At 34.4% G+C, this 59,288-nt stretch overlaps 7 protein-coding genes and 1 long non-coding RNA gene across 10 annotated transcripts; 2 read left to right on the top strand and 6 right to left on the bottom strand.

Annotated features, from left to right (window-relative positions):
• Nucleotides 1–2,051: 2,051 nt before the first annotated feature.
• LOC132640080 (NAC domain containing protein 50-like) lies at nucleotides 2,052–7,778 on the bottom strand. Its single transcript, XM_060356507.1, has 4 exons — nucleotides 6,926–7,778; nucleotides 4,750–5,027; nucleotides 4,476–4,658; nucleotides 2,052–2,799 (listed from the first exon to the last, which is right to left on the bottom strand). Exons 1-4 carry the CDS (start codon nucleotides 7,107–7,109, stop codon nucleotides 2,293–2,295), a joined length of 1,152 nt encoding a protein of 383 aa, XP_060212490.1. The 5' UTR covers nucleotides 7,110–7,778; the 3' UTR covers nucleotides 2,052–2,292.
• Nucleotides 7,779–11,715: 3,937 nt separating this feature from the next.
• Nucleotides 11,716–15,508, bottom strand: LOC132640079 (uncharacterized). The gene is made up of 2 exons (XR_009582158.1): nucleotides 14,424–15,508; nucleotides 11,716–12,553 (listed from the first exon to the last, which is right to left on the bottom strand). It is a non-coding gene; the product is annotated as an uncharacterized LOC132640079 (long non-coding RNA).
• A 2,785-nt stretch (nucleotides 15,509–18,293) lies between these two features.
• LOC132642173 (monocopper oxidase-like protein SKU5) lies at nucleotides 18,294–22,490 on the top strand. The gene is made up of 8 exons (XM_060359436.1): nucleotides 18,294–18,631; nucleotides 19,312–19,421; nucleotides 19,649–19,919; nucleotides 20,339–20,474; nucleotides 20,558–20,927; nucleotides 21,139–21,507; nucleotides 21,824–22,080; nucleotides 22,310–22,490. The coding sequence occupies exons 1-8, from the start codon at nucleotides 18,491–18,493 to the stop codon at nucleotides 22,372–22,374; spliced, it is 1,719 nt and encodes a 572-aa protein (XP_060215419.1). The 5' UTR covers nucleotides 18,294–18,490; the 3' UTR covers nucleotides 22,375–22,490.
• A 295-nt stretch (nucleotides 22,491–22,785) lies between these two features.
• On the bottom strand, nucleotides 22,786–24,622 carry LOC132642172 (zinc finger protein ZAT5-like). Its single transcript, XM_060359435.1, has one exon. The coding sequence runs from the start codon at nucleotides 24,449–24,451 to the stop codon at nucleotides 23,369–23,371; it is 1,083 nt and encodes a 360-aa protein (XP_060215418.1). The 5' UTR covers nucleotides 24,452–24,622; the 3' UTR covers nucleotides 22,786–23,368.
• Nucleotides 24,623–27,237: 2,615 nt separating this feature from the next.
• On the bottom strand, nucleotides 27,238–31,141 carry LOC132640078 (SHUGOSHIN 2-like). Of its 2 annotated transcripts, none has more exons than XM_060356505.1 (10): nucleotides 30,921–31,141; nucleotides 29,965–30,161; nucleotides 29,546–29,596; nucleotides 28,647–28,838; nucleotides 28,523–28,546; nucleotides 28,356–28,424; nucleotides 28,227–28,268; nucleotides 28,050–28,146; nucleotides 27,923–27,974; nucleotides 27,238–27,820 (listed from the first exon to the last, which is right to left on the bottom strand). In XM_060356505.1, the coding sequence occupies exons 2-10, from the start codon at nucleotides 30,109–30,111 to the stop codon at nucleotides 27,511–27,513; spliced, it is 984 nt and encodes a 327-aa protein (XP_060212488.1). In that variant the 5' UTR covers nucleotides 30,112–30,161; nucleotides 30,921–31,141; the 3' UTR covers nucleotides 27,238–27,510. The 2 variants fall into 2 exon arrangements, with proteins under 2 accessions (XP_060212488.1, XP_060212489.1); XM_060356506.1 differs by having other exon boundaries at nucleotides 28,647–28,755; nucleotides 29,559–29,596; nucleotides 30,921–31,139.
• Nucleotides 31,142–39,303: 8,162 nt separating this feature from the next.
• On the top strand, nucleotides 39,304–44,966 carry LOC132640077 (probable pectate lyase 5). The gene is made up of 5 exons (XM_060356504.1): nucleotides 39,304–39,665; nucleotides 41,139–41,847; nucleotides 42,817–43,008; nucleotides 43,823–44,028; nucleotides 44,640–44,966. The coding sequence occupies exons 1-5, from the start codon at nucleotides 39,526–39,528 to the stop codon at nucleotides 44,884–44,886; spliced, it is 1,494 nt and encodes a 497-aa protein (XP_060212487.1). The 5' UTR covers nucleotides 39,304–39,525; the 3' UTR covers nucleotides 44,887–44,966.
• A 1,384-nt stretch (nucleotides 44,967–46,350) lies between these two features.
• LOC132640076 (serine/threonine protein phosphatase 2A 57 kDa regulatory subunit B' beta isoform-like) lies at nucleotides 46,351–51,030 on the bottom strand. 2 transcript variants are annotated; one of them, XM_060356503.1, is made up of 4 exons: nucleotides 50,886–51,030; nucleotides 49,349–50,743; nucleotides 46,764–47,090; nucleotides 46,351–46,692 (listed from the first exon to the last, which is right to left on the bottom strand). In XM_060356503.1, the coding sequence occupies exons 2-3, from the start codon at nucleotides 50,474–50,476 to the stop codon at nucleotides 46,788–46,790; spliced, it is 1,431 nt and encodes a 476-aa protein (XP_060212486.1). In that variant the 5' UTR covers nucleotides 50,477–50,743; nucleotides 50,886–51,030; the 3' UTR covers nucleotides 46,351–46,692; nucleotides 46,764–46,787. The 2 variants fall into 2 exon arrangements, with proteins under 2 accessions (XP_060212486.1, XP_060212485.1); XM_060356502.1 differs by having other exon boundaries at nucleotides 46,351–47,090.
• Nucleotides 51,031–56,480: 5,450 nt separating this feature from the next.
• On the bottom strand, nucleotides 56,481–58,585 carry LOC132642171 (protein NUCLEAR FUSION DEFECTIVE 4-like). Its single transcript, XM_060359434.1, has one exon. It carries the CDS (start codon nucleotides 58,531–58,533, stop codon nucleotides 56,734–56,736), a length of 1,800 nt encoding a protein of 599 aa, XP_060215417.1. The 5' UTR covers nucleotides 58,534–58,585; the 3' UTR covers nucleotides 56,481–56,733.
• Nucleotides 58,586–59,288: the final 703 nt, after the last annotated feature.

Raw genomic sequence — 59,288 nt, 5'->3', positions numbered from 1 at the left:
GGTCACGCTAATGAGTCGTAAATAGTTCGCACTTTGACAAATTATATAGAATATCTGCTACTTCTCACCAACATAAATATTAAATAATTTTAAAATACAATTTGACAACTTTTTTCTTTTTTTATAATGAAGCACTCGAACCAACTTACGTACAGTTGATTACTTCATTTATCTACTTTGTTTCTTTTTATATTTTTATAACAGTAACGTCCAAACCAGCTTGCGTACACTTTGACTATTTTATTAAGTATCTACTGTCTCCCACCGGAATATGTATCAGATCATTCTGACCACTAAAACTAAGGCAGATGAGAAAAAGTCGCTTAACATATTTTTGGCTATGTAGATATTTGAACATGAGACCGCTGTGATTCGCCCACTCTGTACTAAATAAAATTTCATCCAATTATTTCAAAATTTGAAATTTAACCCACTAATTGATGAGATAACGTTTAAAGAGTCGCTAAACAGGGTCATCAAATAATTCTATCAGTAGTAAATTCAGTATATGTTGCTCAATCCTTGAGAAATATCACTGAATGTATTGCTCAATCCTGGAGAAATATCACTGAATGTATGTAGAATCTTCCAAAAATTATGTAGTTTGAAAAGATACGACACGATATGACATTATTATGTTTCATTATGACTCCAAGCAACGTAGGATGAGGATCCAACCATGTCACAAGCTTGAATATACTTTTTTAAGAAATATGTCACTAAAGATATACTTGTGATGAAATGGTACTTTAATTTTTGACAACAAAAGGCAACACATAATGTCACAAAGCTCGAATGCAACAGTACTGGTTTAGTTGGGTCTTTCTTCTCCTATTCAACTCCGTAAATATAGAGCAAAGAGACCCGTAAGTTGTTCAGTTGATTGAGCATGAGACTTTCATAATGGAGGTCTTAGGTTCGAAATCCCCTGCTTATGATGCAAAGAATTTGCCTTTGGGTCAAGCTTGTCGCACGAGACTTGCTTAGTGCGGGTTATCTCTTCTGTGTGGTTTGAGAGCTATTGCACAGCTGAGTTTATCCTATGCGCACCCAAAGGGTAGCAGCTATGATTCCCATGTCATCAAAGGATGGTTCAGTTAGTTGAGCATGAGGCTTTCATAATGGAGGTCTCAAGTTTAAAACCCCCGGCTAACGATAGCAAGGGATTTGCCTTTTGAGTCGAGCTCGTCGCACAGGACTTGTCTAGTGGGGGTTATCTCTTGTGTGTGGTTTGGGAGCTATTGCACAGGAGCTGAGTTTACCCCATGCGCAGCCGAAAGGTAGCGGCTACGAGTTCCCATGTCATAAATAAAAATAAAAAAAAATAAAAAATTATATATATATATATATATATATATATATATATATAGAACAAAGAGAAAATAACATGAAGATTTATTTAGTATTTAAAATGTAAAACAATGGTGCAAAGAACTCACCCCAGTATCCATCAAGAGGAATTTATGAGATCATTAAATATACATCAATCCTCTTTCATGTTTTGATCTCTAGACTATCAGACAGATCATTATGTCCAAGCCTTGATAAGCAAATATATTTACTCGTATAGTAACAAATACTACTGAAATACTACAGAAATAGTCAAATGCAGCGCAATATACACCATTGCTATCAAAAAAACATATCATTTGGATCAAAGTCAAGTACCTTTCTCTTTGATACAGAAACGCGTTTGACAAATTTGATTACGTATGTAGTCAATGATGCAATCAGGACTTTCACTAAGGGTATTCAAATATAAAAAATAAACACACAAAAAAGTCAATAACATATTCTTGACCTTATACAATGTAATTTCCGTGCGAAGGGGATTTAGATGAACCCCTTGCTGATGCAGTCAGGACTTTCACTAAGGGTATTCAAATATAAAAAATAAACACACAAAAAAGTCAATAGCATATTCTTGACCTTATACAATGTAATTTCCGTGCGAAGGGGATTTAGATGAACCCCCTTGCTTGCACCCTCTAGCTCCGCCCCTATATGCAACCAGAAAGGCAATAAAGTTGGGCTATTGAAAGAGAAAAATATCACAAAAACAAAACAAGCTAGTAAAATAGATTTGAGCCAGAGATTGAAACCCAAGATGATTAAGTTTTGACCAATGCAACAGAAAAAAAATATGCAGACACCTAAGAGAACATTTTGGTCCAGGTAATAGCAAGAACTACAGAAATGTTACATAGGTGTATGAGATAAGCGAAGAAATGTGATATAAGGGTCTCAGCTGACAATTAATAAACTAAAACGCATCGAAATGCTGCTGATCGTCTAACCATCTCGGACATGTCTTCTCATGTCTTCGTTCTCCTTGGTCAAAAGATCGATACGCGATTGAAGAACGTTGATCATGGCTTGAGCTCTCATCACTTCAATCTTTAGTGTCTCCCTCTCCATGGAGACATTTAGGATCCCGTTCTCTAAATTGCTAATAAACTTCAAGTAACCCGGAGGCACGGATTTTTCAAGATTGGAGGAATCAAAAGTTAGGGTATTAGAAGGTTGGCTTTCCTTGGTTTCAAAGGGCTCTAACAGGGGGAATCCTAAGAGAGCAACGGGGTAATCTTTCGTCGTCATCATATTCACTGGATTCTGGCTAGTAATAGTTGAATCTTCAGAACCATTTGCACGGCTAGAGCTTGGATCATCATGCTTGGATCTCTTACTTTGGCTTAAGGAGAGTTCCGGCTCTTCCGATCTCTCCCTCTTGCAAACAAATGGAAGAATTTGGGGTTCAATCGGGTTTTCAGTATGGAGAACAGTCTTGGGCGGAGCATCCTGTTTATCAAAAGCTCATAGTCAGCGGCGAGTAAAGTAAATCTCATACTGGAAAAAGTTAAGCACACCCCAGGGTTTATCAAATAATAAATGCAAGAAATTGTACGGGACAGATAAACCCTCAAATTTATGCAACGTCACATGCTAATGAATGTAAGTGAAGAATCCCCCAAAACTGAAGGAAGAAATGGGCATGATGAAGTTACGCAGCTAAATACAAAAACTTTTTTTAACTTGCGAAAGACTCTCAAGTCAAGGCGAAATCCCCATAGAAACAAAGTAAAACTCTGAGAGCTAATAGAGAATGATCAAAAACATTGTTCAAGCGTAAATACATTTCATATTCTAGGTGAGAATTCGACAAGATTGAAATCCAGAATATACTAATCAACAGAGTCTTGACGAGATTTCCCTCGTCAAATACCCTAAAGAACATCACTATCACCAGATAAAAATATTTTTCCTCTGATAAATTTCAGTCCACTTTGCCAAAACCTTCAAGTAGAAGTGGTTTTCAGAAATTATCTCTGTAGCTTTGCGACTGATGCTTAAAGCATCACCCCACCTCCAATTCCTAGAATTCACAAAACAAACTGATGTCCAGGACAGCTGGATATCCACCATTATAAAGCATACCGTAGTTTTGAGATTTGAACTTTGAATCTTGGAGTAGTTATGGTTATGGAGATGAAGCAGTTATTGACAAAGAGACCTAAATGGCATGTTGCAATGTTCAAATTAAACTAAAAAGTTAAGGATGCACACCATTAAGTACACTAGCACAAAAATTACTTTCGGATTTTCCAGAATATTTCCAATAGTAATACTAACTAACGTAGAGAAATACATGGAGAAAGAAGAGAAACCGAAAAGTAGCAAAATTTTACAATTTAGAGCATCACATCTACAACTAACGATATTGGCATTCATACTTTGCTGTTCTGGTTTGTTATTTTAATTCCTTCCATATACTAATATCAACGGTAAAACAAGATGATAAACCGTTATCTACAACTAACATAACAGCAAAAAGGTTGAAAGACAAGGAGACAAAAGAGCGACACAAAGTAGCAAAAAATTTGTAATTAACAACGAAGAGCAACGACAAAATAGCAAAAGGTTCGTAATAAAGAAAAGAAGAGCAATGACAATAGCAAAAAGTTTGGGATTAAGAAAGAAGAGTAACGACAAAATTAGCAAAATAGTTTACAATTAAGAAAAGAAGCGCAATGACAATATAGCAAAAGAGTTTGTAATTAAGAAAAGAAGTGCAAAGACAATATAGAAAAAAAAAAGTTTGCATTTAAGAAAAGAAGAGCGACGACAAAATAGCAAAAAAGTTTGCAATTAAGAGCATTATATCTACACTGACAACATTGAAATTCATACTTTCCCATTCTGGTTTGTCTATCTGATCCTTTCTTTTACCAACAGTAAAATCCATACATCGCATTAAGAGCAATGTTTCAGCAATCTAGAGGAGATCATATTAAAAGGACACAATGATAGCAAAAATTTAGTAGAGACCGATAATGCAGAAGTACCCTGCTTCGTGTACATAATGAAATTCTTAAACAAGTCTGTGAGAGGCTGAAAAATATAATACGAAGAGGGGGTGACGGTCACTTAATATATAGTTTCTGTGTACTATAACTATATCTAAAGAAAAGTCGAACCTGGTCAAGTTCATTGCTCTCAACTCGTGCTTCAATACCATTCACCACATCATCCTCTGCCTCTCCTCCAGGAAGCACGGCTGAATCATCATCCCATTCCTCCTCAACAAAAGGTGCATATCTGTCACCGGTCGGTGGTCCTAAACCGCTTTTTTGGAAGATTCTACAAAGCACAAAGGAATCCTACGTCCTCGCAAACCAACAAAAGGAACCTTTTAAGACTCGAAACTCAATATGGAAAGTAGATAAGTTCACAAAAAACGCTAGTCCGCACCTGCACAATTCCAGCCTTCTCCAACTCTTCGTCTGCAAGTCTGTACTCATGCATAACCCAATTTGTTCTCTTTCCATCAGGAGCTCGGCCACTATGGAAAACGAGTGTTTTCTTCATCCCAATGCGCTGAGACTTATGGCTAACAGGACGGTCCTTCCCAGTAGCTTTCCAGTAGCCTTGGCCAGTAGCTCGGTTAAGTCGAGATCCATTGCAATACTTCTTATCCACAGGGCTGAAAAAGTACCACTCCATATCTCTGCTCTTCAGCGATGCATGTTCTGCACCACGTCAATCAAAATGCCATTCATGAAAAAAGGCTACCAAGTTCAGGATAAGAAGGGAGGTGGGTTCATAACACGACAAACTAATTACTAGCTCAAAATCCAGAAGAAACACTAGTTCAACAGCTCAAAGACAAGAAATATTATTCTTATATAAGAGCAGCATTGCAATTCCAATAAACCTGAGGAAATGTCAGAAACACACTAACTTCCTTGAGACTGGCAGTCTGCAGGAGTACATCCCCAAATCGAGATACATTTTGCTGTGTGCATTCCAATTTAACTAATTTATTCATTTCAATACTAGCAATAAATATCTTCGTGAAAAGGATCCTTGCACGCTTACCCAGGGTCAAACATTTTATTCTTATTTGGTGAATCTTTGCATGCTGGTACCAAAAACCGATGCCTTACACCACTTGGCTATACTCTATAGGCCTGTTTGAGCGGTAGGAACGGGGAGACTCGACGAAAAAGACTCTCATGTTCCCACAATTTAAGTAGATGTGAGATATAAAAAGTTTCCTTTCTTATCCACAGAAAAGCTTTGAGCAAACAAAAAAGACTTAGCTGTTTACAGTCTCCTCCTCTGATTCCTCTTCAAAAACACTCGACAACAAGGATTTATAACCAGATACTAAAGATTCAACCTTTTTTTCTGGACAAGTAAATACTAAAAATTCAATCTTTATCAAAAAAATCAACCTTATACATTGAAAACAGATTTTATCTAGCATCTGAAACACTCCATTTCTTTTGGACGAGTACATACTACAAGTTCAATCTTAATAAGAAAATCAACCTTATACATTGAAAACAGATTTTATCTAGCATCTGAAACCTCATAACGCCAAATTTTTTTAACCCAATCAACTAATTAAACCAGAAAAAGGCGCTCAACCAAACAAAAAACACAAAATTCAAAAGGATAAACAAAATAACCATCATATACAACAAAAATTGGACACAAAATAACATATAAATCAGCAAAAAGAGATTGAATTGAACCTGCAAGCTCCCAAGTAAGTACTAAAATTCAATCTTTATAAAAAATTCAACCTTATACATTTAAAAACAAATATTCTGTACCATCTGAAACCGTCTAACTCCATTTTTTCACTAATTAAACCTGACAATCACCATATACAACAAAATTGAACACAAAAAATTAACATGAAATCAGCAAAAAAAAAAAAAAAAAATAGATTGAATTAAATCTGCAAGATCCCAAGGTTCAGATTGGTATACATCAATTTCAGTAACAGCTTGAAACCTGAATGGCTTTACTAAAGATTCAATCTTTTTCTGGACAAGTACTAAGACTCAATCTTTTTCAAGAAAAAAATACTAAAAATTCCATCTTTATCGAAAAATCAACACTATACATTAAAAACAACTTTTCCCTACCACCTAAAACCTTCTAACTCCATTGTTTTCACTAATTAAACCTACTAGAAGCACTCAACCAATCAAAAAAACACAAAATTCAAAAGGATAAACAGAACAATCACCACATACAACAAAATTGGACACAAAAAAATGACATAAAATCAGCAAAAAAGATTGAATTCAACCTGCAAGCTCCCAAGGTTCAGATTTTTAACCAGATACTAATGATTCAATCTTTTTTCTAGACAAGTACTAAAAATTCAATCTTTATCCAAAAATCAACCTAATAACTTAACCATTAAAACAAATTTGTATCATCTAAAAACTCCTAAACTCCATTTATTTTTTCTAATCCAATCAACTAATTTAACCTGAAAGATGCACTTAACCAATCAAAAAACCACAAAATTCAAAAGGATAAACAAAAAAATCACTACATACAACAAAATTGGACACAAAAATGACATAAAATCAGCAAAAAAAAAAAAAATAGATTGAATTTTAACCTGCAAGTTCCCAAGGTTCAGATTTATAAACATCAATTTCAGTAACAGCTTGAAACCTGAATGACTTTCCACAAGCTTTTCTCCTTAAATAATACCTAACTAATTCCTCATCTGTTGGATGAAATCTAAACCCTGGTGCCAATGATGTTGGTGCTGCCACCACCATTGATCCTTCTTGCTCCATTTCTCACCCCCAAAAATAAAAAAATAAAAAAAATAAAAAAAAAAACTAGGCACACCCAAATAGCCAAGAATGTAAAGATCACCTTTTTATGAATACCCAAATCAAAATCAATGAGAAAAAAATCCTTCTTGCTCCATTTCTTAAAAAAACTAGACACACACACAAAGCCAAGAATGTAAAGATAACTTTTTTTATTAATATCAAATCAAAATTAATGAGAAAAATTAAGAAAAAAACAGAAAGAATCCTTCTTACTCCATTTCTCACCCCCAAAATAAAAAATAAAAAATAATTTTAAAAACAAAAGTTGAAAAGAATAAACTAGACACACCCAGATAGCCAAGAATGTAAATTCCAGTTTTTTATGAATACCCAATTCAGAAAAAAAGGAGAAAAATTAAGGAAAAATACAGAAACTAGCCATAACCAGAAAGCCAAGAATGTAAATTTAGCTTTTTTATGAATACCCAAATCAGAATTATTGAGATATATTAAGAAAAAGAAGAGAAAAGGGGAACATAAAGAGAGAAAACATTAGAGTTGAGAAGATTAGAAGTGAAGTAAAGTGAGAATAGAGAGACTTGCTTAACACGGAAATCGAAAATCTACACAAAGATTAGCCATTTATAGGGGACAAAGTTACTTGTGGATCACATAAATGGTGTTTCCTTTCAAAGCAAAATGAACAACCTTTATATTTAAAGAAAAACTTTTATTTGGAAATTGATTTTTTGTTTAGTGATCCGGTATTTGAAGTTTATTGATTGGATTAATTTAGATTCGTGCTGGAAAAATGCTAACCCACTCGGACCAACTAGGGTGAATGAGGGTCAGGAACGATAAATCTTTTTATGATAAATATATTTTCGTTATTACGGTTAGATCCTAGAGAGGATCAGACTTATTTAGATTCGCGTCGGGAAAATACTATCATTACTCGGACCAACTAAGATGAAGAATAGTCAAGAATGATGATTTTTTTTTTATGATAAACAGTATCCATTTTGAAAGCTTATTATTACAGTTAGCTCCTACAGAGGATCAAACTAATTTAGATTCGCGGTGGAAAACACTCGGACCAATTAAGGTGAGGAAGGGTTAGGAACGGCGAATCTTTTTATGATAAACGTATCCATTTTAAAAGTTTGTTATTACGGTTAGCCCGTACAGAGGATCAGACTTATTTAGATTCGCGTCGGAAAAATACTATCCTTACTCGGATCAACTAAGGTGAAGAAAGGTCAGAAATGACGAATCTATTTATGATAAACATATTCATTTTTGAAAGTTCGTTATTACAGTTAGCTCATACATAAGATTGAACGTATTAGATTGGTGCTGGAAAGATACTATCCTCACTCAGACCAACTAAAGTGAGAAAGGGTCAGGAATGACAATCTTTTGTGTCTTTTAGAAGCACTTTTATCATTTACTAAAAATATTGTTTTTTTACCTTAATTTATCATATTTAAAAATAAATTTATATAATTTGGCATAGACATTGATTATGTGTAACCAATTAGTAAGGAAATCTTAGTCTACATACAAATTAGGTAATATTTTTAACATGTGTAAATATTTTTTCTTTTTGTAAAGAAAATCTCAGTCTACGTACATTTAAGGTAATTAAGTAATTTTCTACTATAATTATTGGCAAAATATCCTAGATATTATGATTTATATATTATTATATAAGTTCAAAAAATTTAGACATATTATTAACAGATAGTATATAAGTTTACCGATTCTGTTGAAATTTCAAAAAATAAGACATAGAAAATACAAAGTTTTATCGCAGTTTGAATTTGTTTATCAAATTTTGTTCAGTTTCATCCCAGCTCTTTTATGAATATGTTTTAAGATAATTTGAAGAATAATTAACTTCATGAATCCTGATATCATGGTCATACTCACAGGACAATATTTTTGTTAAATAAGCCAACCTCTCATTACTTCAAAAAAAAAAAAAAAATCCTTGAAAGCTAGATTTTTTGGATCTTATCGTGACTGACAATGACATTTGCAAGTTTATCTTTTCTTTTACAATTTTCTTCTTCTTATATATTTATGGGAATTTTGAGCTGTTTTAGTCTCTTGAATATCAACAAATTTTTTATCCTTGTGATATCTAATTAGCAACGTTTAACTTTCAATTAATTAAAAAATATATTTTCGATCCTTCTGCTTGTGAATCTCTACAGATTCGATAAATTATTTACCATTATATCACTTAATTATTATATGTGTTAAATTAAGCTTGTACTACCATTATATTTGACAGTAATTTCAAGTTTAAAAATAGTTTAAATGTAACTTGGTGCATGGTTGACGGAGGAGGTGAGTTACAAGTAACAAGTGGACCAAAATGCAAAATAAATAAATAAATAAATGGAGATGTACATTATTTTATTTTATATGTCGAGGGGATAGGAATAAAATAAATGCTACGTAATATGAGTAGTTAAAGAAGTGTGAATATGAATGAAGAATTAAATAAAGGGAGTCAATGCGTGTGCAAAGTAAAGAAGTACAAGCAAAGAAACATCTTCATTCCCGTTCATACAAGAAACCTTTTTCTTTTGGTTCTTGTTTTTTATTTGATCTTCAGTATTCGTTCAGGAAGTTAAGAAATTTGATCGTATCGGAATATATTAGGTGATTTCTTTCATCTATTCAAGCATTAATGGATAAAGTTAATTATCCACTTTTTATGCTGGTGGAAGGTTTTAATACTTTGTAAAATTAATCGAGATGTGTGTGTTGATTAACCCAGATATCATGATTATCAATAAAACAAAAAAGTGTTTGCTCTCCAAAGTAATTCCATTTTCTGAACTCGAAACATAAACCTCTAATTAAAAATCGAGGGTTACTTGTCACCTAACCCACCACAACCTTTAAAATCTTTTTTCAATCCTCTTCGCATGACTTGTTTTTGTATTTTCTTGTCCGCACTTTAAAGTATACATCAATCACATCATTCATAAGATAATTATAAATAATTTTTTTTATAAATTATTAATTAGCACCATGATAAAAATGATAACTAGTTGGCTATCACACGTTTAATTACCCTACCAATCTAAAATCTTAAGGGGTCGTTTGGTGCATGGTATAAGCTGAGATATTCTAGCACTAATTTTTTGTACCGTGTTTGGTAGAATGTATAAATTTATCTTGGGATAAATTTATACCTTGTACCAAACAAGGTATAAAATGCATCCCAACTTAAAAGGTGGGATATCCCTTCTTATCCCACTTATCTCGGGATTATTTTATACCATCTTTTATATAGTATTAAATAATCTCATGATAAATTTATACCTCATACCAAATATAGTATAAAAAATTAATGCTGAAATATCTGAATCTATACCATGCACCAAACGACCCTTACGGTTTAGTATTGTAACTTTATTTTCTTCTTGCTCAAGCAAACTAGCTTCGAAAGTTTGCAGCCCACAAAATGCAATCCAAAGTGAAAATCATGATCACGCCACCATATTTGACTGGTCCAAATTTTTTTTCCCTGCCTGCCAAGTAAGATAATATAATATAAATAATTGTTACACCGTTTTGGAATTGTTTTTATTTTTAATATTTATATTTATTGTATTTCGAGTATATAGTTTGTGTGTGTGTGTGTCAGTGTGTGCGTGTGGGTTCAAACTTCATGGCATATTCAAGAAGAAGAGAGAAAATGACAAAAATGGTCCATTCCATATATTCAGACATGTTTAAAATGGTTCATTACATATTATACTCTTGAACTATTTTAGTCCTTGAGGTTTGTTAATAGCGATTATTTATGATTTACGTCAAATATTTAGCAAACTATGATTGATAGATTTAACATGAACTTTGAAGAAAGAAGATTTTGACATGAACTCACATTTAGAGGTACAATTTCTAGATTTATGCAATTTTTGATTTATTTAAAGAGTTTGGTGTAACTTTTTTAAATACAATTTCTATTATTTTTTATTTGTTTTTAGTGTCTGATGCAGTTTTTGGTGCTACAATTTTCGATATTTGACGAGACTTCTATTTTCTTTTTGACGAGTTCAGAACCTAAATGGCCCAATAAAAGGCACATTGAACTAAAATACCCAAAAAAAAAGAGAGGCATAAATACACCTTTAGCGCAGTAAAATACTGCGTTAAAGAACTTAACCGTAACGGCATGGTTAAGTCCTTTAACGCAGTATTTTACTGCGCTAAAGGATATTGCCTTTCTCCTTTAGCGCAGTAAAATACTGTGCTATAGGACCTATTTGTTTTGGTTAAACTCTCTTTCTTTTACATTTTCACACTTTTTTACGTACTTGAGGCTCCGGAACTTCAATATTTTATATAGAACCCTACTTATTTTTGTGCGATTAATAAGGTAGGCTCAATACATCAAGGATACGCAAAACTTCGGATTGTCGTTTTAGTGGTTGAAAAGTGCTCGAAGTCCATTTTTGTTTGAAGACTTGTAGTCATTAACTTTACGTTGTTTATGTTTTAGGGTTTCGTGTCATTTTTAAATTAATGTGTAACTTCATTTCGAATATGTCACGATTTTTTTAATTATCAATTTAGGATGTGACACTATAAACAATAATAAAGACTAAGATAATATTTATAAATATAAATAGATACGCAAAAAATATATAATATTTACTTAAACTGTACAACACTATTGTATATACTAATGGGTCCCACATGTGGTATGCCTGAGACTATCCTTAGGCCTAAGTTTCATACCATCCCAACTGCTCTCGCCATCGTCTTCATCCCCCTTTTCCTCTTAATAAGAGGGCGCTCTAAGCCGTGATCATCCCTCGCCCTTGCGCCCTTCTGCATAACGTGCTTCTTCTTGGGATCTAGTCCCGCTAGCACGCTCAGAATCGCAGGCTGAGCTGGGTCTGGAAACGCGACCTCATCCTCGTCGGGATTTACCACCGCAGGCGGCGAAGGATGAACCTGAAAAATATATAAAAATTAATACCATTTCTTATTTATATTGAATACATTAACGTTTGTTGAATAATCAAATCTGTGTATCGATGGGTGCCTGTCCGTAGGCTCCTGAGATGGGTCTGGTGCAGAATATGAAGTAGTCTCATGGACGAGATGTTGTTCGAGGTCCAAATAAAGGTTAAAAAAATTAAATAATATTCACCTTATATTGAATAAAATTTATTTTAAGTAAAAATCTTATCTGTGGCTCGATAGTCTCATGAGAAGACACGACCCTATTTTCATCCCAAAACACGGTTTGCAGCCTCGATGATGTCTCTGCAGGGCTGGATATCCATCAAAGACGGTAAGTGTCCCAATGCTCCACGTACAACCCGCTGTCCGTAATCCCCCAAATCAACCCACCATGCTGTTAGTTGGGAAGGGACGCTCAAAACCATGCTGAATCTCGGGTAGGCATTGTGTTGACTCATGGTCACCTGCGTTCACAAATGGTTAGTTCTACCTAAATAGCACATGGTCCACATAACGCACATTCATCCTTCAAATCAATGCACATAACGTGATAACCGTCGCTCGGGGTCGTAGACCCACCTGGACATTTGGAAGAGGTTGACTAATGTCCAGTCTACTAAAGGCCAAAACCACTTCTCCTAAGTTCTAAAAATAAGTCACTAATCTTCAAGGCGAAAACACACTCTTAAAGGATTTAACAGCTCAAGAAGGGATAACAAATAAGGGTACTCAAACTAGTTCATTCAATATTTAAATACTCAAAAAGGGAACAAAACAGAGTTGTTTATTTCTGTAAAATTGCTAAGATCTTTAAAACATGGTTACTTCATGATTTAAGGTGCAGAGAATGTCGATTCAACAAATAGGCAGCGCCAAAGTCCAAACATAAACATACTGATATTTTGTTTAAACAAAATAAAAAAATAAAAAAAAACAAACAACAACAACGAGAGCTAACGACATTTTCGCAACTATGAGAATTAAAATAAAGAGAGAGAAAAAGGTTTATTGCTGGAAGGATTCAGTATTCTCTTTAATCAGGTCACCACTAAAAAAATAACACACATAACAAAAAAAACAGACAATTTTTTGAAGAGCAAACTAGACCAAATCCCATAGCTAGAGCAGGCTGAGAATATCCTTCAACCAAACATGTAAGGAACCAGACTAACACCCACAAAATGGCCAGAATTGAGACTCTAAAATTTAAAGGAAAGACCTGGTTCATTTTCAAATAAACTGAAAGAAGCTCTAACAGAAAAACTTTACATATATTCTAACCAGCTGATTATGCTAAACACAGAAACTCAATTATGGAGGACAGACTTGAGTTTCGCTAAAGACTTCAATAATAAGTTAAGAAGTAGTATATTCTACTGATTTACTTCATGTCAGTCTTTGGGTTCTTAGGTATTTTTTTTTTTTTATATCTTAATACCGAACAGAATTTTCGACAGAACTATAACTATAATAAAACATTAAAGCAATAGAAACAAAAAATAAAGGGGGGGGGGGGGGGGGGGGGGGATTAAAACAAACCACACTCATACAAGCCTCACAGGGAAGATATGAGAAACAGTGAAATGTAAACAAACCAGTTAGTCTAAATGAAATGCAAGAATTAAGGGAAACGCAAACAAACCACTGAAACTAAATCCATATTTTCCCATACCTTTATTGCAACTCAACAGGTAAAAAAAAAAATAGTAAGAAATCTCCATACTAGGGCCTGCTTTTTATCATGGATTAAAGACAATAAATATACTTATTCACGAAATCTAATCATGCCAAGTTCATATCGTGTTTTTATCCAGCAACGAACAAAAACTGAGATTTAAGGTAAATACCAAAATCAAGAGGAAATAACGAAAGGACTAAGAGGGGAAAATTATACTACACAATCAGTAGCTTAATAGACAGATTTAAACTAATCTAACTATTGGATTTAAAATACACAGAACTGAAAAGGCAACTAAGATGAGGAAGAGAATTACAGTCTAAATCCAATGAAAACAAACTAAGCTAACCTATGTGAGGGAAAAAAAAAAGAACTGGAAAATAGGATTGAAAGGGAACCTAAACATCTGCATCATATGAAATAAACATTTAAGAGGAATCTAAACACCTAAAACGAAAATGGAACTAAACTAATTTACTTGAAACACAGAACTAAAGAAAAATAAGAATACTAAGACAAGAAGGAAAGTTACACTGAAGGAACACAAACCAGCAATCTAAACGTACCAAATTAGAACCAAACTAAACTAAACTAATCTAACCACATAAATTTACATAGAACAGAACTGAAGCAAAAAGAGAAGGAGGATTACTGACCTTCTTCAAGTGCAGCGAAGTGGGTTTCGGGTCTCCGATCTACACTCGAACTTACCGAATCTGAGTTTGCGTACCTCAGATTCAATGCAATACCAGGGGAGCGAAATAAAACAGAAAAAAAAAACTGATTTAGTATGTTAAATCGATATCAAGAATATTCAACTGCTACGAACTTAATATTTTCTAGGGGGATTTTTGGGTTTTTCTGATCTATGTTCTTGTGTGTAAGTGAATTTTGTTTTTCCTTCTGTTCTCCCCCGATGGTTCCTGTGTTTCCCCTTTCAATGAAACTTGAAACGAGTATTTATAGGAAACAACTAGGGTTTGCTAAAGAGAAAGGGTGTGAGGAGAGAGATGAGCGGGGGGACAACGTGAAGTGGGGGACAGCGGGGAACAAGGAGAGAACGGCGGTGGTGGGGGGTGAGATGGCGATGAAAGAGGGAGAGGTGTGCGGCTAGGGTTCGGGGATAAAGGGGGAAAAGAGGCGGAGAGAAAGAGGATGAAGGAAAAATGAGAAGGGGAAACCCTAAAGGGTTTCCCTTAAACAGATTGGGCCGGACCTGGTCCCTTTTTGGACCGGATCCATTTTTTGGACTGGGTATAAAAGAATAGGCTAATAAATTAAAACACTGATTATTCTAAAAATTGAGATACGGGATATGGACTAGTCCAAAATTATCAGGAGTCAACCGGGCTTTAATTTGGAGTCCGGTAAGTCAAAATGCGGACCGAGTGCAAGAAATAGTTTGACTTCTAAATTTGAATAAGAGACCGATTTTGATTAACGATGTACTAAGGGTGCCAGAATATCACCTAATACGGAAATATGTAATTATAAAAAGACCCGAGTAAAAATTATATGATGTCGTAAATGACCGTGCAATAATATTTAATAACAAACGTTATCATTTAAATGTGCGAAATAAAATGCGATGTTTGTGCGGAAGTTGGTAGAAACGTCGAGAAAATGCAAGTTTCAATAACACTAAATAATAGCGGCAAATAAATAGCGGTAGTAATACTGCTAATAATAATGACAATAATGATATTGGTAAAAATGATAATGTTGATGATAATGGTGATAAAAAAAAAATAATAGATATAATAATAACAGAAAATAAAAAATATTGATAATTAAAAAATGATACTAATTAATAACAATAATAAGGATGATAGTAATTAATGATAAAAATAATAACAATAAATAACAATTATTGATAATAACAAAATGATAATAAATTAATAATAATAACAATAATAGGGGCAATAATAAAATAATAATGATAATAATAATAAGAAAGAATAATGGTGATACTAATAATAATAATAAATAATAATGCTTGATAAAATAATGATAATAAATAACGCTGATAATAATGATTAGTAATTAATAATAATAATGACAATGATTATAATGGAAATAACAAGAAATAATAATTAATGACAAATAGTAATAAAATGATAATTTAAGAATAATAATAAAGATAATAATAATAATAATAATAATAATAATAATAATAACTGCAGCGGAATAATAAAACGTGGGTGCTAATAAAAGACTAATAATTATAGTAAAATTTAAATGCATATTTTCAATTTCTCAAAATACCAGAAGTATTAATAGGTATTTCGGGGGAGAGGCGGAACAAAATTGGGTGTCAACACCAACAGCGAAGATCAAAAGCCCATTTTTTTTTCGAAATTCAAGACTATTAAACGTTAAACATGCTTAGGATATAATATATTTAACAAAATAATAAAAAAGTTCATAGTAGAATAACTTGATCGAAGTTTGTTGTAGGGTTATTTTAATCGAGTAGTATGTCATTTTTTTCAAAATTCGAGCTTAGAATCTTGCTTCTTGATTTGAATATACTGAGAATCTAAACTTTTCCGACGAAAATTAATAGAAAACGACATTTTTTGAAGTGGGGTCCACCTTAAAAAGGCCTTTAATGGCGTTTTTTTTTTAAAGGTGGAGGGGACCGGTGGTGGAACCCATTGGGGTTAATGTCGGGGTCTTTAGCGCAATATTTTGCTGCTTTAAAAAGAGAGGCAATATCCTTTAGCGCAGTAAAAAACTGCGTTAAGTACGGTTAAGTCCTTTTATGCAGTATTTTACTGCGTTAAAGGTACTTTTGAGCCTTTTTTTTTCTGGGGTATTTTGATTCAATGTGTCTTTTATTGGGCCATTTTGGTTCCGAACTCCTTTGTGACTACGTCTTTCTTTTCCACAATCCCATAAAATCCAACATTGGAATTTGTCAAATATTTGATTAAGATCAAAAGTGCTCATTTTTAGCAAATTTAAAGGACCGCTTAATAATGTATTTAAGGATATATCCCAAAAAATAAGAGACTATTTTTGTTATTTTCACCGGAAGAAGGCAAAAAGATAGCATTACTACTACTTCTTGGAACAAGGGCCACACCTCCAGGTAAATTAGATTAGTTAATTAGCAGATCGAGATTGTTTAGCCATGTATACTCATAATCTTATTAGTAATATTTTCAAATCTTTCATAGCTATATCATCATAAAATGACTATTAATTTTAGTTAGATACAAGATGATTTTTCATGTGTATATATTTTAGATATCTTAAGGAGCAGACTAGACGGGCCAATTAGGCAATTAAGAAAATATATTGTACAATGAACGTTTATATATGTCCATGCTCCAATGCATTATGACGAAAACTAAAGTGTATGTCCTCCCACTTCATGTAAATATTTTTCAACGGTCGTTTGTGCTTGGTTAGAACATCAATGAAAGAGTGAACGGGTTAAAACACACTTAAATTGTATCACTTTTACGAGTTTCATACATCAACTATCTAGTTTTTTCATTACATATCTAAACTATTACACCCTATAGTTGGCCAAATATTTGAATTACATGATAATAGGCGCATAAGAGCTGAAACCCCCATAAAAATGGGTCCACGTGGAGTCTCTAACAACTTATAGTTTAGGTATGTAATGGGAACACTAGGTAGTTGAAGTATGAAATTCGAGAAAGTGGGGTAGTTTAGGTGTGTTTTAACCTATTCGGGTGGAAATTTATCCACTCAAAATAAGAGTAAGGTTTACGCGCAAAGTAAGGTCTGCGCGCACTCTACCATCCCTAGACTCCACTTTATGAAATTCCATTGAATATGTTGTTGTTGGGTGGAAATATTTATCCACGTGGAGTGCCACTTGGGACCCTTATAAACAAAAATAGAGATTGTACACTATCCACCATCGACTGCTCAAAGTGATGCATTTTAATACATAGATAGTGATAATTTAGGTAGGTGAACAGAACAATGTATAATTGGTGTGAAATTCGCAAAATGTGATACTTTAGATGTGTTTTTGACCATCTCTAATTAAAATAACAAATACTCCTATAAACATAGAGAGGGATGATATGATTTTATTAAAACTCTGTACCCACGATTCTACAAAGCTTCCACCACAAAAAAGATGTGGTGTAGCAGATGGGGTTGCTTCTCCCTTAACGAGAGGCCTCAGGTTCGAGCCCATAGTATGAACAAATCCTTGGTAGAGAGCGCTTCCCCGAATGAGCCCTAAGCGGTGCGAATTTAAATATAATCGAGCTTCGATATGAATACTGAACACCGGATGGGAAATCAAAAAAAGATTCTACAAAGCTTCCACGGAATGACAATACGATTCTATAAAGCTTAAGTTAAAAAAACAATGATAGAAAATATCTAAAAGAAAAGATCATTTAAATATGAAAGACCTTGAAACTGTCAAGACAATTTTGTTCCATATGCCCTTCTTGCTTCTCAGATTTATGCAATCTGGCAAACTCACAACTTACTAATTATTTTTTAAAATTCCATGTTTTTGCCGGCATTCCATTATTCCATAATCAATCTAATATTGGCTTAATTCTCTTGTCTAATTGACCTATTAATCATCTCCATTTTCTTAGCAATCTCCACCATTTTCATTAACTTTGTTATATACATTTAGATTGCTCTTTCTATATCACCTTCATAGAAAGAATTAATACTGAATTGTAGTAGTGACATTTTATTTAGTGCCTTCAATATGATGGCATCTCTTAAGGGGATGTTTGTTTATGCTATATCGGTTGTTGTACTAGTAAGTGGAGTAAATTGCATTGACATCTATCTTGAATGGATTGTTTCCATTGACACAACTATCAATCCTTTGGTATCTCCTCAATCTGTAAGCGTTCTTGATCCCTCTTATCACAATTTATGTGGCAAACTTACTTTCTTTTACCCTGTCCAAAAAAATGTCGTCGTCACCTTTCTAACTTTAGAAACAATTTAACTTTAAATTCTCTTGTTTGACTTATAGCCGCAAGACGGTCACAAGTTTTAAATGTCTCCCTTTCTTTCCTAAGTTTCGTGCTTAGTACATAAATTGGGACAGAAGGAATAGCAATATATATTTTTTACAGTTCTGGAGCCCATTTCTGGCTTGTTTGAACAAAATAGAGAGTTTATGTTATGTGCACTGGACAGTATAGAGGGTTTTTACTTAAGTTGAACTACAACAGTAGGTAAGTCCCATATCAAGCCTGATATGGTAACCTGCTAAAACCGGTAATATTGCGTAAGTAGTGTAAAAGCTATTTATATTGTGAGTTCACTGAAAATAAACTCATTGGTAAGTTTAGATGAGTTTATGTTTTGTGCATTGACGATGTTTACCTATAACAACATGCGATTCTCGAGAAAAACAGAGAAATAATCTGCTATAACCGGTTAAATTCATTGCTAGTGTAAATATTCTTTGCACCTTTAGTGTATAGAAATTAAAGTACTCATTGAATAAACTGTTTTTTTGTATCCGATTTTTGACTTGTTGGAATGACAGGAGAATTTAACTATATGCTACAGGTTATCACTATCAACGGGATGTTTCCTGGACCATTGATCAATGCCACAACTAATGATGTTGTAAATGTGAATGTCTTCAACAACATGGATGAATCCTTGCTTATAACATGGTACATTCAATCTCTCTATAATGGTGTCATTTGTTCAGAATTCAGATACTTGAAGGTTGCTATAGCAAAATGTTCTTATAGAGAACACATAATATAACAGAACATGAAAAATTCGGTTCCTATGAAAACCTGGCCGTTATAGTGAAATGTTTTTAGAGGATCGATGATTATTATAGGGAGGTTTGACTGTATATTGTGGTTCTTTTTTGTTTTTTGTTTTTCTAAAGGAATGGAATCCAACAAAGGCTAAATTCATGGCAAGATGGAGTTTCTGGTACAAACTGTGCAATTGAACCTGGAACAAATTGGACATATGTGTTTCAGGCTAAGGATCAGATAGGCACTTTCACTTACTTCCCTTCAATCAACTTTCACAAGGTTGCTGGAGGATATGGACCTATTCGAGTCAATAATCGTGCTGTTATAGCTGTCCCGTTCCCGAAACCAGAAGCCGAGTTTGATGTTCTGATTGGCGACTGGTTCCGTACTGATTACAAGGTGATCAAAACTATACTGTCTCATCTAAAAACTTAAGCAGTTTTAAAGGGTATATTTTGTTTACTTTATCATATCTTCAACACGCCCCCTCGTGTGACTGTTTGCTTTGACGCCATGTTGATTTATATGACCATATCATGTAAAGGAGTAAACTGTCAGAAAGGCTACACTTTTGTTTACTAAATTATATCTTCAAATTCCATACGGGAAGTGATTTTTCCTTCATGTTAATCGACTAAAGTTTTTTTTTTTCCCTCTTGCGCGTTGATTAACTTGATTATATATTCAACACGCCCCCCATCACGTGCATTTTTATTTACTTAATTATACCTTCAATGTTCTACACCGAATCTGATTTTTCCTTCACATTAATCAACTAAAGTTCTTTCTTTTTTGCTTGTGCGCGTTGTAATAAGCAGTCTCTTAGGTCCTCTGTACAAGACAGGCAATCTAGTCAGTTCTTTGATGTTCCTCATGCAATCTTGATGAATGGTAAAAGACCATATGATGAACTCTCAATTTCGAAAGGACATGAATCTTTTACTGTATCAAAAGGTAAACCATAATTCTTTTGTTTTCTTGATCCTGATTCTTGAATCTGAAATCTCTGATCATTTACTTTCATATTTTACATGTAGGAATGACTTACAGATTCAGGATATCGAACGTTGGAACCGTCATGAGTATTAACTTCAGAATTCAGAACCACAAGATGGTTTTGATTGAGACAGAAGGTTCTTACACAAATCAGATATCACTTGACTCTCTCGACGTGCACATTGGCCAATCGTATTCTGTGCTCGTTACTGCTGATCAACATGAAGCTGATTATTTCATAGTAGCAACTCCTAAAATGTTCAAAAGCAATGAGTCTCACAATAGTGAATCTCTCGAAGGAATAGGGGTTCTGCACTATGCCAATTCTTTAACAACTGTTAGTGGTCCTATTCCTTCTGGTCCTGATCCATTTGATATCGAGTTTTCAGTCAATCAAGCCAAATCTATCACGTAAGCATTACTTTTGACATTTTAGCCAACAACTACCAAAAAAAAAAAAAAACACTGGAATTAGCTACGAACTTTGTCACTAATCCGTCGCTTAATAGGATTAGCGATGGATTTGAGACGTACAGAAGTTGTCCGTCTAATTCCTGTTCTTTTAGTAGTAACTAGTATGGATTTGAGACGTACTAATTGGTGTAATTAATGTGTACTATAGGTGGAACCTGACAACCGGAGCTGCAAGGCCTAATCCACAAGGAACATTTAACGTGTCAAACGTGACGTTGGCTCAAACTTTTATCCTTCAGGGATCGAAGGGTGAAATTAATGGCTGGACGCGATATGTAGTCAACAACGTGTCCTATGTCACACCGGAGACACCATTGAAACTCGCTGATATGTTTGTGAACGGATCTGGTGTCTACAAATTAGATCGATTTCCTGTTCACTCTGTGAATGATGCTGCTGCTTATGGAGTTTCTGTCGTCTCTGGAATCCATAAAAGGTGGCTAGAAATAGTCTTCAAGAACAATCTCGGTGTTATGGATTCTTGGCATTTGGATGGTTTCGGATTCTACGTTGTAGGGTAAGCCTCATTAAGAGTGACAAAGCCAGGAATTCCGCTAAGGATGTTCAAAAGTTTAATATTTATGTATAAAAAGTAATTTTTATAATTTCTTATTTACTCAATATAATTTTTCGATGAAGGATGTTCAACTGATCACCCTTCACTCTATGCTGCTATGCCATATACATTATATTCAAATTAAGGCATCTTTTATAGTGAAGGCACACAAGCTACATACAATATCCCGATTTTGCTAGCCAGAACGAAATGGACATATGAGTGATCGATTACAAGAGCTCTGTAACGAATTCCTCTTTTTTTTTTTTTTTTCCAGATTTGGGAATGGAGAATGGACACCAGCAGCACGTGAAACGTACAACATTTTCAATCCTGTTGTTCGTTCAACGGTCCAAGTTTATCCTGGAAAATGGACAGCAGTGTATGTTTTTCTTGACAATCCTGGAATGTGGAACTTGAGATCACAACACTTACAGAATTGGTACTTAGGACAAGAACTTTTTATACGAGTTTTCGACGATAATCCTAATCCTGCTAAGGAGAGACAACCACCCCAAAATCTTCTTTTGTGTGGTAAGTTCCAATTCATTTTTTTCTTAATTTTCTTCATCACACGTTTAGATGATCACATCCTTATACTTGGTCATGCTTGGGCCAAAATATTTACATCCGCTAGCCAATATACATAAATTATACACTACTTATACATCTGCCCCCCCCCCCCCCCCCCCCCTTTTTTTTTTTTTTTTTGAGTGCGCGACTATTTAAGTTAATTTCCATTAATCTTTTGTTGTTCTTATAGGGTTGTTTGAAAGCTCTATTTCACCTGTTGCAAGTCCAGCTCCAGCTCCACAAGCAGGATGGTGATAGTAGTTCTACTGATTACATGAAGATTCATATATGATGTTAATTCCAATTATTGTAACTTCTATCTCATAACCAAAGTAACATTTTATATTTGAAAGTAAAATCTTGAGGTTTAAACATTGTTTATTTGGTTGTCTTGATTCTTAATTGCAATATTTAATTGCAAATTTCCACTCTGCCATGTATAGGTTCATTTCCATGTGATGAATGAATAGAAGAGTTAAATAAAGATGAAAAATTGGGTAGAGATCCTTAGAAAAATTATAACAACAACAATAGCTATGTCTCGATCCTAAACAAGTCGGGATCGGCTATTTGACTCGTCACCGACTATGTTGTTGTTGCACCACAATTCAACATGTGAGGCGCCTGGTAAAAGGCACTAACCATATCATTAAAGCGTTACATGTTTAAGGTAGTTCTATTATTAGCTAAAAGACTATTCATTTGTAAAATAAAAGTACTTTGGTGTTAGGCTACGGGTAAGGATAGTTAAAAGTAAACAATTTTTACACTAGTGTATATAACTTAACTAAATCCATGTAATTTTTCTATTTTTGTGCTTTAAGATGCAACAAATAAAGCTAGCTATTAGTCACTATAACTAAATTAAATTTTAGTACTTTATAACTATACTATAAGTAGCAACGTTTGAAATTGAGGAATAAATTTAAAACTGCTAACAATAAGTTATGAAAGAATTAATTGTGGTGGCTCTCATTTACCTTTTGACAATGTCCATGTAGAATTGTGATTGTTAGCGTATAAATTAATTCAATTTGTGGGGTTGAAAGAGAAGAAAGAAGAATAATTCTCAACTATATTGCTCGGATTCTTTAAAAATGCCGCCGCACTCATCTCGGATCCTTCAAAAGTTATGCTCGGACTCTTCAAAATGATGTCAGGTGCACGTCGGATCTTCCAAAATTATTTTTTTGGGAGGATCTGACACAGGTGTGGCAGTAGTTCTGGAGAGTCCGAGCAACGTAGGTTCTCAATAATGACAATCAATCAGTTGTGGGGAGGTGGACAAAACAAGGGCTGTTTGTTCTTGTTCTTGTAGTTGCTTCTGTGCTTGTTCTTGATCTTCTTGTTGCTCTATAGCAATTGGATATTTTGGTGGATGTTGAAGATTTCTTGATTGATTTTGATATTCTGCTGGTGCTGGAAGATTAAGATCTAATGACAGCCCACTTCTTGGTTTCTTCAAATTATTAGCAAATTGATCTTCAAAGGAAGGTGATTGAATGTGAGTACTTAAAGGGCTTAAACACAAAGTTGTATTATTATTATTAGCACCCCCTCTATGTCTTCTCATGTGACCACCTAAAGCTTGTCCTGAGGTAAATTCTGCACCACAATATGAACATGTGTGGATTCTAGGAGAAGGTGATTTGTTGTAATTTGGAGTTTCCATGTTGATATTGTTGAATTGGGCTGAAAGAGGAGACAATGTTGGTGACAATTTGTTGTTGTACTTGTAACTTGTTGTTGAGGGATCGTCTTGGTCCGAAAAATAGAAGAATGGCTGTTTTTTCGGTTCGATTGTCAATGGCTTAGGTTTTTTGTGACTCGCTCTGTGCCCACCTAGTGCTTGGAACGACGGGAATGTCCTGTTACATGTCTTGCACTCATATACGTATGTCCCAGCCTTGGCACCATTCCCTAGGTCGGTCGTCTCCACGTACCTTTTGCTGTTGAATTTGGTCTGGTACAACCCCATGTCATCGTTGAAAAGATCGAGGAATTTGTTAGGTGGTGTCTCACGATGATGATGATAAGGATGACCGCCTTGGGACAAGAGGATCAGACACTTGGCTGTTTCTTCTTCTTCCTCGGTGGGGACACCGTCCTCGTTAGGGAAGTTTTCATCTGAAGTGGCAGGGGGCGTATTAGAATTGTTATTGTTGTCGTTGTTGTTGATGATACTGACTTCTCCGTGAACCGTGTCATCAATGTTCGAGTCACCGGTTGATGAATGTGCATTGATGGTGAAAGGGATTAGAGATTGAGGCCTAAGACGTTTAGTGCGTTTGCCCTTAGAGACTCCCACCACTTCATCTTGAGGAGTCTCCATCTCTCTTCATTCACCACGAACGTATCAAAAACATGAAATTAATGACAATAACAACAACAACTCCCCCCAAAAAATGGAAGATTAAAAGGGTGGGGGGAGAAATGAAAGAACAAATGACAGAAGAAAGAGAAAGCGTTAGGGACGGAGAGTGGAGGGTTATGAATATATATACACTCATGTATACCAAAATAGTGAAATGGAGGTTTTTAGAAGTCAATGAAGAGACAAATTAAACACCATTAATATATTTACTGAATTAGAATGGTACTAACTGAAAGTAACCTCTTAATTCCAATACTTTTGGAGAAAGAAACTAAAATGAGTGGGAGAGAATTATGAGAGGGTGTTAAAAAATAGATAATGAGAGAAAAGTGGAGAGGGGAGAGAACATGATGTAATACTTTTGACTCGTCTATTATATTTGACTGAACACGACGTTTAGAAAGTTAAATATTACTATAGTATTTGACATAATCAATATTATTACAAGATAAAGAAGTTAAGACAGAGATCTAAATGAATCTCTTAAGAAGCATCTCAACAGCTAGTAATGTGATTAATTAAAATGGAGATCATGAACCAATTATTTTATTTCCTTGATTGTTTATTTGGTTGAAGGACACCTGTATAGATTATATGGAGTTTAAATAGGAGAAATGTTTATATAATAGATATTGATGCATGTACTAGTAGTATATAGTTCCACTAATGACTCTTAAATAGTCTAGCTAGCAAGTAGAATCAGTATGGATTTCTAAAATGCTCAATCATTACAAACTGAGTAGAGAAGCATTATAGAAAAATAAGAAGTATCTATTACCCTTTTTTCCAAATTTATTTTTAGTGTTCTAACTAGTGAAGTATTAATTAAGTTAGACGTTTGAAGGAGAGAAAGAATATTTTAGACAAATACTCTTTTATAATTAAGATTATTAAGTATCTTTTTAGTTTGAGCAGAAATCTTAAAAGACAGATAATATGAAACGGACGAGATAACTGAGAAACATTTTTTATAACTTATGGGGATGGACTTGATGATGGTTCATGCACCAAGTGGCAATTTGTTAGTGGATCAATAATATTATTATTTTGTCCTAATAAAAGGAGAAATAAGTCAAAGAGCTAATTAAAGAAGGCAAGTTCTTGTCATGATGAAAACATCGAGTTGTGTTTGTGTATTGCACGTAAAAAAGTGGCTTAGGACAAGCAAAGGATTCAGTTCGTCTCCAACACTATATATATCTTCTGTAGTGAACATAATCTTTTTATCTGATTATTTTTTATAGTAAATTTATTGTTTTGGAATCATATCAATAGCTTGAAACAGATAGTTGAGTTAGCACCACTACTTCTTCATTACCAAACTACTATAACAACTTTGGTTCTCATATATTTGGTGCATATATCACTTTACTTGCTACTACATGTTAAAGTGTGAATTTAACATACATATGTACAAATATATATGCCTTGGTCCTAAACAGGTTGGAACGACATGACAAACTATGATCATGTACAAAGATTCTCTTTTTCATTTTCTCTGACAGTGGAAGGTTATTTCTTTGTTCTTCGCTTCTTTTGTTTCTGCTTCTAACCGGGCTTTTCGCTATGTTTTATAGATACCTGAAGAAATTCTATACAATAATAAATGTAGAAAGGAGGGGGTAAGGTACTTTCCCGAGCATACGAAAAAAAAAATCCACGATGACAACTTTCAAAAGACGAGTAAGGGATGGGGAGAGGGAAGCGGATCGGCTATATGAATCTTCACTTTTCCCTTTGAGCTCAAGTCATGTCATTATCATATCAAATAAAAATAAGAGTGAAAATAAGCTAAACATACATAACTAATACTAGTAAACCTATAATAATAACATTAAAAGTCCTCTAAAAGAGTAAACTTATTCCTCTAAATGGATCTTTTTCTTCCATTGTATTGTATCTTTAGCTAAATCTACATCGATTCCCAGAAATTGTAAGCCTTTCAAGAAAACGAAACACTTCCTTCCATGTGATTTTAGGTCTACCTCATCCCATACTCCTTCACTCACCATAGTTTTAGACCTACGAACCAATGCATTTGCAGGTCGACGCAAGACATCAACAGACAGGATTTGTTTGCATCACAGTTAATACACTGCAATAGGAGGGTATGAAGGACTCAGATTAGGGTAGAAGACTATTAGGTAGTCGCAGTTTTGATCTATAGTCTATTGTCCTTTGATTCTTGCTACTATATGTTGTTTCTTGTACTTCGATTATCTTATTTATCTGTGGTAGCTACTACTTCCATTTTTCAGACTGCTCTATCATGACTTATTCGCTTTCTTTAGTTTCGTTTTCATTGTGCTTATCTGATCTTTTCTCGTCGTGTTTTCTCTTGAGCCGAGGGTCTTTCGGAAACAGCCTCCCTATCTTCCGAGATAGGGATAAAGTCTGCGTACACTTTACCCTCCCCAAACCCCACATTATGGAATTTCACTGGGTATGTTGTTGTTTATTGTTTGTTACAGTTAATACACTGCATCTATTATTGCATATATTGGACATTAGTAATTACTTCACAGACTCAAGCTAATATGTTTGTTGTAAGTTAGTTTGCAAATAAGTAACAACTTAAATGACATTATAATTTAAGGACCACAGGTCAAATTGCTAGCAAAAGCCCCATATTCTATTGCAAATTCATGATCTCTGGTGCTAGAGGAGCAAATAAAGTCAGAGATCAATTTTTGCCTAGAAATGGGTTGGATAAGTTGAATGATATCAACAGAATTTAACACACATTTTGTGTCAGGGTATGATCAGATAAAGTAAATGGCTCAAGCTAATTCATCACTAATCAAACACAGTAGACGATGCGTTTAATCAGTATATACAGTAGGCAAGATATTGATTACAAGCATTTACTCAGGAAATACGCTTGTCATGACATGTTTAAACCGAGAAAAGGTTCAATCGAAGTTACAAAAGACAACCTAACAAAAGATGCCATTAAGTATTTTATCACTCAGCAATAGCTCCTACAGCAAATAGGTCAGTAAAAAGATTATGGTTGTTCAAACTGGTCTGCGCATTTTTATGTTCACAGGAATTTCCTTGTAAGACTGAACTTTTTTAGCTGCGTGCCTGAGTGGCCTACTCAAAGATGACCGTCCAAACTCTATAGGTTCAAACCTCAATGCAGCATTGCTTTCTAAGTCAGAACCATTTTGCTGAACTAGATTAACCATTGGTGGGCATTTGTCTTCTGCCTCAGAATAATCTTCATCATGCTTCGTTGCTTGGGATTGAGATGTAGATGTTGTTGTTGTTGTATGTTCAGGTGCTTCACGTTTAAACCGAGCAGATTGTCGTCTTACACAAGGCCTGCCAAGACAGCATAAAGTCATTATGAACAATTTTCTTAACGATATTTAGAATCTTTATCATAAGATTGATGTCACATTCTATAAGTTCAAAATAGATAACCTTTTATTTTCAGCCATATCCTGGGGTTGAACTTGTTTATTAGAGTCCAAACCTATATGCCACAAAAGCAAGAATCTTAGGCACTTCTTAACAGAAAGATCACCTAATATCCATATATTATACTCACTCTTTGACTGAGGCTTCCTTTTAAATTTTGCAGGTCTATCGTTATCACCATTTCCTAAAGAGGAATCAGCCGCCTCTTCACACTTGACGGGTTTCACCTTCAATCAATGACAGCAAGAGAGAAGATTACCTCTAGCTCCATAATAGTTATCTAATGCCCAAAAAATTGCCCATATACCTCATCATTCAACTGCTGGCACATTTTTTGTTTTGCTATCTCCTAATTTAAAAGAAGACTCGGTCAAAAGTTAAAGAAAAAAACAACTTAGGCAACAAACAGATTTGAGTTACCTAAACCTGCACTGACCTCTGCTTCAAGCTTTTTAGCTTTAATTAAACCATTTTTACATCCGAGCTCATGCTGTACTGCTTTGAGCTGATCAAATAAGTTGCACTTACATTAGCTCAAGAAGAAAATTATCATTCCGATCTTATAAGTAAACCTGGTGTGGGTTTCAACTTTCAAGTGCTTACCCTATCTTTAGCTGAATTTAATTCCTGAGAAAAATACAAATAGAAATAGTTTTAGTAACTGGGCGGAAAACTAACTAGACTATAAAAACTTCTACTAACTTCGTTACAGGAAGGGAAAACAAACCGCAAGCATTTGACTGTTTGATTGCGCAAGCTCATGATTCTTTTTCTGCATTTGTTGCAGATTAATTCTCATCTTCTGTATCTCAGCTCCAGCTAATTCAATGATTTTGCTATAGAGAACAGGAATCAAGGAACAGGGCAACAAGCTCACAAGTACAAATGTAATAGTACCAATACTAACTAAGAAATCCACCTGCAAACCATTCAACTCAATCAATTATGCCCTTAACCCGAACTAATAGAAATCGGCTATGTGAATTCTTATCCATTCTACTCAATATTGGCTCATTTTATTCCAAGAACAGGCCCCTTGCCCAATTAACACTACCCCAAACTCCCAATCTAGCATGTACCTAGGAGAGTACAACAACAACAACAACAAAATACCCAGTGTAATCCCACAAGTGGGGTCTGGGGAGGGTAAAGTGTACGCAGACCTTACCCCTATCTTGGGAGGTAGGGACGCTGTTTCTGAAAGACCCTCAGCTCAAGAGCCTAGGAGAGTACATCCCTATGACTTTAATGTTCAGAAAATTCAAGATATTATGAATAATTTTACTCTGATTCATTCTACTACAACCCTCCCTCTTTTATTGTGGACTTGATATCGCCTATGAGAAACTGATATAAATGTAGTAAAGGCCACCTACAAACAAGGACAGATCTACCCTTCAGTACAGGTATAAGATAACTCCACCCATAACACCAATTCTGAACCCACAATTTTTTGGGGAATTCCTCCCATTTTCGCTTCATGTACTTCTGTAACGATTTTGATGGAAGTGATACAATGCGATCAGTTTCCAGTATGTAATAATCAACTTTAAAACTCTCTAGTTCTATGGTAAAAAGGGATATCCTACTGTCTATAAACAATCATAAGCAAATGCAATTCCTTACAAATAAAGGATACTTTTTTTCTGCTACAATCTTCATCAATGCCATATTCTCCTGTACCAAAAATCCAACAAACAAAGCCAAATTGAGCTAAAATTCAACCAATACTAAACTTTTGAAATAGAATATACTCCCGCCATTTCAATTTATTTATCTTACTTTCCTTTTTAGTCCATTTAAAAAAGAATGCCGCTTTCCCTTTTTGGCAACACTTTAATTCAAACTTTCCACATAGTATGTTTAAGACCATAAGAGTAAAGGACATCTTGGTACATTCTACATATCTTTAGTTAACAACCACAACATTCAAAAGTCTTCTTTACTTTCTTAAATTCTGTGCCACGTCAAACAAATTGAAAAGGAGGGAGTACCACAAGTCCACAAAATACAAAAAAATAAATAAAAAATTTAGAAAAATCTACCTTCTGGAGCTTGTCTAAGAATTCCTTCGAACAAACTGAGCTACGTTCTGCCTTTTCATTTTGGCAAGTGAATCGCATTTCTTCCGGTATGTTGCTAATATCTGCTAGCTTTTTCCTTGTAGCATTATTCCCCAATGAAGCCTTCATTTTTTTTTTTTTCCTTTCCTTCTACTTTAGCTTTTTCACTGAATGGTAAACTACAAATTAAGGTTAAATGTGCTTAGTAGAAATATATTAAGGACTTAAACTAGAATTCGCCATTAATAAAGGGATCAAAAGTGCTACTAACCATATAACTAATTACCTTCTACTTTAGCTTTTTCACTGACTGGTAAACTACGAATTAAGGTTAAATGTGCTTAGTCGAAATATCTAATAAGGACTTAAACTAGAATTCGCCATTTCACTGAATGGTAAACTACGAATTAAGGTTAAATGTGCTTAGTCGAAATATCTAATAAGGACTTAAACTAGAATTCGCCAATAATAAAGGGATCAAAAATGCTACTAACCTTATAATTTAGGGAAATTCTCAAAAAATACACAGCCCAACATAAAAAAATTAAAAAAAAATTACGCCACGTAGCCCAATATACAATATTATACATAATGTATCAACCTTGTATAAAGTTTATAACAGTATATAAAAGGTGTTTATACACAAATATGCGCTAAATCGGGTAACAAACTCAAAGAATGGGCTATGTGGCGTAAATATTTTCAAAAACTAGACATAGAGTGTAACTTTCCCTTTTAATTACCTTCTACTTTTGTTTTTTCACTGAATGCTTGAGAAACTATTAACAATTCTTAGTTTCCTATTAACAATCAGTACTTCTAAAAGTAGTCTAAATATAATATATTTCCTACATTAAGGGACCAAAAAGACATATTTTAATTAATTGAAGGTCCAAAATGAGAATTCATCAATAGTGAGAGAGAGAAAGGGAACTTACAGCTGGATCTTGCCGGACCGCGGCGGAGGAGAATTTTTGGGATTCGGGTCGAGAATGGATCCGAATTTGTAAGTCCAGTTATTTGTCCCGCTAAAAGACTGTTGGATCTCTCAATTTGAATTCCATGGTTCCACTACATGTTTTTATACATTAGTTTAAAATAATTAAGTGTAAGTAATTACACGATTAATAGCACTTTTGGTTCCTTTATTACCGGTGAATTATAGTTTAAGAGCCCGTTTGGATTGGCTTATAAGTTGTTTATAAACTGTTTTCAGCTTTTTTGAGTGTTTGACTGGCCAGCTTAAAGTCATTTTGTGCTTAAAATAAGCTCCAAAAAATAATTGAGCCCATTTGACTTAGCTTATCTAAAGCAGCTTATAAGCTGAAAACAGCTTATAAGCCAAAAAATAATAAGTTAGACTACCCAACTTATTTTTTTAGCTTATAAGCTGTTTGCAGCTTATAGACATAAGCCCATCCAAACAGGCTCTAAGTCCTTATTATACTTCACTAGGCACATTTAATCTTTAATTACTTGAAATGTGCACTTTTGATCCCTTTGATCGGAAATATTCACAGATTTCAGAATCATTAATCTTCTTATATTTTAAATACTCATGTGTGATGTTACAATTGTATTTTTCATTCACATTATTCTTTGAGAATAATGTACTTCTAAAAATAGTCTAAATACAACATATATATATATATATATATATACACAAACACACACAAGGACTAAAAACATATATTTTAAATAATTGAAGGTTAAATGTGTTGAGTCATATATCACAAGGTCCAAAATGAATCCGAAATTTTAAGTCCCACTAAAAGACTTTTGGATCTCTCAATTTGAATTCCATGGTTCCACAAGCTTTAATACACTAGTTTAAATTATGATGACAATCACTTTTGGTCCCTTTATTATTGGTGAACTCTAGGTTAACTCCTTATTATATTTGACTGAGCACATTTAAACTTCAATTACTTGAAGTACATGCACCTTTGATTCCTTAGATCGTGAATAGTCACAAATTTTTGAAATTTTGGAGAAGTATGTTTACAGCCTTTTACTAACTTGTTTTTTAGTTTTATGGTCTTTTTACAAAAAAAAAAAATCATTTTTACACATAAGAGAACAACAAAAGTAATTTTTTTCTATTCAATTTTCAAGTAGCCATAAGAGATAATTTCCTCCACAGTTTCAACCATTTTAGTACACATGTATATATTGTGTTAAGCTTGTAATATTTGAGGGTAATGTACTTTTAAAAATAACTCAAATATAACATATTTCTTACATAAGGGACCAAAACTAAATACTTTAATTAATTGAAGGTTAAATGTGTTGAGTCATACATCACAAGGACTAAAAAAATTACTAATAACTGAGGAACCAAAAATGTTAATTATATGCTTTACACTTAATTAATAAGTTATTAACTATGTGAAGCTGTAGAGTTTTTGGGGCTGTTTGCCCAATTACTCAGTTTGTCTGTCTCTCTGTAAACTTTGTACATAACTCCCTTTGGTATGATAAAATCTTTATTTACCAAAAAAAAAAAATGGTTAGTAACTACTAAATTTTTTGCCTCTCTACTCGCTGACTTCCTTCTTGGGCTGATAATTCATGACTGTGTCCATGGTGTTGGCTCTTTTGGCAGTGTGTGGCCCAAATCAAGGGCTTTCATGATAGTCTTGGGCTTAGCTATCACATTTTTTTTTTTTTTGCGCAGATTATCCTTCTTTTGGGGGTGGTCTTTAAATTTTGTCTCTCATATTTGTGGTCTTTAAATTTTGGCCCTCATATTTGTGATCTTTAAGTTTTGCCCTTCGCTCGAAAAGGTGGGCGAATACCTGAGGTTTTGAGTTCAAACCCCCGCTTAGGCATAAAATAAAAAAATAATTTCGCAAGGCAAGGCTGGGGGCCGTGTATGCCGGATCAGACATACATCCCTTAAGGAAAAACTAAAGTTATGCTGGATCTGGCATAACTAAAAGTCTGCCCCATAAGGCAGAACTTTTCCTTAAGGCATAGTTTAGTTATGCCTTATGGGGCAGACTTTTAGTTAAGGCATAACCAAAATATGCCCCATAAAGCAGAACTTTTCCTTAAGGCATAGACTTTGCCTTATAAGGCAAGCTTTTAGTTATGCCTTAAGGAAAAGTTCCGCCCTATGGGGAATACTTTTAGTTAATTTAGTTATGTCTTATGGGGCACACTTTTAGTTATGGCATAACTAAAAGTATGTCACATAAGGCGGAACTTTTCCTTAAGGTATAACTAAAAGTTTGCCTTGAAAAGTAAAAAAAAAAAAATATATGCCTCAAGGCAAAGTCTACCCCCTCCGGCAGAGCGAAATTCAAACTCTGTCTAGCGAATTTTTTTTAAAATTTTTGACTGAGCGGGGTTCGAATCTGAAACTCATGGGTTTTAGGCGAAGAGAAAAAATTAAAGGCACCAGCAATTTAGGGGAAAAATTTAAAGACCACCCCAAAAGAAGGGCAATTCTGCAATTGCCCTAATTGTTTTTTCATGTTTCAATTTTATATTTTTAAGTGCTGAAGGCAGTATCTCTGGGTAAATACAGATTAACATGATGTGAAATGGAATTTTTACTTTTGTTTATTGGAAAGCAATGTCTCTCCGAAAATTTGCTGAAATATCAAAAAGACAAACAAATATGAAAAGCACAAACATAAAATCTTAGTACTGAGAACAAAACAAAGGTTATATCTCTAAAAAGTTGACAGAAATTTAGATGATGATAAAAAAATCGCTGGATAATATCACATCATGTAAAGAGCGTTTAAGCTGATTTAGCAGTATAAGATAGAGGCAATGGTTCGAGAAGACGAGTACGGAGAGAGTAGAGAGTAACTCTCATGTTTTAACCTATTAAGAGCTAAGAAACAAGGTAAGTTTGAATAGAACAATCGAGTTTACTGCCGAGACACACACACAAGAAGAAATATGTGAACTTTGATGATCATAAATACTGAAATTAGGTCACACACATTAAATCTCCTGATAAGCCTGTTAATATTGCTGATGAGCCATCTAGAACTTAATTCAGGGAAAAGATTATTAAATGTACAAACGAAGTTCCACGTTCAAAGTTGTAGTAAATTAAAGAAGTTTTAAATGTAAGGTAGGGATAATCTTATTAGTGTAAGGTCTTTCCAAGAAAATTGTGCTTACAAACTTAATATCACACCATTATCACAAGCATCTCTGAACTGACTTTCATCCAACAAATGTATCATTGAAAGTCTACTTTTTCTTAATAATAATAGATCTTTCAGAAAAAATCGTACATGCATACTTAATGTCACACTATTATTACGAGCATATTTGGACTGAATTCAATGTCGAAAGTCCACTTTTTTTGTCTTTTTCATTTTTTTGTTTTTGTTTTGTTAATTCCACGGTAGATATATATCGTTAGAGAATCAAATTAGATACTTTGATTCAAAAGAAGAATTAAAGCAAGTCCAAAGTTGGACACTTTTTAAAAGACACCTTTAGGCGTTTTCCTTTTTATGTGTGTTTTGATATTTCTGTGTCTCGAGGCAATGCATAACTTGTTTACTTGGACAAAATACACGTAGATTTGCCACTCATATATCGACTACCTCTTCTTAAAGCCTTATCATAAACACCCTCTTCCTAGTCATAAAAGACATAAACATTTAACATAGGTATCTTCATCAATTCAAAAAGAAAAAGAAAATAAAAGAGGGTAGATTTTCTTATAAGAAAAGCAAAGAGTATATATTTTGTTTGCAATTTGCAAAAGTATATGCGAAAAGAAGTTTATAATTAAATGTAAAAAACGTTGTACGATCTGATCCGAGTAGCATGGGGAGCACACAATCCCGTTCAAAGAAAAAATTAGAAACAACAATCCCATTCCAATTACCATTTCTATTTTAAATATTATATATATATATATATATATATATATATATACACACAAAAAAAAACACATGTCATGCGTCTAGTAATTTGATGTAACTAAACTGGTGCGAGCGAGATTTTTTAGTTGGATATAATTAGTAGATCTTTTGGACCATTAATGAGCAAAGTCTTATCAGAGTGATATTCAAGTTTGTTAATTATTATTGTTATTATTTTTTTTAGGAAATGACCTTACAAAGATCACATATATTTTACTGGTTTTTCATATTATGTTTTACCGATCTCTTGTGAAAAAAAGTTGTATAATCAAATAACATTTTTACTGGACCATAAAATCAATATCAAATAAAATTAAAGAAAGAGAAAAAGAAAAATGCATAAAGAGTGGGAAAACATTACACGTTACAAGTCCACCAAAATGAAAAAAGTAACGTTCCGAGTTCCTTAGACATGTTAGATAGTACGAAGCACAATATGTTTGATGAACTACTCAATATTTAACTAAATCCAATATTTTTGACGCGTCGTATGAATATATAATATATAAATATGTAAGAAAATCACGTTTAAGTTTTCAAAAAAGTATTAAAGGTCGAACTTGTACTTTGAAAACCGTTATGAAATATAGTAACAAGAACTTAAATGTTGAACTCATCAAATTAAAATTTTGGATTCAGCCCGTAAGTTTGATTTATTAGAGAAAGTTTGCCGGCAAGCATTACAATTTTGTGATATTAACATGGATTCCATATCGACACCCTTTGTTGCATGCTTTTTACTTCAAAAAGAAATCAGAAAGAAGAGGATATAATTTTTGACTTGTAATAGTAATACAATTTTATATAATGATATTTCTAAGAACACATCATGTGATCGAGTTTGCAAAGTTACACTCAGACATGTCAGCATGACATAAAAGAAAAGGTGAAACACCTCCTTCGTTTAAACACTCGAATTACAATGGGATTAACACAACTCCAAAAGTTAGCTTAGAATTGCCCAAGTCATATAAAGAGATCACACACATTGTGGGACTCTTCAACAAAAAGCTTTTGCGGTTTTTTCAAGCGTTTACTACATAGATAAATTAATTGTGTCATATATCACCCATACACCTCGGCCCCAATTCTACAATTTAGTTATGTAGTAACAACCCTACATATATGTTACAAAGTGACCACCCACCTCTTTTTTTTTTTTTTTGGTAGTGAGTCATTCTAATGCTTACAATATAGAAAAAAGTTGTGTTTGTCTTGTAATCTATACTTGATGACAGGGATCCGTTATCCTACTCATCACTTTGTTGCATTCTCTTGACTTGGAAACTACTACTAAAAGGTGGTTTAGAAACTAAAGTGATGGGGCTTCCAAAAAAGCACAAGTAACATGATGAAATAGAATATATAACTTTATAATAATTCGTACTAAAGAAATCTAGGGTGGTAATACAGACCCTGCAAAGAAAAAGTGAGTAACTAATAATTTCTATATATATTGTAATTCAAGTGTGATTATATGTCTTTTTCCTTTCTTCTACTTTTAATGTGTTAATTATTTTCGGATTACTAATTTCAGTTATGGATATGACCGTAAATGATGTTAGTGTTAAATTTTTTTATACAATCAACGCATATAAGATAAATTATTTGTGTGTGCATACGGAGATGCCTCTTTAATGATGATACCAACCCTAGTGTTAAAATAGCGTCCAGTCTTATTTGAAAACCGGCAAATTTCTAGTTTTCAAATAAGCGACACACTCCCTTTAGAGTACTAATCTATTCATGACCTAGATGATAACTTGGGCAGAATTAAGTAGAGAGTTTCGAATCAGCTAATGTTGAAGAATTAAGGGTTAAAGGGTAAAAATCACACCTCAAGGGTCACGTTTTTTTTTAGTTTTCTATCTGAACTATCAGGTGCGAGAGCTTCCTATCTAAACTATCACCAACTAGTTTACAAAACACATCTCAGCTTTCAGTTATTCACTTTTCCTACCTGAATTATCACCAACTAGTTTGCAAAATATACATCATTAAAAGTGCAACTGATAGTTGAGGTGTGTTTTGCAAACTAGTTGGTGATAGTTTAGGTAGGAAAAGTGAACAAATGATAGTTGAGGTGTGTTTTGCAAACTAATTGATGATAATTTAAGTAGGAAACTCTCACACCTGATAGTTTAGGGAGGAAACTCAAAAAAAATGTGATACTTGAGGTGTGCTTTTGACCATTATCCCAAAAATTAACGGATGAGTTGTGACTTGTGAGCTGTAGTTAGGAATGAAATGTTAATTCTCCTAGTTGTTTTAAAAACTTTTTATTCTGTGTTGTTTTTAGTGTATATTCTAAAAGCAGATTGACAAATATAAGTATATAAATTTTATTTATAAGTTTTCTCTTATTTAAATAAGGAGATATAAGATTTATGAAGAGATGCATAACACTTTCGGATATAGTCAAGAAGGGATGCAATAGGGGGAAAAAACTCTTATCGCATCTGATATATATATTATTCTGATGTTATTCGAAGCATATTTTAAGCTTTCAATTGGGTATCTAGCTTGTAGTCCCTCCCTCCTTTTTTTTCCACAAAAAGAGAACAAAGTTGGGTATCTCAAAATTGTCGAGACCTTTCACTTACTGCATTAAGCTTTAACTTATGTTAATTTAATTTTGTTATATCAAGTTGTTTTTCTTATTTTCAGAACAACTAGTTTCACTTGATTTGAATAATTATTACTTGCAGTATTCTCTGTCAAAGTATAAAATTAAACTCATTACTGCATTATTATGACCTTAAAAAAAAAAAAAAGGCAAACAACTAATATTGTGTTACCAGATGCGGATTTCAAGTATACTACTATATATTACGTTAACTCAATTATTATTGTATTAACTTGAGGTCATTGCAGGAATTCATAAACTTCATACTCTGAATCCGCATCTATACTATAGTATTACAGAATCCAAGTTTGGAGCGATATATATGGACAAAAAGACTTTCTGTATTATACTATTTAATTTTCGACAACGAATTGGTTTGATAATTCATGACGTTATTCCGATTAAAAACGATTTACCCCATAAGGGTAGGGGTTAAGGTTTACGTACACCTCACCTTCTTCAGACGTCACTTGTGGGGCTATAGAACGTATGTTGTTATTTGTTGATATTAATTCGATTCAAGATCTTCAAAAAATAATATTCAATTTAGAGGCTAAAGTTTTATCATCCCTATGAGATAAGTTTATGAAATCTTAACATTCACACCCTTTTTGACTTTGCTTGAAAAGTGCCAGAAAAATAAAGGTTCTTGTCCAGATCCATAGATGTTAACCTCCATAATCTTTCTCCATTTTAGCAAAGAATCTCAGCCCCAAAAGTAGCCAAAACACCTTTTCATAAACCTTAACCGCCGAATTCCACCAATTAAGGAGTTAGTAGTGTGGTCAAATACAAATTCAAGATTTAAATTCGATGAATAATTTGTTGAGATTTTTAATACTGAAATAACTGTAATTTAATTATCATGAGTTCAAATATAATATTACTATTTTGGAAATTTTACGGATTTTAAACATGAATATCTAAGTTCTGCTTTGAAAATATTAGATTGTGATAAATCCGTTGTCAAAGAATTGCATCCGCCACTGAATATAGTGAAGTAGATGGAATTCCGATCTCTCCATCCTTAACCAAGAGTTTCAGGTTCAATCCATGTGATGAGAAAATTTCCCATAGACAGCATTTAATTTCTTCTTTTACTAGACCCTATGCGGTGTTTAATATGAATTAATGGGAATAGTGAACGTACTCCGGCTCATTTAGTATTTACTGAAAATCCAGTGGGTTTCAACATGAATATTTATATGCTCGACTTCAAAACTATCGGGTTCTGATGAACTCGTTGTCAAAGAGTTGCATCCCCGCCCAGCATGGTTGAGCAGAGTTCTCGAGTTTAAATCCTGAAATGAAAAAAGTTCCGGTAGAGAGCATTTCCTTTTTTACTAAACCCCACGCAGTGTAAACATATATTAATCGGAACAGTAAACTCCGGATAACGAAAGCATAGGAGTGGTGAGGGGGCAAGGGGAAGGAGCTGTTTGTACATTTTGTATGAGCCGTTTTCTTGCCCAAAAATCCAAACATTTCTTTCTGAAATTAATTACGCCTAGAATAATTAACAAGCAAGACAGGAATGTAAGAGACTGAGAAAGGCTGCAATTTGCAAAGAAGAATAGAAAGAAATAAAATAAAATAACTATGTCTTATCCTCTATTCCTCTTCAACTTCCTTTCTAGTCTCATAGTCCTCTTCAATGGGAATAGGTTTTTTTTTTTTTTTTTTGGTTGTTGTCAACACCATAGCCACCATTTCCAAAACTTCTTCCTTCTTCATCAAATATACTTTTTTTTTTTTTTTTTTTGTTTTATTCATCAAATATACTAGTAACATATACCCCTATTATGTCCAACACCCTCGTACAAACTACAAAGCAAATTATTCTTTTTTTTCTTTCTAATTAATCATTTTCATCTTTATTATACCTACTATATAAGAGACATTACAAATTTCCAACTTCTTAACAGAGCATTCAACAACAAGAATCATCAGAAACAATTAGCAGTACAAAATTTCAATACAACTTGATCATCAATCAACATTATTGATCCTTCAAGAATGCTTTCTAATACTTTCATTCTCTCTTTCTTCTTCATAATCTTTTTATTTTCTCCACATATTATTACAGCTACCTTTAATAATCTTACACTTCCACATCAACACCCTTTTCCTGAATCTGTTGTTCAAGATGTAAAGAGGTGAAATTATCTTTCTTTCTCAACTGGGGTTTGCTCATTTCTGCATATACTCATCTGGATATCTTTGTTTTTCACATAAGATTAAGGAAAAAAAAACAATCTTGGTTTTGCTCATTTTTGCATAGAAGCGGAACCAGAGTTTTTAGTTTATGGATTTCAAATAACAATATTGATTTGAGCCTAAGTTACTGAATTCTGCTGAACCGTAGATACAATCATAAATAAATTTTGTATTTTCTCATTGGGTATCTCTGTTTTTCACATAAGATTAAAAAAATATAATCTTGGTTTTGTTCATTTCTGCATTTTCTCATTTGGCTATCTCTGTTTTTTACCTAATATTTAAAAAATACAATCTTGGTTTTGCTCATTTCTTCATTTTATCATTTGGCTATATTTGTTTTTCACATAAGATTAAGGAAAAAGCCAATCTTGGCTTTGCTCATTTCTGCATGGAGGCGGAACTACGATTTTTAGTTTATGGATTATGAATCATAATTCGTTCTGCTTATTGGGTTATTTATACATATTAAATAAAACTTTTTAACACAAATATAGGATTTGAGCCTAAGTTATTAGGTTCTGTCAAATTTGTAACTACAATACTAGCTAATACAGGATTTGAGCCTAAGTTATTAGGTTATGTCAAACCCATAATTACAATGCTAGCTCGGCTTTTGTTAATAATTCTACATTTTCTCATCTATGTATCTCTGTTTTTCATACAAGTTTAAAAAAAAATCAATCTTGGTTTTGCTCATTTCTGCATTTCATCATCTGGGTATCTCTGTTTACCACATAAGCTTAAACACAATCTTGGTTTTGCTCATATCTGTATTTTTTTTCTCATGGCAATCTCTGTTTTTCACATAATTCTTTTTAAAAAAAATAAAAAAATCTTGGTTTTGCTCATTTTTGCATTTTCTGATATGGGCATTTCCTGTTTTCACCTAAGATCAAAAAAAAAAATAAAAAAAAATCCAATCTTGGTTATGCTCCTCTTACATACATAGCTTTCTTGAATTGGCTCTTTTTGCTCATGCATTTTGTGATTGCAAGCTTTTATATTTTGGTTCTGATTTTTCTCATCTAATTTGATGCCTTTGTCAACATCCTTTTCGTCTTATGTTGCTCGAGCTCTTCAAAAATACTGTCGCGTGTGTGTAGGATCCTTAAAAAACTATGTATTTTTAGAGGATCCGACATGGGTACTTGTGGTATTTTTGGAGGTTGTAAGCAACTTGACTTTTTACAATGGTTCCAAATAGTCTCATTTCGCTTAAAAAGAAAATCATCACAATGTTACATCTCCTTTGGTTTTAACTCTGTTTTTTTCTAATATTACATCTTATAATTACGTCCAAAAATAAGTTCGCTTTCCTTTTTTTTTTTTTTCATATGAATATATTTTTCATTCATAGAAGTTTAATACATAGTACTTACTATATCTTATACTTTTCCATCTTGGTACAGGAGGGTCAATGAATCCATTTCAAGAAGGCAAATACTTGACAACACAGTAACAAATAGCCAATGTCTAACGGGCAATCCGATAGACGACTGCTGGCGGTGTGACCCGAACTGGGTCAACAACCGCCAACAGCTAGCGGATTGCGCCATAGGGTTCGGCCACGGTGCAGTTGGAGGGAAAGGAGGCCGCTACTACCTGGTCTCGGATCCCTCCGACATTGACACTGTGAACCCGACCCCTGGCACCCTCCGGCACGCGGTGATCCAAGAGGAACCCCTCTGGATCACCTTTGCCGGAGACATGATCATAACGCTCACACACGAGCTTATGATCAACAATTTCAAGACCATAGATGGACGTGGCGTGAACGTCCAAGTCACGGGGGGTGGATGTATAACACTACAATATGTTACAAATGTGATCATACACAATATACATGTATACAATTGTGTTCCATCAGGAAATAGTAACATAAGGCAAAGTCCAACACAAGTTGGATGGAGAGGATTGTCTGATGGTGATGGAATTTCAATCTATAGTTCAAGAAATATTTGGATTGATCATTGTGCTTTGTCTCATTGTACTGATGGCTTAATTGATGCTATCATGGGATCAACTGCTATTACTATATCTAATAGCTATTTCACTCACCATGATAAAGTTATGCTTTTGGGACACGACGATCGTTACGTAGCCGATGTCGGCATGCAGGTTAGATTTTTAACTTCTCCTATTTAAATTTTAATTATTGGTAAATTTGGTTCCATAGAGACTTTGACTTAGTAAGATGTAGCAGTTTCAATTCAGTTTGTCTGAAAGACCGTCATGTCATAATGTTACCATTATGTCTTGTAAAAAGATCATTAATCTAGAAGACCGTTCAAAACTCAAAATGTCACCATTATCTATGATAAAAAGGTCATTCATCTAGAAAACCGTTTAAAATCAAAATGTCACATTATCTCTTGTAAAAAGATAGTCAAGAAGACCATTCAAAAGTCAAGATGTCACCATTTATCTCTTGTAAAAAGGTCATTAACAGGTGCCAGTTGTAAACAAACGTATTTTAAGAGAAAAGACGGTGTACCAAAACTATCCTGGTATCTGGCATCGTATATAGTATTTTGGTGTTGCATTTACTAAAGATATCTACGACGGTTGTACATCATAAAGATAATACAATGGTTCAAAATCACGGTACTTGGCATGCCTTTTTGCTCTAATTTATATTGTTTGTGGTTGGGGAAAAAACGTGAAAATTAAATTACAATAGCCTTTTGATCATTGTTGTTCAAATGAATCTTTCCTACTTTTTCCAGTATCTATATGACAAGAAAATTTCTACTGTAAATTTCCTCCTCTTTTTTATTTTTTTATTTTTTCCCTAGGGCTTATCTTTTCGGTGATCAAGGAGTTAGCATTCATGTCGCACCCATACAGAATCCTCTAAAAATTCATTACTTTTGGAAGATCCGATACACACACCTCGACATTTTGTAAAGTTCGAGCAACATAAATTATAACACAAATCAGGATGACCATGAGACACTTCCTCTGTTCCCAATTAGTTGTGTGAAAGAAGATATAATTCTTTTGTGAATTACATCCATTTGTTTTCACTTTTTGTTGTATGAAGATGAAAGCTTTTTTATTTGATTTGTAAATAATTTTGAATATCAGGTGACAATAGCATTTAATCACTTTGGACAAGGATTAGTACAAAGAATGCCGAGGTGTAGAAGAGGATACATACATGTAGTTAACAATGATTTTACAGAATGGCAAATGTATGCAATTGGTGGAAGTGCTAATCCCACAATTAACAGCCAAGGCAATCGTTTTACTGCACCAGAAGATCCAAATGCCAAAGAGGTAATTCTCCTACCTTTTTTAGTATTCTTTTTTTGTTTTTATAGATTTTAAGAAGGTGGTCTTAGCGTAACTGGTAAAGTTGTTGTCATGTGACGAGGAGGTCACGCGTTCGAGCCGTGAAAACAACCTCATGCAGAAATGCAGGGTAAGATTGCGTATAATAGATCCTTGTGGTCCAGCCTTTCCCCCACCTCATGCATAGTGAGAGCTTAGTACAACTAGACTGCCTTTTTAAAAATAATAATAATATATTTTTTAAGAATGATTGGATATTCTTTTGTTTCTTCTATAACAGTCGTGTTCGGCTAGCTTGTGAGCATGCCTTGATTATTCTAAGCAATTCTTTTCATCAAGACTTAAGAGAGTGAAAAGAAATCACATAGCGTTTCTTTATATAGTTGAATAAGGACTAACGAATGGTTAACAAAAAAAAAAAAATATATCAGCGGCGATTGTTGTTGTTCAATGTAACTTTTTCTAAAATAAAAAAAAATCAAAGACACAGTTTAGCGTTGATAGAAGCAAGGGGCAGAGCTAGCTAGGAGTAAGGGAGTTCAATTGAATCCCCTTCATCGTTACTATATATTTCTCGTTAACAAGAAGTGTGACAAGTTTTACTGCGCGATTAAGGTCACTGAAATTCGAACTCATAACGTATGATTATGATTGCAAGTATCAAATTCTATCGGAATGCTTCAATTACATATATATATATATATATATATTTCTCATTAACGAGTAGTGTGCCAAGTTTTATTGAACGACAGGTCACTGAAATTCAAACTCGTATCTGTGTGATTATGGTTGTGAGTAGGTGACAAAGCGAGTAGACGTAGACGAGAGGGATTGGACTCAGTGGAACTGGAGGACTGAAGGGGATCAAATGGTGAATGGGGCATACTTTGTTCCTTCAGGTGACGGAATTAGCAACCAATATGCCTTGGCATCAAGCATGGAGCCTAAATCTGCTTTTTACATTGATCAACTCACCACGAATGCTGGTGTTATTGGTGTAGCCAGGTAACCCACCCACCCACCCCCCAGGACACTTTAATTTACTTTCATTTTTTGAAAATCGAGAAATCTCCGAGGGTTAGTGGCACATGATTCGGAACTTGGTGGATAGTCAACTAGTTAAAGGAAATGAATATGAAACAAGTGCTGTTTATGAGATTATAATACATTTTTAAAGTTCTTTGGCACATAGGTATGTGGTTTGAAACTTGTGGGAAGTCATATAGCGCTTGGTGAATAATAAGTCCGCCCTTCTATCCTTCTCCACTTAAAGACCAAGCTTTTGTCTAAGAGCAATGTTCCAACACGTGACAACATGTGATGTGTGGGTTAGATACACATCAGGGGTTCAAATCCTGCCGCAGACAAAAGCATGGTATTCAAGTGGAGAAGGATATAGGGACGGATCGATTATCTACTGAGTTTTGAACCGTGCACCATTGTGCCTTAGGGATATCTCATTAAAAAACATATTTCATAAACTAGCCCCACCACCCTCAAAAAACAAATTTCTTCTAGTCTTTTGTTAGCATAACAAGCAATCTGTAGACATCTGGCTCCACTCATTTACAAGATGCCACTTTAGAATGGTAAAGAAGTTTTCTATTATACAACAGGGATACCAGTGTGGCCATGTCATATGGTGGGCGAACCAGAACCACTGTTGGAACCAACCGGAACGGCGGTGCTAGGCGTAAAGAGGATGATGGTGACTTCTTAGAAAAGGTATTTGGGAGCATTGCATCGGCGGGATCATCATCATCACCACCTTCAACTACCACCATCTTGTTGTCTCTTCTAATTTTGTATATTACCACCAATAATGGTGGGCTATTAACATTCCCATTACTACTCTTACGATAGTAATTTAAGAGAGAATGAATGTTATAACAAAGAAAGTACCTAAAGAAAATTTTCTATCTTACATGATCAGTTACATAGTTTCCCACTTCTTGTACATAGTTAATTGATAGCAAGAGTCATTTCTACTCTCCCAGTCCTTTTATTTATCGTTTAAGGTTTTAGTACACACATATCCTTTTATCTCTCCTCAAAGTGTTGAGAGAATCATTAGAAATTGCATAGATCATATTTATTGGAGCAAGGGTAGAGTTGGGAAAAAAATAAGTACTTTCTTGGTTTCCTAAGCAACACTTATTTTGGACTAAATTGGTTTGGCTAAAACGACACTTATTTTGGAGCAAAGGGAGTATTGCTATCACCACCTTGCAGCCTCACACGCCTACCAAAGGCCTAAAACCTCAAACTTCTGATTATTGCAACACTAGCTCCTCGAAGATCAATCAAATCCGAAGCCTAGTCTTCGGGCTAAATATGCATAAACCTTCCTACTGCTATCACTCTTCTTTTCCTTGGATATCTAAATGGTTGGTTAATAGTTCATGCTTCTCTGGTTCTCAAATCTCTAAACTAAAATGAAGCCAAACATAACCAAGAAGATGCTAGATGTTCCCATGTGTAATCTGTCTAAGCAGTTACTTTCTGAATAACTCATATCCAGAGGCGGCTTTAGGAACTACATCAAGTTAATATTCAATAATTATTGAACTCACAATCAAATATTTATAGATATTTTATGTATTTCTTAATACATACATAGGGTCTGAACAAAAGTTACTGGGTGCATATGAACATGTAACACATAGGCTAGCTCCGCATCTGCTCGTATCGTTCTATAGTTTTAAAAAAACCCTGTATAAACACATTACTGCCATGTTCAAAGTCCCAGTCTTTAACCTTTCCCTCTTCAACTCCCAGTCCCTCTTTCCCTTTCCCCACCAAAAAAAGGTGAAGAAAAAAGGTTAACCACTTGGGCAAACAAAGAGTGAAATGATAACTATTTTATATAGATGCTACGAGTGTTATTGAAGGGGAAGAACGCAAAAAAGCTCTTAAGTTCATTGGGGCTTTAAGTGCAAAGCGCAAATAAAGCGTCAGCCTTCATGAAGAAAAAATACAAATATGTATATGTAGTCCAAGACTAATAATTATCATAAATAACAAATATAGGAACAAAGAAATTGAAAAATATGAATTGTTTAGTGTCGCCTCTTCAGGATTACGCTCATTGGCAAGGAAACATATGCCTTAGAGCCTTGATGACGACACTGAAGCGCCCGCTCAACATGTTTTGCGCGTTGCTTCAAGGCTTAAGCACGCTTTAAGCGCACCTTTAATTGTTTTTGGGGGTGGAGTTGCTGGATAGGGGGAGGGAGTTGGAGGGCAAGTAGAAATCTTGAACATTTGTTCAATGTGAAGAACTTTCAAGGAGCTACTACAAATAAATTGCTTAGAGAACCAGAAGAAAAAGATGAAAAAACAGGCAACAAGCAGATTATCACTATCAGAAAATATTTCAGACAAACATAAGGGCAATAAAGAAATAATGGAATAAAATATTTCTTTATCCCATTTTCCTTGTCCTAGAGGAAGGTAGTGGGAGTGGGGATGATCACAAAGACCAGAAGTTTGATTATTGGTTAGTCCTAAAATGCTAAAGAAGAATTGTCTTAGAATAACTAAAATAAACAAAACTTTCACACTATTTCTGCCAAGGAAAGATAACACAATGCCCATACCTTCAGCCTGCCTCGCTCAAATTACGGAAAAGCAGCACGAAGCACGGGAAAAAACTTTGGAGCAATTCACCTTCAGTTTTCAAATTCACAAATTACGGAAAAGCAGCACGAAGCACGGGAAAAAACTTTGGAGCAATTCACCTTCAGTTTTCAAATTCACAATTTCTACCCGACCAGTGCAGCAGCTTCTTCCAATTTCTTCCAATTAAGTTTGCGCTGCTCCACAAGGCCGGTGGCACCGGCTGCTCTTTCATTGTATTCCTTTTCACACTCCTCGAAAAATTCTGAATCCATCTCCAAGAACATTCTCCGGACATTGGAGGTCAGCCCGTGGACTGCCTGATTCCAGTGGCCATACATATTCCTTTCTAGTGGCTCAAAGATTATTGGCAAAATTGCACGTCGATTCTGCGCGATCAAATCTACTATATGTTCATTGTTCCATAGGAACAGAGCTCTCTCAGCAACCTGCAATACATAAAAATCTTTGGATCATGATATCATTTGCAACCTTCTGAAGTATCAATATCATAAAGTACAACAAACAACAACAACAAGCCCAGTATAATCCCACTATGTGGGGTCTGGGGAGGGTAGAGTGTACGCAGACCTAACCCCCACCTTGAAAGGTAGGGCGGCTGTTTCCGAAAGACCCTCGGCTCAAGAGAGGAGAAAAAGAGAGGAAAAGACAAAAGGTTAGATATGATCAAGCGTATCGAAAACAATATGAAAACAAGAAATAACAAAACAAGAAAGTCATGATAAAAGGAGTATCAACTGCTATAGATAACTATGAAAATGAAACAATGGAAGTAAATAAATCATTCGAAACCAACAGATACTCGCAGAAATCAAGATACAAGAAACTATAGAACAACATAACTACTCTTAAGGGAGTATAAACGCGACTACCTACTATCCTTCTACCCTAATATGATTCCTCCATACCCTCCTATCTAAGGTCATGTCCTCCGTAAGCAGGAAATGCGCCATGTCCTGTCTAATCACTTCCCCCAAATACTTCTTCGGCCTACCTCTACCTCTTCTGAAACCGTCACTGGCCAACCTCTCGCACCTCCGCACTGGGGCATTTTCAGCTCTCCGCATCACATGCCCAAACCATCTCAGCCTCGCTTCCCGCATCTTGTCTTCCACTGAGGCTATTCCAACCTTGTCTCGGATGACTTCATTCCTAATCCTATCACTCCTAGTGTACCCACACATCCACCGCAGCATCAATATCATAAAGTGCGAACCAAAAATCAGCGGGCAGAACCAACAGTAGTATATTTTAAATGCTAGAATCTCAATTTCACAATAACAGAACACTGCATAAAGCATTCTAGAGATACATCAAAACCATGAACAACAACAATAACAACATACCCAGTATAATCCCACCTACTGAGCATCAAAACCATGGTACCTTGTAAATTTTATCTGGTTCATTTTAGAATATCTACTTCATCCATAAAAACCTTCAAGGAGGCCAAAACAAAAAAAGGCAAAATGGCAATTGATGCATATCCCAATAAACTTAGATCTTCTCTCTCTGCCTCATTTTTTCTAAGTTGCTCAGACTAGGGTGCAGGCATCCGATACGCGTGCTGCTCTAGAGATCAGATCCTTCATGATCTAAATTTTAAGATTCGAGGGTACGGATCTAGGTATGTATACGGGTACGGGGATTTTAGCTAAAAATAATTCAAATATCTAAAAATAGAGTTATAAAAATATCCCTAAATTATGGTGGACTATTTGGAAGGAAAGGAAAGCACGAATTTTATAATATGCTTGCATTAGATTTCTAAATCCTATTTCAAGCAAACTACAATAATGTTTTAGGAGTTTCTAGCCAACCAGCAAAGGGAGTGAAGGAAAGCCTTATGCAATCAATAAGCATCAATTTTAAAAATATAAAGCTTGTATCCTTGCGCCAGCAAGAGATAAACTCATTCATATGAATATTTTTCGTTGCATTAACTGCTCTAATTCAGTCACAGATTACTACAACTCATTTATATGAACATTTTCCATTGCATTAACTACTCTAATTCAGTCACAGATTACTACAATATCAAGCGCACTCATGTAAAAGTGAACTCACCTACCCCCATACTCCATAAGATAATATTCAATTTTACTGATAGTTACAAAATATCATATTTCTAAAGTAATCAAGTCATGAATTTTACACTTAAAACCTAGTTCCTTCAATAAACAGGATGGTGGAGTTTCACCTTGTTCTTTTATGACGGTGGTGTCCGGGCCAACTTGCACGCAACTTGACTAATTCTAGTACCTGCTACCTTCCATCAAGAAAGGTACCGGCTAACTCTGGCCACCTGGTGGAAGAAAATAACCTAGTGTTTTTTTTTTTGTCTCAACTGGATTTGAACTGGCACATCATGGTTCTCCCCCACTTCAATGACCACTAGGCCACACCCTTCGGTGCAATTTTTCAACTGATATCTAATACTTAGAAGGCTTTCTTTCCTTCCACCTTATTTTTTCTTTGAGGGGGTGCGGGGTTGGGGAGTTATATCGTCAAGACTGACCTTGAATCATAGAGCATAAATCAAGCATCCAAATTACAAAAGCTTAGAGCAAAGAACAACAATAAAGAAACAAAAAGAAAGAAGACCCACATTTATCAGTTCACACTTGATGAATATGCATAAGGGGAAACAATGTAGTGAGCATAAGGATAATAATGATAGACACACCTGAAAATGGGGACTATTGATGCTACGTCCAAGTTGCTTGAAAAGAGGAACCAAACAGCGCTGAAATTCAGCAGGCTGTGTACCTTCCAGAACTTCTTCCAGTTCACCAATAAAAAGAACCTCCTTTCCGCAATTAGTAAGTGGCCAGTATTTTAGCAGCCCCCTGATAACAATATCCGCCAATCTGTAATCTTTCTCAACAAACTGAGTGATGCAGTAGGACAACTGATGGTGATATGCAGAAACACATTTAGGCTTGTGGAGAGGAATGAGTGCCCGAACAAGAAACAACTTGTGCTCTTCTTTCATTGGCAGAGCAAAACCGTTTATTACACTTCCAAGAATCTCTAGCAATTCACCGATACCATTATGCCTCTCCGTCTCAAATATAAACCTGTAGAATACATTGTTTATACCATTCCTTATAAATGGCCTATGAACCATGAATTTCCCGTATATGCGGTGAAGAATAGTTTTCAAATAATCCCGCTCTCTAGGATCCTCCGCATCAAATAAGTCGAGCATTTTCAACACAAACGAATGGTCAAGATATCGTTTCGCAACCTTGGTATCCATTTCGGACGACAGCACGTACCTTAAAAATAACTCATACACTAATTGCAAATGTGGCCACGATGGCTCCAAATACATATCGTCCTCTTCCTCTATACCTTCCGACCCGGTATTTTCATGGGAAGCAGGCGGAAGGCACCGGAAAAGGTTGGTGGATATCATCCTAATCAACTCTTCCTGCATTATCTCATTCATTTTACACGAACCCGATTGAACTAAATCAACAAGCTCGGTTAGCGTTTGCCTCTTGATCTCCTTTTGTCTAGCACACTTCACCGTATCCGAGAAATCAAATTGCACACAGCAAATTTGGAGCTTCCGGATAAACAAAACATGGCGTTCGGATAGTGCAACTTCTTTCAATAAGGGCAATACCTCAATCACACTAGGATCTGGTGTGGCATTTGCCAAAGTAACAGGCTGTGATGATGTCACACCTGACGTCGCTATTCGCGAGGCGTGATCGACAGGTGCATTAGGCACCGACGTCGGTATTGGAGGCTCAATAGCCTCCCCTTTGGAGCTTTTCTTCCCTCTTTTTATTATCTTAAACATAACTCCTTAATCTATTTCACCTCAAAACTAGCACTATGAAACAAAAATACCAAATGGGGTTCTCCTAATTCACCATTATACAACATTCAAAATCAAACAAATCCCTAGCAAATCAATAAAAGAATCATTTTTTCACAACTTTAATACAAATTCCTCAAAAGGGTATTCAATAAATCTAATTAACAACAAGAATATGAAATCCCAGATCAAAGATTAAATCTTTTTAACAATCCATGCTAGATTGGGAGCAAAAAAACAAGAACCAATCTGCAAAAAGTGAATATGAAATGATACATATAAAAAGACTAATCAAGAAACACATATTCAAGGTGTAATAGGGGCAAGATTTGTTTTTTCTTATTTATTTATTTATTTATTATGGAATAAAAAGGGGAGTTGAGAAAGGTACCTGAATAGTATTGGATTGAGGAAACATAGAGATCCGAGAAGAAAGGAAGGAAGAAGAAGAGAACATTTGTGTGTGTGTGTGTGTGTTTTTTTTTTTTTTTTTTTTTTTTGTGAGTTTTTGAGTGTGTGTGAATGTGTAGCTGGTATATTTTGAGGTTAGAAAATAAAAGAAAATATTTTTAATTATTATGTAATACACACTGAGAAAATAAAGAGAAATAAAAAATGAAAAGATAGTACCCCATCCGTTTCAATTTGTTTGTCTGACTTTAATTTGACATGAAGTTTAAGAAAGTGAAAAAACTTTTAAATCTTATGGTCTTAAACTATAGATAATAGTTATGTCAAATGAACCAAAATGTCATTTTATTTTGTGGTCTTAAACATATCACGTTGAAAGTTGGAATTAAAGAGTTGTCAAAAAAGGAAAGAGATATTCTTTTTTAAACGGATTAAAAAAGAAAATAAGAAAAACAAATTAAAACGGAGGGAGTAGTATATGTTTCCTTTTGCCGGGACTACTTCAAAATTTGAATCCAAAAAGTATTTTTAGTTTCTTGAATATTTTGTTTAATTCTCTAAATTTTCTTCAATTGAGAAACTTTTAAACTATTATATGCTTCAAAAGATTTTGAAACAATTATAATAACTTATAATAAAAAGAAAGTTTGTAAAATATTTAAAGAAAAAGTAGTAACCTATTCTTCTTCATAAAAATATTTCCTTCCGATAATTCCATTAAATACCAGGTAAAAAATTACTAATAGTCAGTATTTGCATTAGGCACCCACTAATTCGAATTAGGCTTGTTTAAGGGGTTCGCTTATATTTTAGATCTCATCCTACAAACTCGATTGTTTTTTTCACTTCGTTTATTTTATTATTTTGTTGTTATTAATGCCTATTATTACTGCTATGTTTGCATCTTTTCTTGAGTCGAGGGTCTATCAGAAACAATCTCTCTTTTTATCGGATGACCCCGAAGGAACTCGAAAACAACCTTTCTACCTTCAGAAAGTAAAGGTAATGTCTGCATACACTCTACCCTCTCCTAGACCCCACATGGTGGGATTATACTCAGTATGTTGTTGTTGTTGCTGCTTATTATGGGGGAAACGTTCCTTGACGGAATGTCTTCATACCTATGACTCAAACTCAAGACTTTTAATTCAGAGTAGCAGGATCCTATCTATCCGATCACAACCCGTATTGATGTCTTTAAACTATTAAAATTAAAACATCCTCAACTCTTACCTTAACAGGCAAAGTTAATAGGAAAATTTACTTGTCATAGCTACTTCCAAGACTTATTTATGAATAATAACTACCTTTTATTTTATTTATTGTTCATAATTAAAATATTTTCTTAAATTACACATCATAACTAGTGTCCTGTATTTCACAAGTTTCTCTTTTAAATTGGTTTTCTCTCACCTTTCAAATCTATTTCTCCCTCACCCTTCTCTTTCTCTTTCTCTTTCTCTTTCTCTCTCTCCGTTCCCTCTCCTGCCCCCAGATCTTTTCTCTTTACATAAATCCCTATGGACTACTCTACTTCACTTTCTTCTCCACAACGGCGCACAATAGTTTTTCTCCTTAACCTACGCTTCACTTAACCCTTCAATTTCCTTTAAGCTTAACTGAGAGTTTAGTTTTCGGATTAATGGATTTGTGTCCTTTTGTTCGACTAAGTGTGTGTAATTTAGCGTTAAAAATTTCGGTAGCTTCGAAACCGGCTAGTTCTGTGGTTCACCCTTCCTCGTCACTGTGTTACTGTAAAATCAAATTGAAGAATTTTCCTCTCCAAACAACAGTTATACCGTGGTGTGAATTCAGGCAGGTTGTTAGGGAAAGTTGAAGTACCGTTAGATTTATCGGGAACGGAAGTTAGGTCTGTGTTATTTCACAATGTTGAATCTCTTCTCTCATTGATAACAGCGCTATTCTACCGTCCCTCCGGCATGAATCCAACGCATACTCCACCGATGAGAATTGTGGAGCTTCATGCTCACCAAGTGTTTGATAAAACGTTTCAGTGTACTGTTTCAGTATATTTCAGCATATTTCATTGTATTTCAATGTATTTCTAATTTATGAAACAGTTTCTGATATATTTCATTGTATTCCATTGTATATACGCATACTACAATTTTATATTTCTTAAACAATCAACCATATTTCATTGTATTTCAGTGTATATTTTTTTGTATTTGGAAGTATTTCTAAAAGTTTGGAATGGAGTAATTTGGAGAGAGAAACGTGGGCTGTTATGGAACTTCAACAGTTATGCGTGATACATGGTTGATTTAATTTGACTTACCATTTAAAATGAAAGAAGATAATTTGTTCCATAAATATAGCCTATTTTTACTCTGCCAGATTTTGTATTTCAGTGTATTTCAAAAATGCGAACTCTGCCGAATTTTGTATTTTCGTGTATTTCCCTGTATTTCTAAAACGCCAAATACAACAAAAACTAGCTACGATTTGTAAATATAAAAAAAGTAGTTATAAATTGTTAGAATCTACTAAAAGATAGTTGTTTATGTAAATTTCACAAGTTAATAATCCTCACAACTTGTGCCTAAGGGACAACAAAAATTCAAGTCCCAAAATGTCCCGGGGGGGGGGGGGGGGGGGGCTTAATGGGCCAGGCCACTTTATCTAGGGGACTGGGTTGGGCCTGAGCTAGTCTACAACTTTGTTCGGATAGTGGGTCAGACCAACATATTTCCCACCATCAATCCTCTTACAATGCATTATAATACGCATGTTACCACTAATTATATGTCAATTTTTTGTGCGGATTAGCCTTCAAAGGAAACTTTAATTTTTGCCCCTCAAATTGGTGGTCTTAATTTTCGTCCTTCGCCTAATATCTCGAGGTTTGAGTTCGTATCCCAGCTCAGTGTTTAGAAAAAAAAAAAAGGGGGGGGGGGGGGGGGGGGGGGAGAAATTTCGCAAGGCAGAATTTCAAACTCTATCTTTGCATGAGGCCTAACTTTGCTACGAAACTCTGCCTTGCGATTTTTTTTTTTGATTGAGCAGAAATTCGAACCCCAAACCTCATGTTATTAGGCGAAGGACAAAAATTAAAGATCACCAATTTGAGGGGCAAAAATTAAAGACCAGTGCCTTTGAAGGGTAATCGTGCAAATGACCCCATCTATCAAGTAGTAAATTATTTATGAAATTTTGGAAATAACATCTATAATGATCTCATTAAAGGATTTATTATTGATCATTTTCTCCTTTGAGCTGAGGGTCTATCGGAAACGCCTTCTCTACCCCTCAAAGGTAAAGGTGAAGTCTACGTACATGCTACTCTCCCCATACTCCACTTGCAAAATTACACTGAGTATGTTGTTATTGTTATTCATCATTTTCAAAATCAGATTACAGCATAAGCATAATTCATAATATATTCGACATAATTTTTCAAAAGTTTCATCCAAATATTATGAACCATAGGAAGCCAAAGGGGAATCAAGTACTACCAGCAACAGAAACCAAGAAACTTGAACAGGAGCATATGGCAAAACCAATGAGAAAATATAACTAGATTATTTCTTTCACTCTAATCAACAAAAGCACAAAAATCAACTAACTCTTGTGGTGTTTACTTGGTAAAATAGTTGACTTGGGTGCATCTTTGTGTTTAACTCCAATGTTAAAACATTTAAATGATCGATTTATGTTGTATAAATTGACAATGAGATGGAAATTTTATAGTAGCAGTGTAATTAAAATAACTATAACATATTATTAGTCTATTTCTCAAGAGAGTTGTTAAGAACAATTACTTATTGGATGCTGGTCAGCGGGGTACTTATGCTATTCCAATTGAAAGTTTTTCAAGAACTTCCATATTTCCGAAAATATTTTAACATCTCACGAGAAAGTTATATTCTGTAGTTATAGTTGAATTATATAACGAAACAAATAACCATATGTGAAGTATATTAGGGTTCTGAGAAAATAAACATATTCCCATGTCAAATACTAGCATCTAAACATCTTATAATGATCCAAGCTCAACTGTTCAGGTATTGTCCATTTTGATTCGATTTGTTTGAGCCACCTCAAGGCTTTTGGACTTTAAGGGCTCGTTTGGTTAGAAAACAAGTTATCCCGGGATAACTAATCCCGGGATTGTTATTCCACCCTCAATGTGGGATAAAAAAATACTATAATTCCGGGATAACTAATCCCGGGATTAGTTATCCCGAGTTTTTATTCCAACCAAACGTGGGATAAGGCAGCACTAAATTTTTATCCTAAGACTATTTTTGCTTATCCATCATACCAAACGAGCCCTAAGGGTTATCCTTTTGGTCTTGAACCCAAAAGAAGTCTCCACAGTTGAATATTAAACTCGCTCTTATATGATGATCATAACTTTATTTGACCATTCTGATGTGATCTAAAACCCTCTTACGAGTTCAGCGCCAACGATCGTAGGCTGTTACAACTTTAAATTTTATTGATAGCATACAAATTATATACATTATTATGTATATAGATTATATTCCAAAAATATACATCCAATCGAGGCGTCTCACATGTGTAATAATGTCAATAATAATATGGAAATCAAGGTTCCAATTTGATCATTAGTTCATACTCTAGAGAAGATATTGAATAATATTTTTCATATATGAAGATAAGAAAAACATATGGACAGCAGATAGACATATTTTGTAAGAAACAAACAATAGAGGAAACATATAATTAAGATTTTCAATGCAGTCTTCCTTATATCAATGCAAGAACATTTTAAATTATTGTTACTACCAGATCTAGATCTCCTCAATACAGAAAACAATTTCTCCTCGTATCAATTAAACAAATAAAATATGTGAGACAATTAACATGGCTAACAACTGGTTTCACAGAGATTAATTAAGACACTCTTTACGTCAAACAAAAAAAAACAAATCACATTTCTCCAAAAAAAAGAAACAACAACAACAACCCAGTGAAATCCCACAACGTGGGGTCTGGGGAGGGTAGAGTGTACGCAGACCTTACTCCTACCAAAGTAGGACAGCTGTTTCCGAAAGACCCTTGGCTCAATAAAAAAAAAGCATAAAAAGAGGTCAGATAAGGCTAAGAGATTCAAGGCGATATGGAAATGAAATAACGCAAGCGACAATGATAACATATGCTAATCAAAGCACAGGAAATAACAGATAATAGCAGAAATCAGAGCACAAGAAATTATACTGCGATAATGCGACTACTAATAAGACAGAATTTAAATTACAGTTTAATTAAAGGATTTAAGTTATATACTTCCATCTCTTTTCATATTAGTGTTATTTAACCTTTTATATCAGGTTATTATTCTATTTTTGAGGTTACACATCAACTGCCTTACTATAATTAAAGATTTAAGCTTATTATGGTAAGTCAACTTAACCTACTCATGTAAAAAATCTAAATATTGTCCTTACACAGAACTTGAACTTTTAATCGTATTAACTAGAGAGTCGGGATTCTTTTTCTATTTTTAATTCTTTTTAATTATACATAGAGGTGGGATTGCAATGCGAAATTGAACCTTCATCAACAGTGAATGTTCAGACAGTCAATCAACTTCTCGGTAATCTTGATCGACTCCGCCATTGTACACGGCAGATATACAACTCACCGTTAATGGGATCCAAACTAATGGCATTCCAAAATGAGTTTAACTATACACACTGACAATGTAAAACAAAAATTTACACTATCAAATGTTAAAAATTGCAATTAACAAGTGGATGAAAATTTGATATTTGGAAACTAGAGATATGATTAGATATCAGATTACATGTAATTCTTAATAATCCTTAGTAGAATTAATATTATTTTTGAAGAAGACCACCATAATTTTCAGCCATAGCCATTTCTTTCTCAGCCACTTTAGCTTCCTCTCTGAATTTCTTGTAAATATCATTCTTGTAAAACTTCCTAGTCCTCAACACCAAAATAATTGACACAAATGCCCCAAGAATTGTAACTCCTGTGATAATAATAAAGGCCAATTTGAAACACTCAGCCCCTATACACTCCAAATCTTCACCAATTTTCCTAGTTTTTCCCATAGCCATCATTTGTCTCTCAGCCTCTTTATCATATAAATGGCCAGCCACTCTTACATTTAGCAAATATGCCCCAATTGGACTTGCCACTGATCCAAAATTGTAAAGAGTTGAGTAATATTTCAGCCCAAATAGCTCTGAAATTATGGCATAGAGCAATGGCCATTGTGCCCCAAAGCAAAATCCTATGACTATTGATGCAACATATAGGCCACCGGGCACGTTGAACGCGATTAAAAGATGGCCTAAACAAGAGATCACAAGCGTTATCGTGAGCATAAGTGGCCTAGGAAATTTGTACTTTGACAAGAAATGTTCAGACAAGAAACCAGACACAACTCTGCCTAAGTAATTCCATATGCTCACTAGTGATACAAATGTGCTAATGCTGGCTTTTGGATAGCCTAATGAAGTCCCAATTTGTCCCAAGTTGTCTATTGCTGTTAGTGTCCCTCCAACGCCACAAATCGTCGCGAAAAACAGGACTAACATGTCAATGCTGAAAAGGGTTTGAAGTATAGTGTAGTCTTCACCTCTATCCGGTGTGCGAAAAACTGTTTTCCAACAAGAAGCAGATTCTTGATCACTTGAATTTTCTTGATCTTTTGATGGTCCACTAGTAGAAGGTGCTGAGGGGGGTGTTTGGGTAACCAACTGGGGCTGAGAAATTTCACAATCTGGGTCCTCAGTTACTAACTTCACTTGTGATATACTTTCCAATGCTTGTTTCTTGATTTTCAAAGAATCAATTTCCTCTTTGATAACAATAACAAGTGGCAAACAGAGCAAAAACAGAACAATGGCTGTGCTCAAACCATATTCAGTCTGTTTAAAATCAAGTTTTTTCTGAAGTATAATGATCAACATGAGAAATCCAGCTAGGCCAAGTGATGTATACAGAAACTTGTAAAACACTTTCATCTCATGTGCAATCCGAACCACCCTCATAACGCGAATTATACGCAAGAAAACAAACGAAACGACACAAGGAAGCCAACCGATAAGCAAAATGAGAGACTTAGAGTCATTACCATAAATAGCATGGTAAATTTGTGTCAACATTGCACCACTTAGCCCAACATAGCCCTTAAGTAGTCCAAGAACCGCGCCACGACTCTCGGGGAAGTTCTTGACACAAGTGACCATTGCACCAGTGTTGGCAAAAGACTGAGAATTTGCACCAACACAAATGTACACACACATATGCCATATTTTGGGTTTTGGGATTTTTTTGGTCACTGCTAGCCAAACCATGAAGTAGCCAAAAAAGTTAAGGACAGCACCAAATAAGAGAACTACCCAAGGGGGTGTTATTTCATTGATTAGGCCAGATAGGACACCAACATTGGACCCTAAATCTTTGAAGAAACTGAGTAAATTAAGGGTGGTTTGATCATATCCAAGAGAAGTTTTGATATCAGTAGAGTATATACCAAATATGTATGTGGAACCAGAGGCTGATAAGATTAGAACAGCAGCAAATACCATGAACCATCTTCCTGTTAGGACTTGTACTGTCAAGCTCTTCATGTTGGATTCAACACCAGTACTTGCAATGGCCATGTTTATTTAGTTCTTGTTGGAAGTGAAATAGAATATGCTGTGTCTTAGAATGAGGCATGTATAGATGTGTGTGTCTACATATATTTAAAGGATTAAGTTGTATATAGTTATAGAGTCAGATTTTAAGAGCCCGTTTGGATTGACTTATAAGTTGCTTATCAGCTGTTTTCAGTTTTTTTGAGTGTTTGGCTAGCCAGTTTAAAGTCATTTTGTGCTTAAAATAAGCTCAAAAAAATAATTGGGCCCATTTGACTTAACTTATCTAAAGCAACTTATAAGCTGAAAACAGCTTATAAGCCAAAAAAAATAAGTTAGACTATCCCCAACTTATTTTTTTTAGCTTATAAGCTGTTTGCAGCTTATAGGCATAAGCCCATCCAAACAGGCTCTTAGAAAATGAGTTTATGGGTTCCTACAATGATCATAAGTGAATATTATATAAGAGATTTTTTACGTTTAAGAGCAATATTTAATAGTTGATAACACAAATGACATAACTTTTGCATCTTAACATAAATAGCAAAATTTATATCACTTTTAGCATATGCATACAAATTTGTACCGTTATTTACTTAAATAAATATATTAAATGAGGTCCCAAAAAATTAGGGACTTATATTTATACCCTTTTTGTGTTCCAAATTTCTCTCTTCTATAATTGATATCAATTCCCTTAGCATACAAATCTGTAACGTTATTTACTTAAATAAATATATTAAATGAGGTCCCACAAAATTAGGGACTCATATTTATAC

This window comes from Lycium barbarum, chromosome 5 (assembly GCF_019175385.1).
Source record: "Lycium barbarum isolate Lr01 chromosome 5, ASM1917538v2, whole genome shotgun sequence".
NCBI classification, from domain to species: domain Eukaryota; kingdom Viridiplantae; phylum Streptophyta; class Magnoliopsida; order Solanales; family Solanaceae; genus Lycium; species Lycium barbarum.
Note: the sequence above shows the minus strand (reverse complement) of the source record. Positions and strands in the feature narration are given on the sequence as shown.

Excerpts from the sequence above, each read along its gene's own strand:
- LOC132640080 (XM_060356507.1), bottom strand. The coding sequence starts at position 7,109 with ATGGAGCAAGAAGGATCAATGGTGGTGGCAGCACCAACATCATTGGCA. Across the intron at positions 5,028-6,925 it reads TGAACCTTGGGAACTTGCAG|AACATGCATCGCTGAAGAGC; the intron begins GTTAAAATTCAA and ends GACGTGGTGCAG. Across the intron at positions 2,800-4,475 it reads AGAGCAATGAACTTGACCAG|GATGCTCCGCCCAAGACTGT; the intron begins GTTCGACTTTTC and ends TTTGATAAACAG.
- LOC132642173 (XM_060359436.1), top strand. The coding sequence starts at position 18,491 with ATGATGGCATCTCTTAAGGGGATGTTTGTTTATGCTATATCGGTTGTT. Across the intron at positions 18,632-19,311 it reads CTTTGGTATCTCCTCAATCT|GTTATCACTATCAACGGGAT; the intron begins GTAAGCGTTCTT and ends TATATGCTACAG. Across the intron at positions 22,081-22,309 it reads CCAAAATCTTCTTTTGTGTG|GGTTGTTTGAAAGCTCTATT; the intron begins GTAAGTTCCAAT and ends TTGTTCTTATAG.
- LOC132642172 (XM_060359435.1), bottom strand. The coding sequence starts at position 24,451 with ATGGAGACTCCTCAAGATGAAGTGGTGGGAGTCTCTAAGGGCAAACGC.
- LOC132640078 (XM_060356505.1), bottom strand. The coding sequence starts at position 30,111 with ATGAAGGCTTCATTGGGGAATAATGCTACAAGGAAAAAGCTAGCAGAT. Across the intron at positions 28,425-28,522 it reads TAAATTCAGCTAAAGATAGG|CTCAAAGCAGTACAGCATGA; the intron begins GTAAGCACTTGA and ends TTATTTGATCAG. Across the intron at positions 28,269-28,355 it reads CTAAAAAGCTTGAAGCAGAG|GAGATAGCAAAACAAAAAAT; the intron begins GTCAGTGCAGGT and ends CTTTTAAATTAG.
- LOC132640077 (XM_060356504.1), top strand. The coding sequence starts at position 39,526 with ATGCTTTCTAATACTTTCATTCTCTCTTTCTTCTTCATAATCTTTTTA. Across the intron at positions 43,009-43,822 it reads AAGATCCAAATGCCAAAGAG|GTGACAAAGCGAGTAGACGT; the intron begins GTAATTCTCCTA and ends GGTTGTGAGTAG. Across the intron at positions 44,029-44,639 it reads GGTGTTATTGGTGTAGCCAG|GGATACCAGTGTGGCCATGT; the intron begins GTAACCCACCCA and ends ATTATACAACAG.
- LOC132640076 (XM_060356502.1), bottom strand. The coding sequence starts at position 50,476 with ATGTTTAAGATAATAAAAAGAGGGAAGAAAAGCTCCAAAGGGGAGGCT. Across the intron at positions 47,091-49,348 it reads TCAATAGTCCCCATTTTCAG|GTTGCTGAGAGAGCTCTGTT; the intron begins GTGTGTCTATCA and ends TATGTATTGCAG.
- LOC132642171 (XM_060359434.1), bottom strand. The coding sequence starts at position 58,533 with ATGGCCATTGCAAGTACTGGTGTTGAATCCAACATGAAGAGCTTGACA.